The 69,798-nt window shown below is 35.6% G+C and overlaps 7 protein-coding genes and 1 long non-coding RNA gene across 9 annotated transcripts in view; 3 read left to right on the top strand and 5 right to left on the bottom strand.

Moving 5' to 3' along the window:
- Positions 1 to 1,288, top strand: part of LOC103336435 (bidirectional sugar transporter SWEET1) — a 2,097-nt gene extending 809 nt beyond the window's left edge. The window contains exons 4-6 of the mRNA XM_008239473.2: positions 256 to 535; positions 623 to 742; positions 846 to 1,288. Of these exons, the coding sequence (XP_008237695.1) occupies positions 256 to 535; positions 623 to 742; positions 846 to 1,064 (619 nt within the window). The 3' untranslated portion in view covers positions 1,065 to 1,288. The remainder of the gene's footprint in view (positions 1 to 255; positions 536 to 622; positions 743 to 845) is intronic.
- A 9,921-nt stretch (positions 1,289 to 11,209) lies between these two features.
- Positions 11,210 to 12,377, bottom strand: LOC148915901 (uncharacterized). Its single transcript, XR_016128023.1, has 2 exons — positions 11,622 to 12,377; positions 11,210 to 11,526 (listed from the first exon to the last, which is right to left on the bottom strand). It is a non-coding gene; the product is annotated as an uncharacterized LOC148915901 (long non-coding RNA).
- Positions 12,378 to 12,735: 358 nt separating this feature from the next.
- LOC107881387 (uncharacterized) lies at positions 12,736 to 15,668 on the bottom strand. Its single transcript, XM_016795040.2, has 2 exons — positions 15,455 to 15,668; positions 12,736 to 13,175 (listed from the first exon to the last, which is right to left on the bottom strand). Exons 1-2 carry the CDS (start codon positions 15,666 to 15,668, stop codon positions 12,736 to 12,738), a joined length of 654 nt encoding a protein of 217 aa, XP_016650526.2.
- Positions 15,669 to 32,649: 16,981 nt separating this feature from the next.
- SEU (SEUSS transcriptional co-regulator) lies at positions 32,650 to 41,715 on the top strand. Its single transcript, XM_008239474.3, has 10 exons — positions 32,650 to 33,087; positions 33,403 to 34,974; positions 35,058 to 35,177; positions 35,445 to 35,493; positions 35,724 to 35,938; positions 36,029 to 36,097; positions 36,636 to 36,733; positions 37,488 to 37,581; positions 39,124 to 39,193; positions 40,232 to 41,715. The coding sequence occupies exons 2-10, from the start codon at positions 33,901 to 33,903 to the stop codon at positions 41,194 to 41,196; spliced, it is 2,754 nt and encodes a 917-aa protein (XP_008237696.2). The 5' UTR covers positions 32,650 to 33,087; positions 33,403 to 33,900; the 3' UTR covers positions 41,197 to 41,715.
- A 1,082-nt stretch (positions 41,716 to 42,797) lies between these two features.
- On the bottom strand, positions 42,798 to 44,226 carry LOC103336439 (uncharacterized). Its single transcript, XM_008239475.3, has 2 exons — positions 43,788 to 44,226; positions 42,798 to 43,240 (listed from the first exon to the last, which is right to left on the bottom strand). The coding sequence occupies exons 1-2, from the start codon at positions 44,008 to 44,010 to the stop codon at positions 42,921 to 42,923; spliced, it is 543 nt and encodes a 180-aa protein (XP_008237697.2). The 5' UTR covers positions 44,011 to 44,226; the 3' UTR covers positions 42,798 to 42,920.
- A 1,394-nt stretch (positions 44,227 to 45,620) lies between these two features.
- LOC103336440 (glutamate--tRNA ligase, chloroplastic/mitochondrial) lies at positions 45,621 to 50,451 on the bottom strand. 2 transcript variants are annotated; one of them, XM_008239476.3, is made up of 13 exons: positions 49,985 to 50,451; positions 49,764 to 49,882; positions 49,362 to 49,483; positions 48,831 to 49,012; positions 48,531 to 48,649; positions 48,345 to 48,393; positions 48,135 to 48,236; positions 47,857 to 47,959; positions 47,669 to 47,732; positions 47,298 to 47,412; positions 46,878 to 46,978; positions 46,071 to 46,227; positions 45,621 to 45,960 (listed from the first exon to the last, which is right to left on the bottom strand). In XM_008239476.3, the coding sequence occupies exons 5-13, from the start codon at positions 48,608 to 48,610 to the stop codon at positions 45,730 to 45,732; spliced, it is 1,002 nt and encodes a 333-aa protein (XP_008237698.2). In that variant the 5' UTR covers positions 48,611 to 48,649; positions 48,831 to 49,012; positions 49,362 to 49,483; positions 49,764 to 49,882; positions 49,985 to 50,451; the 3' UTR covers positions 45,621 to 45,729. The 2 variants fall into 2 exon arrangements, with proteins under 2 accessions (XP_008237698.2, XP_088910017.1); XM_089053891.1 differs by having other exon boundaries at positions 48,531 to 48,644.
- On the bottom strand, positions 48,857 to 50,238 carry LOC148915900 (glutamate--tRNA ligase, chloroplastic/mitochondrial-like). The gene is made up of 4 exons (XM_089055019.1): positions 49,985 to 50,238; positions 49,764 to 49,882; positions 49,362 to 49,483; positions 48,857 to 49,012 (listed from the first exon to the last, which is right to left on the bottom strand). The coding sequence occupies exons 1-4, from the start codon at positions 50,236 to 50,238 to the stop codon at positions 48,857 to 48,859; spliced, it is 651 nt and encodes a 216-aa protein (XP_088911145.1).
- A 14,270-nt stretch (positions 50,452 to 64,721) lies between the features above and the next one.
- LOC103336441 (uncharacterized) lies at positions 64,722 to 68,199 on the top strand. Its single transcript, XM_008239478.3, has 9 exons — positions 64,722 to 65,068; positions 65,186 to 65,295; positions 65,959 to 66,077; positions 66,191 to 66,288; positions 66,485 to 66,572; positions 66,663 to 66,815; positions 66,965 to 67,073; positions 67,284 to 67,414; positions 67,760 to 68,199. The coding sequence occupies exons 1-9, from the start codon at positions 65,007 to 65,009 to the stop codon at positions 67,802 to 67,804; spliced, it is 915 nt and encodes a 304-aa protein (XP_008237700.2). The 5' UTR covers positions 64,722 to 65,006; the 3' UTR covers positions 67,805 to 68,199.
- The last annotated feature ends 1,599 nt before the right edge of the window (positions 68,200 to 69,798 follow it).

Raw genomic sequence — 69,798 nt, 5'->3', positions numbered from 1 at the left:
TCTTCACCTTTTTACCCCTCACTTTGCGGCTTAATCACAATGGTTCTGTCTCCTCGTTACTAACATGGGATTAAATGACACTTTTGCCCCTGTTTCTGCTCTGTTTTTTTCAGTGTTCCTATTGTTTTTGGTTTGATCTTTCTTTCATTTGCCTTCATCTTCTTGGAATCGATCAAATGTTGGTTCTTGGAATTAATTTTGTTCAATAAAACTAACTAATGCTTGATCTGCATGATATTAATAAATAAAAAATAGGTATGGCCTGCCCTTTGTGTCCCCAAACAACATCTTGGTCTCAACCATCAATGGTACTGGTGCAGCCATTGAAGCAATATATGTGTTGATCTTCATCATATTTGCCCCCAAGAGAGAGAAGTTCAAGATTCTTGGCCTCTTCACCTTTGTGCTTGCTCTCTTCTCCACTGTTGCTTTGGTCTCAGTCTTTGCTCTGCACAGCAAGGCCAGGAAGCTCTTCTGTGGGCTTGCGGCCACCGTATTCTCAATCATCATGTATGGCTCACCTCTCGCAATTATGGTGAGTTTAATATTCATAATTAAGGGTTAATGCAGTGGGTTGAGATTAATTATTGTGTTAATGATGTGTTTAAAAATGTGTTTGCAGAGCACAGTGATCAAAACCAAGAGTGTGGAATTTATGCCATTTTTTTTGTCACTTTTCTCCTTCTTATGTGGCACTTCATGGTTCATCTTTGGCCTACTTGGCCATGACCCTTTTGTTGCTGTAAGTACTTTCTCAATTGACTAAAACCAAAATTAAGATGTGATTAAATTGAAATTAATAGTTAAATAATCTGATGTGTGGAGAAATGTTATGGTGTGTGCAGGTGCCAAATGGATTTGGAAGCGGCCTAGGGGCACTGCAGCTGGTCTTGTACTTCATCTACCGTGACCTTGACAGCAAGGGAAGCACAGGCAGTATCAAGAAGCCCAGTTCTAGTAGTACTGCTGCTACTGCTGATGAATCAATGGAGATGGGCTTTGCAGAGCCCCACCAATCAAAGCAATCAATTGCCATCAGTGGTGCTCAAGATGGGCAGCCCTAGACGCCCTCTGTCTGCTTCCTTCACTTAGGTTAATGCCAAGTGTGGCATGATCGCAAACTGCAATTTTTAATTTCTTGTTTTGAAGTCTTGTTGTAGCTCCAATTCCAGCTAATGTGTAATGTGAACCCCCACTCTATTTAGATTACTCAAATGTTGAAATTTTCATTTCTGGTCTTGCATATATAAAGGCTGCTTTTTATGAGTGACCAAGTACATTTCTTGTAGATTATTTCTCTCTTTTTACCTGGATTTGTTCTTGTGGATTAATTGCACTAGGTCTTATGCACTTCACTAATGTGTCTTTTCCATTGGATATGTAGGGGGATTTAGTAGTCTTATCTAATGTACCGCATTAATTGACTACTTCAATCACCGAACAATTAGTATATACTTCCAACAATAATATCTTGGAGTGACTCCAATTCAAGGTCACTCTCATTCACGCTTATTCCAACTCATATTCGTCCTGATTATGAATTAGTAAACATCACATAAGAGCGCAATGTCGCGTAGAGCCCCCGGTACACTGAAACTTCTACTCTCTTAGAGGGGTCAGTAACCTTCGCTCCAAAGCATAGCCCTTGGACATTAATTGTGAGCAGTGGGATTGCCGTGGAGATGTGTTATGGTCCAAAGATAGGAGAGTGACTCCAATATATGCATGCTCTGTTGTAGTTGTCTAAGGCTTTGCATCCTACTAACGATGACATGGCCGATCGAATTAGAGAGAGACGGAAATTACAAAACGAATGATTGGATGGATGCAGGTGCTTGATTTTGTTGGATTATTATTAGTGCATTGCGTGAGCTTATTACTTGGCAGAGAAAACTTGTCGTTTCCATTTGGAACACGTATAGCGGTAACGTCGTAGACAGAGACAGGAGTTCACATTACGGACGGACGGTGGATTGCGCAATGCAGTCGTGTCATGGTCCAAACTCTAGAGTGCATGTGAACATTCAGCATAATGAGACAAACTCACATCTCAATTTCATCACCCGTCTTGTTTTCTTTTTATTTCCTCAAGTTATTTTAGAATAATTATTTCATAATTGTAAGCATGTGAAGAAATGTTATACATTGGAAAGTTTAGAAATTTTGCAAGAATTTATAACGAGTTGAGTTACTTCCCCATTACTAATGAGTCAAATTTGACATGTAATATCAACTTTTTAACATGCTATCAAAGCTAGATTTCTATACGTGTAAAACCAAAGGTCTTATACAAAACCGGAGGGATCAAAATTACAAACCAAAAGGTCAAATGGAAAGCGATTAATATGACTTGCATAAAAATTTAGTTGGGCTTGGCAGAACAGTCTTTTCCCTAGATATTTAGTTATATACCTATTCTTAAGTACTAGTGATATAGATAAACCCTACACTATTTAATTTATATAAACAAACCCAAAACAAGGACAGCTGGTTCTATTAAATTTAATTTTGATTATTAAATTATTTTAATGCCCTTTTAAGTGTTTTTGGTTTTTTTATATTATGTTTTGGGATTGGGCTTGTTTTAAGAAATCGATGGCAATTTTGTAATTTATAGGAAACTCGAAGCTTCTTTGTTATGTTAAAATAGGCTTTGGGTGTATTTCTAAAGTCCATTTCATGTAGTTTTTTTTTAATTTTTTTTAATTTTTTTTAATTTTTTATAATTTGGGCTCCCATATTGAGTATAATAGTAAATCTCCCTATAATATAATGCAACCATAATGGACTAAATGTCTTCAAGGCCTACATATTCAAAATCTAACTCTAGGTTCTTGTTTTGGATATAATACAACAACATCACTTGTTAATTTGGGGACTCGGTGGAATGTGTTAGAGTTTGTATAGAAAAAAGCTTACACACATGATTTATAAGTATCAATGCACTTGGCACACTAAAAACTATGAGGTCAACCTGAACAAAACCGCAACATTGGGACATAATTTGACAAGCACTATGGAGCCTAAGTAAGGTAAGTCTTAATGTGAATCCATGTTAAGCCTAAGACTGCATTTTAGCTCAGGTAGACTTATGTTAGCTAGGTCAAGCTACATGATATACGTATCTTTTTTTTTTTTTCCTTTGGATGCTACCTTAGATGATAAAAGTTTGGGACCTATCTAAGCGTGAAAGAGCATAGCCATACAAGCACTTTGTACGATTCTCCCCTCCCTACACTTCTTATGCACCCTAATATCGGAAAGGTGTTTAGTGCATGTGATTGTGTTTAGGAGGGATCTAATCCTGATATCTATAGGTGGGAGTATTACGGTTTTTAACTGACAAAGAAACAATAAGTAAATTTAGGTTTTAGTCATAAAAAAACTTTTACTTTTGGAAAAAGCTAAAGCTTTTTCAAAAAAGACGGAAAAACATCTCAACTTTCAAATCAAAGACATGCAAATGTAAATGATTCCTTAGGAAATCTAAAAATAAATAAGGGCAATTTTGTCCATTTTGGTTTCTTTTAAAAAATTTCTCTCTCTTTTGCTTTTTCCAAAGTCTCCCGAAACAATAATAGGTATCCTTATCTCCCCATCAACCAACCGAAAGACCAAATAAACTTTCGTATTAATTCTTTTATCCTTAATCAATTAGGATATTTAAACAAATGCAAGCCCAAAATTAAGTTTTACACACTCAAATGAATACCTATGACAACCAAATTTAAAATACTGAAGCAAAAGCACTAATATAAAAAATCTACGGGTATAGATATTGGTGTCCATAAAAGGTGTTTGTATTGTCCCTTTTGGTGTAGACACAAATGTCAATACAAGTCCTTTTTTGAACACCGATATCCAATGCCCATTGATTTTTTATTTTTTTTAATTTTTATTTTTTCAGTAGTGAAGTCTCTTAACCTTTGGTTGAGAAAACTAGTTATCAAAGAAGGCAATTGTCTTTTTCAACTTTTCCATTACATATTAAGTGAAGCACCTAGCCAATTACCATAATATCATTGTTCAAAATTACTCTTTGTATCGAAGATAATGCTCATTTTATAGCGAGTGACCTTAGCTAAAAGCTAGATTAGTCTTGACCATTAGTTTAATTACTTTTAATGCATACCAAAGTATCTCAAAGTTATTTAATCTTCTTTCGAATAAATAATGTATCCTAATTAATTAATAATAAAGTCAAATAACTGAAGAGCTTTTTAATGGAAACAATGAATTGTGGGTACGTAGAGCCATGGAAATGATAGTTAAGGGGAGAATTGTGGTCACTAGGATGATTATAATGATTTTTACAGTGTGTATTATTATATCAGTATCATTTGCGTTTGAAGCTAATAACCATGATCCTCTGCATTTCTCTCAAAATCAACCCAATATTCTCTCTAGTGAAGACTTTAAACTCATAAATGTTATCCCTAAGACGATCATAAATATCCTTAAGACTGTCACATATGTTATCCCTAAGACTGTCACAAATGTTATCCCTAAAACAGTTACGAATGTTGTCCCTAAACCCGCGATAAATGTTGGCAGTGAAATTTTCCACAAGATGAAGGAAGTAGCTGGGTTAGGTTCCAGCCAAGAAAATAAAGTTGAATTTGGTAAAGATTCGCTAAGTTAAAACAATCTTTTAGAGCATGGTTTGGAAGATTTACTAAGGTCATGAAGAATTTTGGATACACTCAAAGTAATTCATACCACACTCTGTTCTTGAAGCGTGATGGAGAAAAAATCACTGCATTAATTGTTTATGTGGATGACATGGTCGTAAGTGGGGAACAACGTAGGAGAGCAATAGAAGCTGCAAAAGCATTTGTCTCAGGAATTTGAGATGAAGGATTTAGGTGCTCTGAAATATTTCTACGAAATTGAAGTAGCAAAGTCAAAAACTGGTATTTTTCTGTCTCAAATAAAGTATGTGATGGATCTACTCACTGAAACATGAATGCTATAGGATGTAAGTTTGCTGACACACCTATTGAGATGAATCATAAGTTGTGTGAAGACATGGACCATTTGCCAACCAATAAGGAACAATACCAGCGCTTTGTTGGAAGGTTGATATATTTGTCACATACAATACCAGGTATTGCATATGTTGTGAGTGTGGTTAGTCAGTTTATGCAGTTATCGAATGTTAAGATACTTAAAGTCAACCCCTGAAAAAGGATTAATGTTCTCAAAGAATGGAAATCTTGAACTTGTTGGATATACAGATGTTGATTGAGCTAGTTCCATTATAGATAGACGCTCTACATTGGGTTACTTTACATTCGTTGAAGGTAACCCAGTCACTTGGCTAAGTAAAAAACAAAATGTGGTTGCTCAGTCTAGTACAAAAGCAACATATCGAGGTATGGCTCAAGTAGTTTGTGAATTATTGTGGATCAGAGGACTCTTGATAGAATTGGGTTTTAAACTAGAGAAGGCCATGCAATTAAATTGTGATAACAAGTCAGCGATCGATATTGCTCATAATCCAGTTCAACATGAACGAACAAAACATGTTGAGGTGGATATACATTTCATTAAGGAAAAAAATTGAGAACAAGATCATATGCCAACCCTTTGTAAAATCACAAGATCAGTTACTGGATATCTTGATAAAAGTTGTCTGTGGACAAGTGTTTTATGACTCACTTACCAAGTTGAGCATTGGTGACCTGAATGCACTAACTTGAGGAGGAGTGTTAACGTAAGTCAACCTACTAAATCAAGGAGATTTATTTCCTTGTTTCATATAGTTGACATATCCTTGTATAATTATGAGATATTCTCCTAATTAATTCTTGTATCAATTTTCTTGTAAAGTACCGTTGTAAACTCCTATATGTGCCTCATTATCGAGAAGAATATAATTAACCTAAAATATTCAAAACATTTTCATATTTTAGCCAATTGTGTTAGCCACGTGGTGTCATCAATGGCAAAGCCACTCCTAGGCCAGGAGTGGCCCTGACCCCCTAATTTTTTGACCTCTCTCCTAATATATACAACTTATTAATAGACAACTTGTAATTTAAAGAAATGGTCCCTTTAAAAATAATTAGACATGACTAATTTTGAAAAATTTAGTTCTAATATGTGTTTTGAACACTTATATGTATTTGATATACTTATGTTTTCTATCTCGACCCCCCAATCTTACAATTCTAGGTCCACCACTCCTTTGAAAATCACAAAACGTGGCTGCCATGCATGAATGAAGAACGCATAATATCGTGTACAAATGGCTGTCATGCATTGCTGAAGAACACAAATGGCTGCCATGCATGAATGAAAAACGCAGAATATCATGTACAAATGGCTGTCATGCATAGCTGAAGAACACATAGAATCGTTCACAAATGGCTGCCATGCATGAATGAAGAACGCAGAATATCATGTACAAATGGCTGTCATGCATTGCTGAAGAACACATAGAATCGTTCACAAATGGCTGCCATGCAAAGGAGAGGTTACAGAAAGCCTTGGATTAATTTGTAACCGTCACGCAGTAGAGTTCAAAAACACTCAATTGAGATGCTTTGTAACTCCCGCCTTTGAGTGCAGTCTGTGTTTTGTTCGTAAGTCTGTAATGAGCTTTGTCCGTTACACATCTGGAGCTCATTGAGAGAGAGAGAGATCCTCGTTTTTATTTTTTATTTTTTTGGCGACGGGAAGAAAAGGAAAAGCAACCCAACTCCACACTAAATCAGCCATTACGCCTGCAGCATGTTCTTCTTTCTTATTATTTCGGTTGGGGATCAGCATGCTAAGGACTTGCAAATATTTTACGGCTTTTATATATGTAATTTTACAAAATTACAGGCTTTTATATATGCATTTTTTTTTTCATTTAAATTGCTATGAATAAATATATAATCTCCTTCTATTGAGAATACCTCAAATAATTTTATTTGAAGAACGCCTTATTCTACAAATTTTTTTTCAATTATCCAAACCATCTATGTCTATATTCATAGATCATCCTTGCAAAAAATTAGACAAATAAAAAACCGTTTCGAAATCCAATTGTGTCCTATAAAATCAATAAATACAGTGCTTTAAGAAAGTACTAAAATTTCAATAATATAATTGAGTAGTCAAACGATATTGAATTCAAGTTATTTTTTGTAGAGATGATCTTCGAATGATTGTCTAAAACATAAATGGTTTGAATTAGTGAAATACAATACAGAGTAAGCCCTACAAAGATGTCTCCGAAATAAACTTATTTGTGCAATCTCAATGGAAGATATATATATATATATATATATGTCTGGGAGAATGTATCTCGTACGGAAAGGTAAGCATTCAAATTTGTAACACTTATTTTATTTATGAATATTACATTTGTGATGCCAAGAAACACTTTTACAAAGGTCTCCTCCTGGCCAGATGTAATACAACATAACCATTTCTATGGATATAGATAGTTACTCTCCCACGCCAACTCTCATTTCTATGGCAGAGCCTTAAGCTAAGGTCGAAGCCTTAACTCATCCTTTATTAGCTGGGTTTGGTTTGATTCAACTCATCCCTTCACCTGTTAAAACAAGAAAGATTACAGAAAAATTAACCAGAAGAAAAGAAAACGTAAAACTAACTAAAGAAGAAGAGGAAAAATATATAAAAAGAGATATTATGTGCATCTCTTGTCGTACCCATGCTTTTAAGGAAGAAGTAGACTTCCAATCAAAGTTACAAAGCCCGCTGCCTTTCCATATGTTATCTATTTTCCTGAGAAAATAGACACACACAGATCATGGCTGAGCTTCTAGGCTGCTGCAGCGAGGAACGGAGGGCATGGCCTCTATTTATAGCGGCTGTAAAGAGAAATGGAGCTCGGCATGGCAGATACGTAGCAATCATGCAGAGGGCCGTGGCAGGAGATTGTTTGAGAAACGTGTGCAGTTCTAAAAGCTTGTAGCAGAGAAACAAGCACAACGGCCTTTAAAAAAATAAAAATAAAAATAAAAACTTTTATTGAAAATGGAAAGGAATTAGAAGAAACTGGAAGAGGTGGTGGAAGAAGGGACGAAAAAGCAAGTGGGTGCGACTGGCTTTCACGTTTAATTTGCAAGGGTTGTATATTTGATTCTGTCTCCACAGTGTCGCGTAGCGTCTATAAAAATAAATAAAAATAATTAGGTGTAAAAATTAAAAATATGCAATAATCATTAGGACTTGGCTTTTTTTTATAATCAATATTAAATACTATAAATCCCATAAGTAAGGGGTTTGTAATGTAGCTCAAGTAGTTAAGAGTAGGCACTTTTATTTATTAAAAAAAAACCATGAAAAATATGCACACACACAAAAAAAGCTAAAAAGTTGAATAACCGACTTTTTACTGTAGCAAAACAATTAATGTACTTTTAGCTCAATTGATTAAGAGCAATCCCTCCTACACCTAAGACTATGTCGATTTTTCTGCCCCTTAATTTTAACTGCATAAAAAAATATTTTATTTAATACTATAATAGTTATCAAAATATTTATGATTATAGATATGAAACGAGGAATTTTTTTATTATTATGGATTTTTAGAACAAAAAAATGATTATGTCTAGAAATTGATTTTTTTTTTTTTTTTTAATGATTCATATGGTAAATTATCAAAAAGAGAAAATATGAATTCAATTGAAATATAAGAAATTTGAACTCTTAAAACTATTATATGTTAATATAAATTGAAGACTTTTTATCACAAAACGTCTCTAACGTTTGCGAAACTATCATATTGCATCCTTAAAGTTTTTTTGTATCACGCATGGTCCCTAACGTTAATATGGGTGTTCTTAAGTAGTCCCTCTGTCAAAAAAACTGTTAAATCCATGGATATAATCGTCAAATCAAATCCCTTTTGACCTCTTCACCACGTTGTGCATAATGACTTGAATGTTAGTTCTAATTATATATGTCGAGTGTAATCCATCATCAACCTATTGCACTGTGGACATGTTTGTAATAAGCAACTTCAAGGAGGAATAGAGATCGAAATATTAGCATCTTTGTTATTGATATTTTTTGTTTGTTGGAAAGAGTAAAAGCTTGGTAAGTTTGGTTTCAAATAATTGCATTAGCTAAATCCAGATAGATGCCGGTAGCTACTGTTGATCCTTCCTTGTTAACTAATGGAGGATTGCAGTTAGTTTTCAGTGACGAAATGGTGGAAGTTTTAAGTTATGGTGAAACCGGCAAGAGGTAGCTTTGGATGTATGAGTGGTTTGGATCATATGTGAAGTATTATGAGGGGGAGGGGTTGAATGGTCGGAGCATCAGCATTCACAGAGGAGAAAGACAAGAAGTCAGGGGTAAAAAAGATTTTGAACCTTCTATATCTCAGATGTAAATATGAGCCTCAAATTTCCAGGTACAGCTTTCGCTGTTGTAACGAAGCTGCAATGGGGCAACTTTAACCGATTAGTCTTTGACTCGTGGAAATCAGATTGGTGTAGAGATAGGTAACTAACTACATGGAAGGATTGAAACCCAAAGCTAGGATGCAGAGCCGGGGCTAATTATTTTTGCTTCGTTTTGGTAAATGTTTTGCTTCTAGTCTGCAATAGCTTTATTTCTGTTCGTAGTTCATTCTATCTGGTCATCGTTCACTCCAAATAATTTGGAAAGTGGAAAGATCTTCCCAACCTATGTAACATCCTCTGAGTTTCCAAGTGTGGATTGATTTGGCAGAGAGACTATTTAAGAGCACCCATATTAATGTTAAGGACCATGAGTGATACAAAAAAAACTTTAATGAGGTGCTTTCATTTTCTGATTATGTAGGAATCAATTTCAAAGAGGCGTTAGGTTTAATGATTATGTGGCAATCATTTTTCTGATTATGCAGAAATAAATACAAACAACACTTTTAATAAAAAGTTTACCAAACGCCAAATTACTTTCTCTCACAGTGATTATTTTCACAACATAGCAATGCCAAACTGGCCCTTAGTTAATTTTACATTTTGATTAAAATATTATGATGTACTTAGATCATAAGGATGTACTCAATTAATTTTAGGGTTTATTTAGTAGCACTCTTTTTCTAAGAGTAGAACATAGGTCAACCTTGTATTAGGGATTTTAAAAAATAAGAAACATATTTGTAAATGCCAAGTATTATACAAACATTATTTTAGTTCATTCTTTGAACCAAAGGAACTTGTGGTTTAAGTGTCATTAGGATTGTGTGCAAATTATATGGATTGTCAATAATCATTTGACATAGTGGACTGGTTAAACCAGCGCTAAAATTGTGTGAGGATTTAATGGATTTCCAATGCTTATTTCGTCTAATAGCACCCAAAATCCCACTTTGTTAGAAGATGTTAGAATAGGCCTATCAAATCAAAGGGTGATTTTACAAGGCCAAATAGGCCCATGCCGGCCAGACAAAAACTTAAGGCACCAAGACCAGGTAAGGCTTGGCTTATCCTTTAGCTTGACCCAACCCATTTTACTGGCCTAGTCAAATATATTGCTGTATCTCTGCATTCTTTCTCAGCGTGGGGCCTTGGTTTTCCAATATGAGATTTTCAAAATGTTTTTGAAATATGCATCCAGCATTGTAAACACTACATCATTCAAGTCGAAGTCAGATTCTTGATTGATTTCTTCACGAACATGATTTTTTAGAAGGGATTGATCTTTTTCATTTCAGAATCTATATTTCATTGTTCTGGTGCCATGGAGTGAAGGAGCTGAAGATGAAGCTGCCACTCACATGAAGAACTAATTGCTAGCTTCTGCTGAGCTGGAGAAGAAGGTTGCACACAGAGGTATAGCTATTTCCTATATGTATGACTATATATAGGTCCACTCCAGAATACAAGTTTATATTGTAACCTTCCATTTTTAAGAAATATTAATACCAAGTAGATATGGTTCGTTGAATCAAAGAAAGAAAAGAATCATTGGTATGTTATGTATACTTTTCTTTCCTAAAGAGGTTATGAATTGATGAGCACCGTACTCAACATCCATAGGTACTTCTTTTCACATACTTGCATAGGAATTACGTCGAAGCCATCAATTAGCCCCTCTTCCAAAAAAAAAAAATGATAGACTTGTTCCAAGAAAGATGCCTACAATTTTTTTTAAATCCCTCTAAGATCTTGAATCAATATCATATGCCCTCAATTGTTGCATGTGTCAATGTGGTAGTGCTAGAATAATTTTTTAATACCAAAATAAAAATTGCTTATGTTTACTTACAAATACAATTAGTATATTAATGATAGTAAAAGAAAAAAAAAATCAATATAAAGAGGAGACGAGACTTTAACGTGGTTCGGCAATGCCTACGTCCACGGAGAGCAAATCAAGAGTATTCTTTTCACTAAAAGCAAACCACAAATATACAAGTTGTTAAGATCAACTAGGACTCCAAAATGGTCTGGAAATATAATAGACATGTGTGACTCTTCATCAAGTTTTAGTCTTGATTTCCTTCTGGCCTTGCCATCCCCTAAATTCGCCATGAAAAATAATATTTATTTTTCGGTTAAATGCCTAAACCTGTTAAATTTTAAGAAAAAAATGAGCACAGGAAATTAAGGTCGATCAAGAAAAACAAAAGATTAAAGAGAGGATATAAATTTTGACGCGCTTACCCAAGCTTCCAATCCAGCTTCAAAGACTGATGGCTCTCTCTCCATGCCTCTATTTCTCTTGAGTAATGGACTTTGAAGTTCAGGGGTTTTGGGCTGGACATGGCCTCTTGCAGATAGGCCCAACCACTCAAAGAACCCATATGCCAAAGTTGTTCGTATGCATCAATGGTATTTTATTTTTCTTTAGTGTGGGGTGGGAAGGGGATAATCGAACATATGACTTTATGCTCGAACTTTCATAATTCAATTACACGGAGAATTGAACCTAATATCTATATTTCACCTCATACCATCCTTTCCCTTGAGCTACGACTCATGGGCACTCATCTTCATGCGTGTGTGATAACTGAATCTATTTATAGTATTTCAATTTGAACTTAATATTTCTGAAGAATGGCAACCATGAAAGCAAAACCAAGTATGATAAACACATAAATAATCAAGTATACAACGAGACAAGAGAACCAAATCAATTCAAATTATCACTCAAGACAGTTTATTAGAAAAAAAGAGTGTGAAATTATAACTCAAAGAATCAGCTCAACTTAAAAAAAATTGTCCGTCAACAAACCTTGGAAAATATATAGCACCGATGAGACAAATTTTCTGGTGAATCCCCAATCCGATACTTGAAATATTGAATGTGAATCTCCATTGTCATCATCTTCGCATTCATCTTCTTCGCTAAGCAAGATGGTCTTCATCCCGAACGCGTTATTTTTTCAGAAGAACACTATGCATTCTATGTTAACAAAAGTGAACAATTGTGCGTTAGGAACTAAAAACGAGACTTGCATTTATAGTGATGTTCAAGAGATAATACCATGGGCTGGAAAAACAACCATGTAATACTTTGGGCCTAATTTCCGTAAGGCGCACCTTGTTTTCATAGATGGTTTAGTGGGAAAATCAGCGCCCTTAATAAATACATTGCTTCTTTTGGGGGATTATTTTTATTTTTATCTAATTTATTTATTGTGAAAAATTATAGGGAGTAGGTAAATTGTATCTTTGATATGATTTCCATATAAGGGCAGATCTATCCGTACTTGGCTTTAGCCTTTTTTTTTTCTTTTTTCTTTTTATAAAAAAATTTATTTGTACGAGAAAGAAATTACAAAACAAAGCCCATCGGGCAAGAGAACCCAAAGAGGTCGAAATAAAAGGGAGAGCAGACTAATAACGGCAAGTCAAACTCCCAAAAACTTTGAGAGGGCAACTCGTGCCCCAGCTTAGCAATCGCATCGGCGGTGAAATTAGCCTCCCTAAAAACATGTTGGAAGCGAATATGGCTGACAAAAGAAGAAAGGGACCAAATATCCTGAGTTATCCGAAGGATACTCCAAGGGGGCGTAGCTTTTTTGAGAATGCTATCAATGACGAGCTTAGAGTCACCTTCAATAATAATTTGATCCCAACCACGCTCAATAGCAGCAACAAGACCATCCCAAAGAGCAACACTTCCAGCCACATTTATGGAGTTTTCACCAATATTATTGGCACTAGATAACAAGACCTGACCATCACAATCCCGGATGACAAATCCCGTGAAAGCTTGAAAGTTCATGTGGGACTCATCAAAGTTAACTTTAATCCAGCCAGTAGGAGGGGGGTGCCATTTAATCATCATAGAAAAATCCTTATCTTTCTTGAGCCATGAATTTAGCTTCTAATAGTCGAAGCCCACGGTGGCCGCATCATGGACGCAGTTAGCAGGGAGGGGCTTCGAGTCTTGGAATAACAAATTGTTCCTAGCCTCCCAAATTTGCCAACAAATAAGGAGAGCCTTGGAGATAAGATCCAGCTCGGACTTGGGAGAATAAAGGCTTAGTGATAAGAGCCAAGTGTGCATGCTTTCTGACCGCTCCCGAAGAGGCTGGAGGTCATGCAAACAAGCCCAGACATCCCTAGCAAAGCAGCACTCCATAAAGAGGTGGTGGATTGTTTCAGAATGACTTTGATAGAATGGACAATCAGGGCTAATCTAAGGCATAAATTTGTGCAGTCTAGCTCTCACTTGAAGTCTTTTTTGGATAAGCAACCAGGCAAATATTTTAACTTTCGGAGGAATATTTAGTTTCCACATTTTCTTTAGCAAGTCCGCTTGACGATGGGATATCTGGTCCTGCATCTGAATATTGTAAGCACTTTTGATAGTGAAGGAACCATTGGGGTTGGGACCCCATATCAATTTATCCTATAGATTAGTTCTAGGCAAAGGAACATATAAGATTTTATCAATCAAATCCTCATCTAACACCTGAGCTAGTTTGATCTTGTCCCAAGAGTTATTTGTAATAAAGTCTGCAACTTTCATATCAAGATTTAAATAGCCTCTTTGGTGCTCGGGGATGAGGTCTAGGAGTGGGAAAGGCAAAACCCAATGGGAGGTCCAGAAAGGAATAGAACCACTATTACCCACATCCCACATCAGACCCTTGCACAAAACCTATCTAGCTTCTAAAATAGATTTCCAAGCAACAAAATGGTTGACTTTTTTCTTTAGATTAAAAAAAAGTTCATGTCTAAGATATTTTTGAGTAACCACATTAACCCACCAGTTTGATTCGTCGGTAATGCATTTCCACCCCAACTTTGCAAGAGCATCGAGATTAAAAAGCTTTACCATTTTCATACCTAGGCCACCTCGGTCTTTAGGCATACAGACATCCTTCCAAGCAACAAGATGAGTACCCTCCTTGCCCCAAAAGAAAGATCTGCAACACCTGTTCATCTCTTTAATCACCTGTGGGGGACACTTAAAACAAGATAAGACATGATTAGGCATACCATAAACATTTGATTTAATGAGAGTCAACTTACCGGCTCTAGAAAGGGTATTAGCTTTCCACCTAGCAAACTTAGATCGAATTCTGTCAATTAGCTTTCTTGCATTTTGGGGGTTCTTCCAAAAAATAATGTTTTGGATGCCTAAATACTTACCAATCGTGGACCTGTGTTGCATTTGGAAAATAGTACTAATATTGTTCTTGACACTTGAAAGAATTTTAGGGGGAAAATAAATTGAGGATTTATGGAAGTTTATGTGCTGGCCGAAGGCTTTAGAGAAAGCCTTAAGGACAGAGAGAATTTTTCTTGCCGCCATTGGTGTAGCTTTGGATAAAATTAGGCAATCTGCAAAGACTAAATTAGAGATTCTATAACCAAATGGGGAAGACAATAAGCTAACCTGGGTTCTAGTGGACTTAGTTAACTTATTGAGTTGCCTAATAAACGATTCCATGCAGAGAATAAAAAGATAAAGGGATAGGGGATCCCCTTGCCTAATCCCTCTGGACGGAATGAAAAAACCTTCTGTTTTGCCATTGAGGATAACCGAGAAAGAAGTCGTAAAGATACAGTTCATAACTTTGTCACACCAAAAGGCACTGAACCCAAACTTGAGTAAACAAGCTCTTATATAGTTCTAGTCTAAAAGGTCATAGGCTTTCTTGAGGTCTAATTTGAGTGCCATCGCTCCACAAGAACTTTTCTTCCTCTTAAAGTCACTAAATAATTCATGGGCAATTAAGATATTGTCAAAAATGGATCTCCCCGGGGCAAAAGCTCCTTGATTGGGAGAGATACACTTGGCAAGGATAGGCCTCAGTTGAGTAATGATGATCTTTGTGATAACCTTATAGGTCACATTACAAAGACTAATAGGTCTAAAGTGATCCACAATCTCTGGGTTATCATTCTTGGGGATAAAAGCAATATTGGTGTGGTTGATGGGGTTGAGAGGAAGATTGTTCAAAAAGAAATCCCTAACCAGGTGAATGAGAAGGTGCTTAGTCTCAGCCCAGTACTGATGGAAAAAATTGCATGTAAACCATCATGGCCAGGTGCTTTAAGTGCACCAATGCTTTTAACGGCTTCAAGCACTTCCAACTCAGAAACACTAGCCATGAGGACCGAGTTGTCCTCAGTGGAGATACACGGATCAATAATGCTGATGAAATCCTGAACACTAGCAGGAGCAATAAGATCAGATTGTGTAAAACACTTCCTAAAAGCCTCAACAAAGACAGTACCCAAAAGAGGCATATCAATCCAAGCACCACTATTATCTTTAATTCTATTGATGTGGTTTCGTTTCTTATGGATGGTGGCAAACGTTTGGAAGAACTTTGTGTTTTTATCCCCATGCTGTAGCCAGTTTGCCCTAGATCTTTGAGCATAGAAAATTTCTTCATTCTCAAGGAGGGATCTTAGGTTGAGGTTAAGTTCACTATTCTTATTAATGAGGAAAAATGAAGTAGGAGAGTTAGCAAGTTGGCTCTAGATTAAATTCAAATGTTCTTGGGTTTCTTTGAGTTTTTTAAATAAATTCCCAAAGATCTCATAATTCCAATTCCTTAACCCGGTTTTGAATACATTACAGCTGCTAGAGAATTGTTGGGCCAAGTTTCCATCATAGGTTTGAGACCAAGACTGATTTACCACACGAGGGAAATTAGTGTGTGAAAGCCACATGGCCTCCATCCTAAAAACTTTTTGAGAATCAGTTCTGGGAGTAAAGCTAGTCAAAATAATAGGACCATGATCTGCTACAAATAGGAAGATTTAGTAACACATAGTTGGGAAACATGGTCAGCCACAGGATTGGCTAAAACCCTGTCAAGCCTCTCAAAAATAATAGAATCATCCTTGTGCCATTGGACCAAGTGAAAGGAACACCTTAAGCTTAAATATATAAAGAAATGTAGTACAATTAAATATTAGCTTACTACCTCATAGCCACACATAGCACTTTTTTTTTCCTTAGCCAACTAAAGGGACAAGATCATGCAAACATAACTTACAAAAAGATTTAAAAAGGAAAAGTAAAACATTAGAACATTAAAATAACACAACTTACACTTTTTTCCCTACTCCATTATTGTTTGTGATTCGTCAAACTCAAATACAACATTAATATATTAGAACATCATTAAATTAATGGTACCAAGCTCCGAATCTTCCCCAATCTGCATGCAATCTAAGGTATTACCTCACCTTTATTTCTCAAGTTTCTGATCTTTATTCATTGGTTGTTTGTTTGCTAATTAATTGGCTCAAATTTGTAGTTCTACTGATTCGTGTGTTTTTTTTTCTGGGTTTGGTTGTACTTATATGTGTTAGTATTTGGAAAAAGAATTTCTAAATTTGACCAAACTATAGGCCTCATTCGCGTTTAGTTATGTTGTTTTGGGGCTTTAGCCCCATTACCCAAAAAAAAATCTAGACAATTTGAATTATTATATATTATATTATAGAAGAAGTCAAGAAAAAAAAATTGAGCCAGACCCTAAATAAATTCATGGTTCCGCCATTGTTTCCATACTACACAAAAAGCATGAATTCTTTTACATAATGCACACACACAAAATAAAAAGTGGACCTTATATATTCTTAATTTCACACACACAAAAAGGTGTTTTTTTTTCCCACAAATATCTTTTAGTTTATTGCAATAAATTAATCATGGGAACAAGATCTCATCAGCTAAAATTATATTTACACTTGGACAATAACATAGGAAAATGGACAAAACTACACCTAATGCCTGTTTGGCATTTCTTATTTGGGGTAATAAGTGATTTAAAAAAAAAAAAATTTGAAAGCCCAACCCGTTTGGTAATAAATATAAAAATCACTCTTTGATCTTAATTGCTGTCAGACAAATTAGTTTGGAGAAGTAGCTGCATAGCTACTTTCAATTTTGGATTTCTCGAAAATCAATTTGGGAGTTTAATGAATTTTTCATAATATCAAAAATAGTCTTTAACAACTTTAGAATTTACATCATTTGTCCCTTTTATTTCTCTTCCTCTTCTCTGTTCACGTATCTTCTTCTTCGTTCATGTCTCTTGTGCTTCTTTTACAAGAAATTTGGGCACATGAAGAGATAATATAGAATATATATAAGAAATGGCTGGAAAAGAACAAGAGTAAAGGAACTAATAAACCAGATGCCACCAAGCAAGGAGAAAAATGATCATGGATCGAATGCATTAAGTAGCTAGTATTTCCGTTGGTTTTGTTTTCCTTTTTGAGCTAGTTTATGTAGTTTGCATTCTTTCCATAGCAAGGAAGTTATAATCATTCTATAGGATTATAAAATCAAACTTCAACTTGGAGTTTGATAAGTCTGTTTCGATTTTCTGCAATAAAGTTTGGTAGACAAAAAATTTGATTTGGTATATTAGTTCAACTACAAAGTTCTTAACAGTAGCATTATCGCATATACAAAATGGTCTGCATGGAGTGTGAAAGAATTTTCATGGAAAAGAAAAACAGTAAGGGAACACTTGACACAGAATACTTGGGAAATCGTTTAAAGCCAATTGCACACATTGGTTATTCTCTTAGGATCAACAAGGAAAATAAATAGACTGATGAGAAGCAAGAAAACAAGCATTATTTTGGACAATTTCAGTAGACTGAGAATGTTTTAAGTAAGATAAGAGGATCACACACTAAGGATTGAGAAAAGCAATGAAAATAAAGTTACTGAAGAGGCACAAGTTTGAGAATTGTTGGATTCATCTCAGAGTTATAAGACTCATTAGAAATCAAGAACAAACAAACTCGAAAGATGGAACAATAGATATTAGTGATCTGAAGCCTAGTTCAGTCAGTAATATATTAAATGTTTGCTGGACCTTCTTCACAACCTTAATAATTAATTTGATTTATAGGTTGGATGGAAGATAAAGCTTCACTTTCTTGGAAGAAGAATAAGTGAGAATATTTTGTCTAAGATAATTGGATGGCTTCATTCAAGAAAGGGGATAAGGAGATCTTTAATGAATCAGGCCCTCAAATAAACGGAAGTCAAATCAAGTTTGGGATTGCAGGACCAAGATAGAGTTGAATTATTTAAAGTAATGGAAACTGGATACAAGAATTGATTTCAAATCGCCTTCATAAAAGTTCTTAGAATTACTAAAAAAGATGGAATAAGAAGTTCTGAGTCCAAAAAAACTGCAGGAAACAGTGAGGAATTCTTGATACATGTATGGAATAAGAAGCATTGTTTTTAGACTAGTGAAAATCTGTTCAAAGAGAACTGCATCTCGTGACTCTAATGCAAGATAGACAAGGAAATTAATGAACCAAAGAAGGTAATATAGAGGAAGGAATTTAGCACCATTGTGGACAATTGCTATAAACTTAGCATGATTTAAGTAGTTGAATGGATCACACAATGAAAGAAATAAAATTCAAATGGAAAAGAAAAGTCTAGGGATAATTGGAATTTTCTCGGGTATCTAGAACTTACAAATAAACTTTCAAGCACTGGAATTCTTCTATATATATTATGAGTTGACACTTACAACTCTACCTTCTTGAATAAAGAAATAAGTAAGGAAATTTCCGTTATTAATAGTTGGTTTCATTTAATAAAGGGGAGAAGAAAGTTTTAAGAAAAGAAGTTAAAGAATTTAAAGTAAAGTTCAAGATGTTGTAGAAAGTTTGGTCATATATATATATATATATATATATATATAGGTGAAGGGGTATTGGACAACACGAAGGAAATCACTAAGGAAATTGTACATAGGTGAACGGGTATAAGTCCTATTTACAGAAGAATATTGCTAAGACTCTCAGAAGTTGATGCCTGCAAGTTATATTTTGGCTTGGTGGTGGCATTACAAATCTGAAATGTTCAAGAAGGATCATATATCATATTTCGATATTACAATCTGAGTTCATGCAAGATTACTTTGCATGCTATAAGACATAATGTTTTGGTAATAGTATATTGGACTCAATATTTATTCGATTGTAGAATGATAGCAGAACTGTAGTCTTTTGATCTAAGGCAACAGGAGAGCGATTGGTTCCTGTATACAGTTTGGTGATCAATAAAAGCATTGCATAAGGGTATATACAATTAGGACAAATCTTAAAGTTTCCATGATAGGCAAGACAAGCTGTAAGGACTGTAAAAGAGAAAACATTGAGGGTTTTACACAAGTTTTGTCTACAAAAAGGTTTAGAGAAAGACTCTTCAAGTCGACATCTATATTGGTTTTGATAATTGTCTGCAATAATCTGAAGAAGTGTTGGACAGAAACTCATTGCAATTTTCCAAACCAACGAGCATGACTTTACTAGATAGCTTGATGCCTAGGATTAGTGGGAGCTTTTTGTTTTGTTTCGATTGGATATTCACAAGAAGGTTGGTTATGGTTATTAATAAATTGTGGTTATTTCAACTGATTACTTCTTTTAAATTTTGACAAATGAATATAGTGATATCTGTTTTGTGGAATAAGCTAGCTTTAAAGACTGCATATGATATCTATTCATGAAAGTGTCAAGACTGTTTTTGCAAGAAGAGATTACAAAATCTCATAAAGAGGACTGAGATGATAATGACATTAAAACACATTTGGAGTAAGTCATGTTCATCTTTTGGTTCTAATTCGATGGAGTCTATGTGATAATAAAATCTGTATGTGTAATTATAAAGATCTTGGGTGACTTAACTCAATACATCTTGATAGTTCCATGCAGTTTTTTATTATTGAAAGGGACTTGTTAAGGAACAATTCAATTCTTTTTTAGTTCAATGGCCATATAGAAATCATACAAAGGCTTTGATGATTATTTGACCAAGTGGGAGAATGTTACATATTTTATGTTTTAAACCACTTTAATGTGGTCTTCTAATCATCATAGAAGATCTAAGTCTTTGTACTGATTAATAACTTGATTAGAATTGGTGTTTGGTTCTAAGGGAAGTTATGTTTTATAGAAATCCTTGTTCTAACAGATTCCTTATGTGTAATCGATTAGAACACCATATTCCAGTGCAATTAGGATAGCTCTTGTATTCCTTGATGGGATAGGAATTTTGAGTTAATGCATATAAATATCAAGTCTCTGCTCAGACGATCAGACTAGCAAAAGGCATTCAAAACCCCATCTAGATAATAGCTTAAAGGATCGTTCTGAGTAGAAGAACTTGGTTACTCTCTATTCAACTATGACTGCATCACTCAATGGCTTACGATCAAGGTTAGTGTTTTAATATGTGCAATATATATATTAACATGAGTGTCTTTGGAAGAATCTTGGGGTTCCTCTGATTCATAAGAGGGTGACTAGAGTTGCCTATGAAGGAATAATTTATAAGGTTCAGAAACGTTTATCTTCTTGGAAAAGTCACACACTTTCTATTGTTGGTAGGCTTACTTTATTACAGTATGTTATTGTTGTTATCCCCATGTATACTATGCAAACTGCTCAATTGCCTATTTCAGTTTGTGAGAAGCTTGATCAACTAAAGAAGAATTTTCTTTGGGGCCATACTGCTGCTCAGTCTAAGGTGCATTTAGTGAATTGGGATACTATTTATAAACCTAAGAGGGCTGGTGGTTTGGGGCTCAAGAAAACTTCTTTGATGAATCAAGTTCTTTTAGTCAAACCTAGTTGGAGGTTACTCCAAAATGATCAAGATCTTTGGGCTAAAGTGTTTCAAGCTAAGAATTTGCGTCATAGGGATGTTCTTGCTGCTAAATATCTCCATTTTCATTCTAGTTCTAGTGTTTAGAGGGGTATTTTGTATGGAGCTCAGATTCTTCCTAATATGAAGAGTGGGTATGAGGGATGATCTTTTGTTTTGGATTGATAATTAGCTCAGTTGTGGGCCGCTTTCCTAATATGCTCTCATTGAGTTGTCTGAGGACATGTTGCAGTTAAATGTAAGTGATTTCTTGGAAGATGGGGTGTGAGACATCAATTGTCTATTGTTATGTCTACCTGAGAATATTGTGCAGTTGATTATAAGTACCCATGTTGGTTTTGTTGGAAACGGTCAAAACCAATGTATTTGGAAGCTTACTTCAAATGGTACATTCTCTATTAAGTCTGCTTGTGGTACATTCTCTATTAACTTCAAATAGAAATTTTTTAATTTTTTAAATTTAAAATTCATAAAATTTTTGTTTTCTTTTTAAAATTTTATGAATTTTAATTATTTTAAAATATATATTAAATTTTAAATACATGTGACACTATATTATTGTAGATGTGGGCTCCATATATATGCCACATCAACAAACTAATGAAGTTTTAAAAAAATAATTTAAAATTCATAAAATTTAAAAATGAAAAAAACTAAAGATTTAGGGTTCATAAATGGTCCTTAAGATTAAAATCCTTCTATAAATGGGTTTTTCATTTATAAATAATTTTGAAAAGAAAACCAAAATTTTATGAATTTTAGATTAAAAAATAAAAAAAAATTCGTAGGGACCATTTGTGATAAGTGTGTAAACCTCAAGGATGTTTTGTGATATATATGTATGCCACGTCGGCAAACTAACAGAGTTTTTGACATAACCTAACGGCATGGACTATTTGTGATTGCACATACTAACCTTGAGGACCATCAGTGACAAAAAAAAATATTAAGGATGCAATCTGATAGTTTCGTAAACCTTATGGACGTTTTGTGATAATAAGCCTTTATTAATTGTGTCTTAGCATGTTGACTAGGATTTGACCCTAAATTTTTATTGTGTGGGTTTCGAGTCGTTCATCAAGTCGAGTCAAAAATTGTCTCCCCTAATTTCAAACTAAAAAAATAAAATACTTATTATGATCTTCAAATCCTTACAAGAACAACCTTCTAAGATCATGTTCATTTACAAAATACATCACCGCCACTCGGATCCGGCCCAAAATACATCACCCCTCAAAGATTAAGGAAATGGAGAAATTCCACTAATAACTTGTTCGACGATATGGGAGATGTGTCAATTCGACAATCTGGTTGGAATTTGTATGCTATAATAGCTTGGGGAATTTTGCCTCTACCACCATTTTCTTTGATTGAATCACTTTCTTGTTCTATGTATGGTCACAGCGACTGTGATATGGATATGTTTAATGTGGTTTGGGTCAATGGATGTGCCAAGTAAGTGTAGAGTGTTTTTTGTTTTGTTGGTTATTATGCTAATAAGTGCATATTGTGAAACTAAATCGATTTATTTTTTGTTACATTGAAATGAATCAAATCTTTGATCTAACTAATCACTCTACTACCTCGCTACTTAGGCTAACCTCGAGAATGTCGAGTCTAACTTATTGAGTCTTTCTAATCTAACTTTTTTGTTTGTATATTTTTTTCTTTTTCCAACGAAGTTCTTCGTTGACCTTAAAAAAACTCAAGTTTGATTTAAGGAGAAAAAGAAGACATAGGACAATCTACCATTAGTTTTCGTACATTTCTTAATTAAATAAAATTTATTATTGCTCAAAAAAGAAAGTTTGATTGGTTTGATTATCTATGCACAAAGTGAATACTAGTCTCCTCAAGGCTAATATGATTAGGCAGGACGAAGAGCTGAAGAAGCATGGTTGACTAAGTCCGGGTCTTATGAGAAATCTCAATAGTGGCCGACCCATGGATTAATTAGGCATGCCCTGCATGATCTGTAGGACGTTTGATTGTTTACATCCATGCCCCTGCATTTAGTACTATTTTCATTAAATTTTATTTCTCTTTTGATGGGTACTTATGGTAATTTCAAGTTGAGTGGCCTGGAGATATGGTTTGATGTATGGGCTGTATTCATCATTGGAAATGATTCCGTTTGAGAGCCAAGCACCACGTGGCAGCATCCCATAGATGAGGGTATCTGCCACTGTGACAGAGCAGTGGCATTTTCGTCATTTTGAGTCGACTGCTGGCTCTTTCCCAGAGTGAGATGGAGCCACAGAGAGCGATTATCCAGGGGCGGTGCCCTTAGCATTCCTCCTTGCTTTTGCTATTTTTTGCTTTATTATTATTGGATTTTCTTGCATCCAAGCATTCGCACTTGTTATGTGCATTGGTGCGTGGCAGAATCTAATTGCACGAAAGGGGCTCTTTTGATTAATTAGAAAGATGTAGCGTTAGTGGTGCGTGGATGTGTGTCGCTAGTATTATCGTTGATTTTGTATCAAAAATGCGTGCTCTCTATTTTGATACAAAATCAACGATTGTACTAGCATCACACATCCACATTGATTTTGTATTAAAATGTGTGCGCTCCATTTTACCCCACATATATCAATGATTTTGATAGCGTTACGCATCACGCACGACTTATGCTAGCATAACTTTACTCATAAAATATTTCTCATTTTAGATAAATATTAATGTTTTGACTTTATTTTTATGTATTATGGCGAAGCGTTAAATTTTTTCAATGTGCGCATTCATTTAGTGAACTTCCTATATAGCACACGCTATTTGAGCGAAGCATACACGATGTTACTAAGGCATGACTATTGTGTTTAGCTTGAGCGAAGATTTAAGTTAGATAGGTCATCTCATATCAGAATCAAATATGAGATGTCAACACTTCTCACTTACCATGTAAATTTGAAAAAATACAATCATATATTTCCACCCATCATTATTCATAAAATACATTTTAAGGCTTATTATCACAAAACGTCCCTAAGGTTTACGAAACTATCAGATTGCATCCTTAATATTTTTTTGTGTCATTCATGGTCCTCAAGGTTAGTATGTGTGATCACAAATGGTCTTTGCCATTAGGTTCTGTAAAAAACTCCGTTTGTTTGCTAATGTGACATATATATAGCTATATATATTACAAAACATCCCTGAGGTTCACCCACCTATCACAAATGGTCCTTGCAAAAATTTTTAAATTTTTAAATTTTTAAAATTTAAAATTCATAAAAGTTTGGTTTTCTTTTAAAATTTTATGAATTTTAAATTATTTAAAAATATATATTATATTTTAAATACATGTGACACTATATTATTGTAGATATGGGCTCCATATATATGCCACATCAACAAACTAATGGAGTTTTAAAAAAAAAAATTAAAATTCATAAAAAAAAAAATTAAAAAAAAGGGTTTAGGGTTCATAAATGGTCCTCAAAATCCTTCTATAAATAGTTTTTTCATTTATAAATAATTTTAAACAGAAAACTAAAATTTTATGAATTTTAAATGAAAAAATTAAAAAAAATTGTAGGGACCATTTATGATAGGTGTGTGAACCTCAAGGATGTTTTGTGATATATATATATATGCAATGTTAGCAAACTAATGGAGTTTTTGACGGAACCTAACAGGATGGACCATTTGTGATCGCACATACTAATCTTGAGGACCACAAGTGACAAAAAAAAAAAAAATTAAGGATGCAATCTGATAGTTTCGTAAACCTTAGGGACGTTTTGTGATAATAAGCCTACCTTTTAATTATTAATTCAAGATGTGGAAATAGAAGCACTCTTTGCTTTTAGTTGTTGGGCTCAACATATGACCAATGAACTAGAAATTTGGTAGGCATAATATTGATGTATTATACTGTTTCACTACAAAAGAACCTAAAGAAAGAAAGAAAAAAGATATTTAGTTATATACTCATTCTTAGTACTAGTTATATAAATAAACCATACACAATTTAATTTCTATAAACAAACCCCAAAAAAAAAAAGGCAAAAAATGACAGCTGGCCGTATTGAATTTAACTTTGATGCCCTATTGAGTGTATTGGATTTTTTTAATGAGGTTTTGGGGTTGGGCTTGCTTTAAGAAATCAATGGCAGTTTTGTAATTTATAGGGAGTTGGAAGTCTCTTTGTTATGTTGTAAATGAGCTTTGTGTGTGTTTCTAAAGTATATTTCATGTTGGGTTGTTTTATAATTTGGGTCCCTATATTAAGTAGGGGTGGCATTTTAGACCAAAAAACCAAAAAACCGCAAAAATCAACCGACAATTTACCTCAATGGAACCGCAATCACGGGAAACCGAACCGCATTTGCGATTGCAATTGCGGTATTTGATTTTCAAAACTTGCGGTTACCGCAAACCGCGACTATATTTTAAATAAATAAAAAATTGCATTTTGTAGATAACATTGGTGCTCAAACAACACAATGGGGTCCTTCAAATCCACTCACCACCACCAACACTTGAGTTTGTAACATTAGTGCATTGTATTTTCCTTTTAGTTTGTAACTTTAAGTAACTTTGAATTGAATTTTTCCTTTGGGTTATAACTTTAATTCATTTTACATTGCATTTTCCTTTTGGTTTGTAACTTTAAAGGATTTGGAATTGGAATGCTTGAGAAGTTGAGGTTGTGAATTTATTTATTTAGGTTGTGAATTTATATTTTTGGGTTAAAGTATGCTTGAACTCAAAAGGCTTCAAAAGAAGCATCAAAATTAGGCATAAAATGTGAAAGATTGGATTTTTATGACACAAAAAGAATTTGCGATTTTAAACCGCTAATTCACGATAACCGATTTTTTCCGGTTTACCGCAACCATGCCGCAAATAGTCATCGGTTTGCGGTTTGGACAAAAATTCGCGTTACCGAACCGCAACCACCCCTAATATTAAGTATAATAATGAATCTCTAAAAAAAATAAAAATAAATGGGGTAGTAATTAACAACAACAACAAAAAAGAAGAAGACATTTTATGCTGACTTAAGTGTTTGTGTTTTGTATCATTGAAAAAAAAAAACAAGTGTTCGTGTTTGCTGATACAAAGTGCAATCACCTCTTACAAATGGACATAATTTTCTCTTAATTTTCTTCGACAATATAACAACATTCCATTAATAAACTAATAGAAGAACAATCATAATTATTATATGGGATTTTTGTTGAAATGTTACCTGAACTTATATGAAATGACCTGACCCAATTTCCACTTTGGAAATCGGGTCGAAACTGCTTAAAATCGACACTGTAAACGTGGGTCGTAAATGACCAAAATGCCCTGAAAACAAAAGCACAATCGAGGACTCGATTCGTGGCTGCACTGATAATTGTAGGTGCCTCTACGCCTTTTGAGGATCAAGCCACACGTAGTTCTTCCTTTGTTCGGTCCAGAATGGTTTGTTTATCTCAGAATCGTTTATTTATCTGTTAAACTCGCTCTAGGGCTGACCATTCTGGAGTATCCGGGACTCCGTTTTACGATCCTGGGAAAGTCTAGATTAACATACTTGGAATTAACTATGATCCAACGGTTCAAACGTATTGGACCCGGAAATCGCACAGTAGGCGAGATCCGTTCGGGGTTCAAACGATATCCAAATTAAGATCCGTGAAATCCTACGCACTCATGAGGACTAGGAGATCATTCTAGGACTAACTGTGATCCCAACCCTTCTGCCCATGCGCCGCCACACGCTCTGGCAACACGTGGTGCCTAAAGAGATAACGCCTCGTCGGAAAAACTCAACATCTAGGCTCAAGACTCCTATCCTAGGTATAACACCCCATTTGGAGTCACTTTTGTTCTTGGACCTCCCCCAAAAACTGGCCGGAAGTAGCCGAACAGTGACCCAAAATTTGCTAAAACCTAGCTCGTAAATCGAGCTATCTATGCTGGAAATTTCTGAAATCCTATCCAACCAGCAGCTAGAGCATGAAAAATAGCTAGAAATTCATACCTCACTCGTCCGATTTGGTGGCCGGACGACGGAGAACGAAAGCTTGGAAGTTCTCAAAAATCGCCCAAAGACCGCTTTGGCTGTTTCCGCGACTACGACGGCGGATCAAGGCTGGGATGGTCTGAGACTGAAATAGGGGAGTAAGGTGGTTCATTTGGCACCGGTCTTGCTCGAATTGGTGTTCGGAGCTGAGAGAAATCCTCTCCTAAAGTCGGCTGGTCGAGTTCTCTAACTGCAGAAAAATCTAGGTTTATAAAAACTGGAGTTCGAGATATTTACGAATATGTCACTGAACTTCTTTTGATCGTAACGCTTTCGTTACAACTTCAATTCGAGTTCACTACGTATCTACGGACTCGTTTCGTCGCGCTTTACGCAAAGATACAACTGAAATCCCCAAATTCCTTCCCGGTCAAAATGTCAACTTTTATACTATTAAAATATTGTAGGGGTATAGTGGTCTTTTACCAGAATTAATTAATAATTAAATATTAATTAAGGACCGGGTTGTTACATTATACCTCATTTTCAATTTGTCACCTTAAAGAAAAATTTAAGAGAAATGTCATCTTAATTTTTGAAAATCCATGATTTGTCATTTGACTTTAACACCATCTAATTTTCCATATATTTGAAGATAGACCTCTCTCTCCCTTTCTCTCCCATCCCAAACCCACCCGCCCCCAAAACACATCGCGCAACACCCCCTCCCCTTTCTTCTCTCTCTCTCTGAGGATGATAAGGTACACACTCTCCCAGATATTAGCTCACCCCTCGTAAATTTTATAAGCTACGTAACCCACATACTCCCACAAATAAAGTTGCAGCCACTTATTATATTTTATTATACAAAGCCAAGAATGAACTTGTTTGGTTTCTAATTTCTCTAGACTAATTGAAGAACCTATTATAATATAGAAGAAGCCATAGAAAAAAAAAAAAAAACCCCAGCCCAATATAAATTCTTGGTTCCACCCTTGTTTGAGTGGGATGAGGGAATTTGTGTGTGGAGGAGGGTAGGTGTTCCATGGTAAAGAGAGACTGAGGAAGGAGAATATGGAAGGGGAAATGGATTTCAAGGTGCGCGCGTTGGTTGGAGCTGCCGATGGCACACAGGGGATGAGTGAATGTGAGATTTTTTTTTTCAATTTTAATTGTTTAAAATATATACAATTTTTATATAATGATTTTTTCATTTTTAAAATATCCTTGAAAATGGAAAGACTAAAATACTCTTAAAATGGATGGAAAATTGGATGGTGTTAAAGTCAGATGACAAATCCTGAATTTTGAAAAATTAAGGTGACATTTCTCATAAATTTTTCTTTAAGGTGACAAATTGAAATTGAGATACAAGTTCTTGTGACATTTCTACAAAAATTCATTACTATATTATTATTGTTTTGACAAAACAAAACCATGTATTCAACTTGTCATGCCCCGGACCCGAGGGTTGGAAGAAATCCAGCGCCCTGTGCCTGAGAAAAATAAAATAAAAGGTAAAATAAAAATAAGGACGAAAACATGGATTAAATAAACTTCTCTTATAAATTGGCTCCAAAATCTTACAAGTGTACAAGAAATAATTAAAACTCTACCACTCTCATCTAATTCAACCTCAGCTCGCCTATCGTTCATCTTTTTGGTTTTAAACTTGCAAGGTCTATAAAAGGTGAGCGAAACCACAACTTAGTAGAGACATAAGACCTCACCACAGTAAATTGATATAACTAAATTAAATGACATGCAGTCACATAACAAATTAAAGATAATAATACATGAATGAGCTTTGATTCTACCCAACCCGTTAATCTATATAATAGGGCAAACAAATTTGCATGTACCATACCATGCATTTTACCATTGTAATTCTGAATGCCCCATTATATAAACTAACACTCATCTCAATCATCCTATAATTCCCCTTTTCCTAGTCATCTTGTCTAAACCATTGATCTCCAAGCCCAAATCACCATCGATATCCTAATCTTGTATGCACAAGGGCTAGCCTGAACTTGGTCCCTACAATGGTTAGGCTCAGCTACAAAAGATTGTTCCTATTAACCTCTTTTTCATAATTTCTTTATTAACCCAAGAATTTCAACCATCACCAATAACATATGAACATGTCAACATTAATCAAATTATAATGATAACAACACGTAAACACCCAATATCAAGAATATCAAATAATAATATCATGCATAATATAGTGTTCACAAAATTTATTTAAATCAATCTCTGTAAAGGCTCCCCAAGAAGCCCCATACCTTGATTCCAAAGCTAGCTCCAAGTTAATAACACACAAGCAAAGCTTTCTATCTCCTCCAAGAATTTCGTCACCACTCTCTCTCTTCTTTCTCTTTTACTTTCTCTATTTCTTTCGCTTTCTTTCTTCTTCTTCTTCTTCTTCAAAATTCTTCCTCTCCCTCTCTTTCTTTTTACTAGTAAAGTGAACGAAAAACTCATATGAAATATTCTTCTCAAACTTCAACTATTTATAGGTGAAAAAGTCATGATTAAAACCTATTACTAGATCTTCCACCTCGTCTTTATAGCTGGGATTACTCAGCACTTTAGTCATCCATATAGATTGCTTATAGAGCAACCTAAATTCATCACCAACAACCACTTCCTCCAATAGACTCTCCACGATAGTTTTTCAAAGAAACAGAATAAGAGAGAATGAAGAAGACAAGAGGAAGAATGAAATAATTGGCTGCATGATTTTGAGAAAGCTGCTGTATCTCATCTTACATACAAGATAATATTAGGCTCATTGTATTGGGCTAAAAAGAAAATAAATGGGTTTGCTAAAACCCAAAAACTTGGGCTAAAATAAAGAACCAAAATATTTATTTGTGTATTTATTTAACATCTAAATTTCTATTTTTTATTATTAATTATAAATAAAAAACGTGTCTTTACACAACTCTATCATTAATTCTTTTTACCCGCAAAAGGGTTAATTAAGGAGGGTAATGAAAAATAGGCAGGGGGCTAGGACCCTTCAACAGCCATGATTGAGACCCTAAAACAAAAAGTGATTTTAAGTGGATTGGTTCCAATTTATAGTTTATCACAAATAGAGGCCTATTCTAATATGACATTTTATTAAAAACACCTTTCAAGTTCAATACTTTTAAAAAACTTCATCCTGTATTTTTAAATGAAAAAATTATAACACACTAAGGATCAATTAGAAAATGACAGGTGACTAGTTGAGGGGGTTATTTCTCCAAATAGACTCTATAAGGGTTTTTGTATAAAATGTCATGCTGAAATGATCCTATTTGTGAAAAGTCCTCCAGTTTAATTCATAGACCTTTGGATTAAGAAGAGTTTTGAGCCCAGTAAAGCTCTAAGCTCACTCAACAAAACCTTTTCAAACAATTTATACCTTTAAAAATGCACACACCCAAAGCTCTAAGCTCTAAGCTCACTTATGCACTGGTCATGACTACCGACCAAACAGGGAAGGACCTTTCCCTTTGGAGGTAGGAAAATCATGATCGGGATAGCGAACCCCATATTATTCATGTATTAACTGAAAGCCACAAAGTTTGTATAATTTTTCAATTATACCCATATTAAATCAAATAAAAAAAGAGTGCATTTAATGATATATTGTAATTCTAAATTGTTACCGGTGACAAAATGGTCATGAAAAATGTGCATTGAATGTTGACTCATTTTCCCAAATTTTCCCATGATGAGGGAAAACAAAACCCAAGTTGAGAGGAGGGCTTCACTTTCCCCTTACTTTCCCATGTGCCAGACAATCATTTCTCATGTATAAACTTACCAAATATGAAAAAACAATTGATTTCTCATCCCCAAGACTCATTTCCCATGAATCAAACGGGGCTTAAGAAGTACCACCATTGAGAGAAAACAAGAAATTTCAGTATTTGTATAGAAACTAACGAATATTTAAGAATTTTCAGTTGAAGACTATCGAACCAACACATAATTTTTTAGTGAGGGTACCAAAATAATTTATTATGAAGTTTTGTTTCAAGATTTAATGGGTTTTAGCCATTATCTTTGTTAGGATTTGGTGACAGTTTGTTGACGTCCATCAACATATTCGGTTGTGGCAGTAACAGAAAAATTTGTGAGCTAATTAGTATGAAAATGGTAAAATTGGTGGAAAATGAAAAATTATCACACCATGTCTCATTTGGAGGCTCAAAATAGAAGATTTGATGTTTCGCTTGTAAAAAAAAAACTTTATTTTCATTAACTTGTGTAATATTTTTTATGCCATTAATGGCTATTGTTCACTTTGCTAAACAATGTAGGGTAGGAGGGATAGTAGGTTTTTGGGAGCTTGAAGAAGATGATGCTTGGGTTGTAGGTTATCTAAAGTGAGATTTGAAGGGTGCAATCAGAAATAAATTTTAACTTAAAAATTCACAAGGGAACCTTGATTGGCTGGGACCCGGGTATTGTCCGCCTACAATCTCTACGCCAATAAAGAAAACCATAAATATCTCTAATTACGGTCATGTACAATTTAGCAGCTCCAATGAAATAAAAATACTCGTCACTTTTTAAATTTTACAGTTTAGCTAGTGCGACTAGTCAGGATCCCATCATTATCATCACGCTCGGATATGATAATGATGAGAGCCATGACCTTGGAACATGTAAGAAGAGGGAAGGACTTGGGGAAACATTGATGGTAAATTTCAGTTTACTACTCTGAATTTTACCCAACATTAATGGACTCACTCATGTGGTGACACATGAACCAACATATTAATTAATAATTAATTATTTAAAAGTAGAAAAAATAAAATAAAATAAAGTCCGTCCCTCGTTTTCTCTCTTCCACCCCACCCTCCACCTCTATCCCTTCTTCCCCAACCCCGGACACACACACACACACAAAACCCGGACAACCACCAACCCACTGAATCCATTCCAGTTATGACCTAGACGATGCAAGTAATCGCTTATCATATCATGAGAAGAAAAAAAAAATTCAAGAAATGATCACAATTCCTCACATGGGGAATAACTTGTGTTTTGACTTTGCTTTTGTAATGGTTAAGTCGTTGCTAATATTATTCAATTTCATTCCAATGTGGCCATAAGTTTTAAATTTTTCTCACCAAAAAAATACAAATATATATATATATATATATATATATATATAAAGGAGACTTCCAAAGATGTATGCAAAAAATAAGAAGATATATGATGAAAAACATAGTAAAGTTGTACCATATAAAAGTTGGAAGTCATTTGTTCAAATGGTTGTGTGAGAGAGCATATGTTCATGTAACATACTATCATAGTACTGTTAATAAATTCGAGTGCAAATACCTAAATAAGGAAAATACTTTACTCTTTACCATTAATCAATCCGAATGACGACCCCAAAATAAGGAAAATACTTTAATAAGGAAAATTCTCACCCAAATAACTATTAAGAAACAAAGTCAGGGCAATCTCGTAAATAAAGTCATAGAGCAAGGTCATTTCTATTCAGACTTGCGATGTAATGTAGTGGACAATGATGATGAGATGCTATGATGATACATGCATATATAAATGTTTACATGTACATCCATCGCATAACATAATAGGAGAGGCGAGAGTGGTAGAATAGCATTTGACTTGGTTTCAGAGAGAGAGAAAGAGAGAAGAAGAAAGAAGAAAGAGAAAAAGGTAAAGAATGAAGAAAATTCAATCGAATCGAATACAATTTTGACGTCCGCAAGGACACACTCTCGCTTCTCTCTCTACAATCCCTTTCTCTCTCTACAACTCTCTATTCTCTCTCTAAGCTAACCACCGAGGGACAGGACTTGTGCTCAGAGAGAACACAGAGACTGTGAGCAAACCCTAAAAAAGGGAACAAAAGCTGAAGTGAATTCAAATAGAATTGAAGCCGAAGGAAAATAAAACACAACTCAGTGAATAATCTAATACTGGGTTTTATGTATTAGAATCATTGTGGGTTTTTGGGAAGTCTCTCTCTTTCTCTATCACTGTTCAAAGCTCTACTGCTGGTGAGTACTGTCTACTCTTTCTTTTTTGTTTGTTTTTGGTTTCTTCATTTTGTATTTTCATTCAGTTGAAGTTCTCGATCGTTGATTTGGGGACTTTGGGTCCGATCGAGGTTGTACTTTTTTTGCCTTTTTTGCAGCTGTTGCTGGTTTAGGTTTACAAAGTTTGGATATTTAAGATTGGTTTTGGGTTTTGGGTGTGGAATTTGGGTTTTACTTGTGTTGTAGAGCCTAGTCTTTATTGGCGCTGGTTCAATTTTTTTAATTTTTGTGGGTTTGTGTTGAATTGGTGAGTTTTGGTGAATTGGTTTATTTCAGGTTATTGATTGGAGGTGGTTTTGGTTGATAAAGTGAGAAATTTTGAGATTTCTTCTCTGTGTTTGGTGGAGAGAGTTTGATTTGTTTTGATTTAGTTCTTTCGTTCAAGGCTGAGGTTATGGTGGATCTGAAAGTTCATGTAATAAACAGAGATTCATGCGGAAGCTGGTTGGGGACTGCTCTCCTCTTGAAGCTACTGAGATTGTAGAATGTTCAGAATTAGAGCCTGTCCCTTGGTATTGGGTTTCTATGGTATTTGGCTTGTGTTTGGCAAAACTCAACACGATGTGCCCAGGCACAATGCTTACCCTTTTCTATTGGTACACAATAGAGATTCTGAAACCTGTGGCCTTCGACGTAGGGGTACAATGCTATCTGAATTGAGCTCCATGCCTGGGATTTTGCGTCTTGTTATGTAATCTAGGCTTGTTGAATTCAAGTTGTTATAGATAGTTGTAATACTTTCACTTAGTATTTGTAGATTGTGATTTTGAAATTATGGTACCTTCGGGGCCGCCCACTCCAATCGGTGGTGCCCAGTCTGTTTCACCTTCACTCTTGCGTACGAATTCTGGAATGCTGGGAGGTCAAGGTGGTTCACTACCTTCCCAGTCAGGTTTTCCCCCGCTTGTCTCACCACGTAATCAATATGGTAACATGAATATGCTTGGCAATGTAGCCAACGTGCCTTCTCTCCTTAATCAGTCTTATGGAAATGGGATTCCAAATTCAGGGCTTTCTGGTCCTGGTAGCAGCCAACGTGGAGGTATGGATACCGGTGCTGAATCAGATCCACTTTCTAATGTTGGCAATGGAATGGGTTTTAGTGCGCCTTCTTCGTCATATGTTGCATCAAACATGGCTAATCCTGGTACATCTGGTCAAGGTCAGGGCCAACAATTTTCAAACCCTTCTGGTAACCAACTATTGACAGATCAACAGCAGCAGCAACTTGAAACACATAATTTCCAGCATGGTCAGCAGCCAATGCAACAGTTCTCTGCCCCTCACAACACACAGCAGCAGCAACATCAATTTCAGGCTATTCGAGGAGGCTTAGCTGGTGTTGGACCAGTCAAGTTGGAGCCCCAATTGACAAACGATCAACATGGACAGCAGCAGCAGCAGCAGCAGCAGCAGTTGCAGTCTTTGAGGAGTCTTGGTCCAGTGAAATTGGAACCCCAACAACTTCAGACCATGAGAAGCTTGCCACCTGTAAAATTGGAACCGCAGAATTCTGATCAGTCATTGTTTTTGCATCAACAGCAGCAACAACAGCAACAACAGCAGCAACAGCAGCAACAACAACAGTTCCTCCACATGTCAAGGCCATCTTCTCAGGCTGCTGCTGCACAGATTAACATTTTGCATCAACAGAGATTATTGCAGCTACAACAACAACACCAGCAGCAGCAACTCTTGAAAGCAATGCCTCCGCAACGCCCCCAATTACAGCAACAGTTTCCACAGCAGAATCTGCCTATGAGGTCTCCTGCAAAACCAGTATATGAGCCTGGAATGTGTGCTCGGCGTTTGACACATTATATGTATCAGCAACAACATAGGCCTGAAGTAAGATACCCCCATCCCATATATTTCGTTAGTCTGTTGGGTGTGACTGTTATGGTTACTGATGATGCCTACTTTTCATATAGGACAATAATATTGAGTTTTGGAGAAAATTTGTTGCTGAGTATTTTGTACCTCATGCCAAGAAGAAGTGGTGTGTTTCTATGTATGGAACTGGTCGGCAAACAACTGGCGTTTTTCCTCAGGTCTGTTGCTAGGATACAGTAATCTGGTGAACCCCATCTATGTTGGCTTCTTAACTAGTAAAATGAGGTTAATTGCGAAAGAATCTTTATGCATGCATACATGCATTTTAGCAACTGCATCTCATTTTCAACTCACTTTTATTTCAGGACAGTATTTTCAGTGTGATAGTAGCTATTTAATTATCCTTTAGATATTTTGGTTTGTTGTAACACAAATCGTTGCTGAGCTATTTAACACTCATGAGCTTTCTCTACGAAATTTTGCAGGATGTGTGGCATTGTGAGATATGCAATCGCAAGCCTGGACGTGGCTTTGGTATGTTATGCAATTTATCTTTTTGTGCCTCTTGTTGTGGTCTGCTGTTAACCAGTGCTTGTTTGAATGACATCTGGTTCTAAATATCTCTTTCATGCTATCAGTTCAATGCCATATCTTAGAGACTTTGGCTAGATATCAGTGTTAGTTTTAATGCTATATCTAGGTGTTTTGTTCATGGGCTGTTCTCTTTAGAACTAGTATCTGAGTTATTCTTGCCATACTTTCAGAAGCGACTGTTGAGGTGCTTCCCAGGCTTTTTAAAATCAAGTATGAAAGTGGTACTTTGGAGGAGCTTCTTTATGTTGATATGCCACGCGAGTATCATAATTCATCTGGTCAGATTGTACTGGACTATGCTAAAGCAATACAAGAAAGTGTTTTTGAGCAACTTCGTGTTGTTCGGGATGGTCAACTTCGGATTGTATTCTCTCCAGATCTAAAGGTAGGACATAAAAATTGTTTTCATATTACATTTTATGTTCTGCCTTCCCCGGGTGTTGATCAACTTTCTCTTCGTTCGTTCTTTTGGCAGATATGCTCTTGGGAATTTTGTGCAAGGCGCCATGAAGAGCTTATCCCTCGAAGATTACTGATACCTCAGGTTACTACCAAATGTCTACTTGTGATGGGCAGTTTTGTCCATCTGTATTACCCTTATGCTGTGTTTTCAAAACTAGGGGTTTTCTGTTCTCTTCATGTGACAAATAGAAAACGTCCAAATTGATATATTTGAAGCCATTTTTTGTGTGTTAGGATATATAAATTTTTTGGATGAAATAAGACTTAGTGTAACTGAGAAGATAAATGCTTCTGCTGACTTTGGAGATGAAAAATTTGTTGATCCTAGCAAATAGACCTATCAGTTTAAATTCAAATCTGAGCCTAATTAGATTAAAAAGTAAGTGTAGATATTTAGTTATGTTATATCAATAACCAGTGATTTTAGTAAAGGATTTATAAATTTGTGAGATTAAGGTCGGAGTAGGGTCCTACATTATGTTTATGTGTTTTGGATATGAATCTGGATACCAAACTAGCACAGTCATTGACATCCCCATCTGGTGTATATGAGAGTAATTTGAGTACATTTACCATTCATATAGTATTGTGCATTTATAATATTTACTTGCTCTATGCAGGTTAGTCAGCTTGGTGCTGCAGCTCAGAAATACCAGGCTGCTACTCAAAATGCATCATCGAATTTATCTCTTCCAGAGATACAAAATAATTGTAATATGTAGGTTCTTTATCTCTCTGTCTCATTCTTGTGCATATTTGAGCTTCCCTTTTTTTTTTTTGCCTGAAAATATTTGAGCTTACGAACAGCGCTTTTTGATAGAAATTTGGCTGTCTATTTTTAAGCCTTGTTTGTAATGGGGAATTTTGGATTGCCCTTATGCCATCTATAACTCTGGATCTCTTGTTTTTATCAGTTCATGTGCTGTACCCCTTAGGCCTACAAAAAGTATAGTCTCACATTTCTAGTAAAGACATCAGCAGTCATTAATTATTTTGTGAACAGGAAATTACATAATCAAGTTATTATTTGGCTGTATAGTTATGTAACTTTTTCTTTTCTTCTTAATTTTGCTTAGGGCCTATTAGAATGTTGCATTTTGCTCCATCTTATTTTTTCGTTAATGGCTCAAACTTGTCCGTCCTTAATTACTTATTTCAGGGCTTCTCTGAAAAAAAAAAGAAAAAAAAAAGTCTGAGACTAAAGAATATTTGATTTTGCAATTACATGGTGGCTTCATGATAAAGATCTTAATGACATAGTGAATCTAAGTGTTGAAATCTCCTGCCTCCGTTTCAACCTTTGTTCTATGTAGTGGGGCTTAGAGTTTTCAGTTAAACTACTGTATGTCTACCAAATATATGGGTGAAATGATTTTGAAAGCCTATTTATTTGTATTATTTGATGTATATGCAAAATTGGTGATTGATTGGTTTTCAGTTTGATTAATTCCTCCTGTGCAATTTTGGTTTAGGTTTGTATCATCAGCTCGGCAGTTAGCGAAAACCTTGGAAGTGCCATTAGTAAATGATTTAGGTTATACAAAGAGATATGTAAGGTGTCTTCAGGTAATTTCTTGTTTCCTTGCATAGGCACCGTGCATTATGATGGTCCTTGTGTACTAGGAGCCTTACGGTGATCGGATATATGTTTTCATCACTGCAAAGTTTGTGTAACATCTTTTGGTTTGAGATACACTATTGTATTTTGCATATTGTGCTGCAGCATTTGTTCTTGGTCCGGTGTTTATCTTCTCTGCATGGGGATCATTTTTCTGATATAGATTATATGTACATATGTGAACTTGTCAAAAAAATTATTTTGCTCCTATGTTACATGTATCCCCCTTCTATAACACCTGAAATAAAGTCCTCCATTATTTGCATGGACGCTTGGATGGAAATATTTTTGACTTAATACCATCATTTTTTTTTCCTCCTTTACCCTTTTTTTTTTCTTTTCTACATGTCATGTTGGGGCTTGTGTGTTTGTATACATGGTTCACTGTCTCAAAATTTGCAATGGCAAAGTGAGAGATTTTTTTATATGTCCTATCGTACCAAATTGATTACATGTTTCTACATGTCTGACAATTATTCAAAAATATTTCTGAATGATTTCGTTCCAATCACCCTACTAATGGAAATGTTCTTTGGTGAGTTGTCTGATGGGTTGGCTGGGAAGTGTAAGATGAGAATGAATTGTGTTTTTGTTCTGTTTTTTACAGTCATCTTTGGCTGGTTAATGAGGCATTAGTTCTATCCACTGTTTGTTATAAATTAAATTATCAACACACAGTATGTTAATTGTTTAAGTTTATTGTGTAACATCGGGTTTAACATCTGATTGTTGAAGTTGGAGTCCTTATGCCAGAAATGCCTTTGTACATGTATCCCCCTTCCATAACACCTGAAATAAAGTCCTCCATTATTTGCATGGACGCTTGGATGGAAATATTTTTGACTTAATACCATCATTTTTTTTTTCTCCTTTACCCTTTTTTTTTCTTTTCTACATATGTCATGTTGGGGCTTGTGTGTTTGTATACATGGTTCACTGTCTCAAAATTTGCAATAGCAAAGTGAGAGATTTTTTTATATGTCCTACCGTACCAAATTGATTACATGTTTCTACATGTCTGACAATTATTCAAAAATATTTCTGAATGATTTCGTTCCAATCACCCTACTAATGGAAATGTTCTTTGGTGAGTTGTCTGATGGGTTGGCTGGGAAGTGTAAGATGAGAATGAATTGTGTTTTTGTTCTGTTTTTTACAGTCATCTTTGGCTGGTTAATGAAGCATTAGTTCTATCCACTGTTTGTTATAAATTAAATTATCAACACACAGTATGTTAATTGTTTAAGTTTATTGTGTAACATCGGGTTTAACATCTGATTGTTGAAGTTGGAGTCCTTATGCCAGAAATGCCTTTGTATTTGTTAAAAGAAACTTATGACCAATATATTCTCTTCTTATTCCTTATGAAGTGTAATATATGATATTTCAAACAAATTATGGTCCTATGTTAGTGAACCATGTAACCTAGTTTGCTTGCAGCCTGATTGACCATTGTCATTGTTAATATTTCTTTTTGGGGTGCAATGCAGATTTCAGAAGTGGTTAATAGTATGAAAGACTTGATTGATTACAGCCGAGAGACAGGGACTGGGCCTATGGGTAAGCCTGATTTTTCTATGTTAACTAAATAATTAATTATAATTCAAATTGTGTTCCCCTTTCTTTTATTCAATTGTTACTTTACAGAAACAATCTTTATACTACATAAAAAATTGTTCCCCTTTATTTCCCACATAATAAGATGTAATGAGTTAAAAATTTAGAACTAAAAAAAATGTAAATTTCGTAGGAATAACAAATGAAGCCTGTAATTTTCTATGGATTAGATTCAGTATGTAGCTTTGCAGTAAAGCTTCTGCTTTCATATTTGCATTTTATTACTATTGTTGAGGAGATCAAAGGAAATTGTAAGAACAGCACTGAGTGGAAGAAGAGTATGTGAACTAATGACCTGGTGCCTAGAAGTGATAAATTGGGAGAAACTTGCTTATGTATGCTTGTGTGGTGGGTTTTCAGATTGCAAGTTAGGTTTCAAGTCTTGGGTTTGTAGAAAGAGGGGTTTAGGATATGTAAATTGATTTGGAGGTGAAAAGATCGTTGAATATTGATGGTGAATTATGTGGAAATCTGAGAAGGATGCTTGCTGGAAATTGAACTAAAGAGCTAATTTTAAGAGCTGCCTTAATCCTGGACTACTCGTAACTTGAACTTCAAAACCATAAAGGATCTCGTTTTCAACTTCAATTGACATTGCCGTTTGGCCCCACAATAGTTCGAGAACAAAAACAAGAAGAATGATATTTATCTTCATGGGAGTGAATGAGGCTGCTGCTGGATTACCAAGCTTCCATAACATGTAATTTTGCCTGTCTTGTAGTTAGAAAATCAAGTCCCTGTGCTATTTTTCACAGTTACTTGTGAAGACATGCACAAATTCTCCAAATGCCATATGGTTGCACGATATCATGGCAATTTAAAGCATTATATTGTGGGTGCCTATTTCTATGCCCTTCATATCGTACAAATTATTCTTGAGGCTGAATGCTTGCAATTAATTCATTGTATGTTAGTAGCTCCACTATAATATAGGATTGTTTGATTGCCACATGGTAGTTCATTGCTAATGTTTTCTTTCAGAGAGCTTGGCCAAGTTTCCTCGAAGGACGAGTGCTTCATCTGGGTTTCACAGTCAAACACAACAGTCTGAGGAGCAAATGCAGCAGCAGCAACAGCAACCGATGGGCCAGAATCCGAACGGCGATCCAAGCTCTGTCCAGGCCACAACTATGCAACTTGCTGCCAGTAATGGTATGGCTAGTGTAAATAATGTTCTGAATGCAGCATCCACATCTACCTCTGCAAGCACCATTGTTGGGCTCCTCCATCAAAATTCCATGAATTCCAGACAGCAAAGTTCAATGAATAATGCAAACAGTCCCTATGGAGGAAATTCTGTTCAGATTCCATCGCCTGGTTCTTCTAGTACAATCCCACAGACGCAACCAAACCCCTCTCCATTCCAGTCACCAACACCCTCGTCAAACAATCCCTCTCAAACATCTCATGGTGCCTTGACAGCTGCCAATCACATGAGTGCAACAAATTCACCAGCAAATATATCCATGCAACAGCCAACCATTTCCGGTGAGGCTGATCCAAGCGATTCCCAGAGCTCTGTCCAGAAAATAATACACGAAATGATGATGTCCAACCAGCTGAATGGTGCAGGCAGTATGGTTGGCGTGGGTTCTCTGGGAAACGATGTGAAAAACGTTAATGGGATTTTGTCAACAAGCAACAACACAGGAATGAATGGCGGCAACTGTCTTTCAGGGAATGGCATGACGAACAGTAGTAACTCGGGTATTGGGGGTGCTGGATTTGGGAGTATGGGTGGACTTGGTCAGCCTTCCATGGTTAATGGAATAAGAAGTGCAATGGGAAATAATTCTGTTATGAATGGAAGGGTGGGAATGGCATCAATGGCTCGAGAACAAAGTATGCATCATCAACAACAGGATATGGGGAACCAGCTACTTAGTGGACTTGGAGCGGTTAACGGCTTTAACAATCTTCAATTTGATTGGAAACATTCCCCTTGAAAGCCTCTTTGATCAAGTTGATGCTCGTTTCACTAGTTCTTGATTTAGCTGCTTGTGCAGCACGAGAAATGGCAGAGTTGCCTCTGGCCCTGTGGAAGATGGCAGTGCATGGATGAAATGAAATAGTTGACAGGGCTGTCGCTCCCACTTTGTACTAATCTGTTATTTATATATAAAAAGGAAATTTGGTGGCTGGTTGTGTGGCTGATGGGGCTCATTTTCTTGTGGTTTTAAATGTACTTCAATTTTATTATTTTTTTTTATTTTTAAAAATCTCGTCATAATGGTATACTACATATCGTTTTTTCCTAGTAGTAAACTTTTTTCCTTTGGGTAGAGGGGTTCAAGAGTGCAAATGAGATCTCCTTGGTTGGATCTGTTCTTCCAATCATAGAATTGTATTTCTCACCTATTCCTTGGGCGTGTATTTGTTATTTTCAATTGCAATAGGCATTTCCGGTATACATGATAGAAACCAGTAGTTATGAGAAAGTGAAATTTAGTCTTTTTCTTTGATTACATGGAAGTTAGTTGGTTGACCTTACTGGTGGTTGTGTTTGTAATTTTAAGTTGACAAGGCACCTGAACCTATTGGGTGTTGGTGTAATCAAGTCCTTTTTCATCAAATGTCTTAACTTTGTACCTAATTCCTCAAATACTTGCTGTCTTCTTCCGCTCAAATTCTAAGCAGAATATGAAGTTGTAAGAGCATTTAAAATCATGCTCCCAATTTTTTAAGTTGAAATTTAATAAAAACGTTAAAAAGCTATTTAAGGAGCTTTTATAAAATTTCAACTCAAACCATTGAATAAAATGTAGACTGAATGGGTAGCATAAAATAGATGTTTAAAATATTATTAAAATAAGAATAATGCTACTCTTATCACATTTGTATACCACATTCTCATACCACTTTATGTGGCGGATGAAGTGGACAACACATCAATTAAAATTAATTTAAAGTTTTCTTATCTTTTATGATTTATTGACACTTTTTAATTGATGTGATTGTCCACTTCATATGCTACATAAGGTGGTATGAAAATGTGGGATATAAATGGTAAGTGTAGCATTACTCTTAAAATAAAGCATAATTAATTGAGTAATGCTACACTTACACATTTATATCCCATATTTTCATTTATATGCAGATGAAGTGGACAATCACATCAATTAAAAGTGTCAATAAATCATAAAAGTTAAGAAAACTTTAAATTAATTTTAATTGATGTGTTGTCCACCTCATCTGCCATATAAGGTGGTATGAGAATGTATACAAATGTGGTAAGAGTAGATTATTCTAATTAATTATAAGGAGTTATTAGAAGTCGTTTCTTTCTCCTTAGATTTAGGATTGAGTTTGGGAAGATGGTGGGGTTTTCTTAGAAATTGTTAAAATTTGAATTAGAAGTTGGGGTGAATTTAAAATATGGGGTGAGCAAAGTGAAGTGGGGGTTTAAATAAAAAAACTCTTTAGAATTTCCTAGACGACTTCATGTATTTCGACAGTTGGCCCCAATTTTCAATGTGTAGAAATATATACTTGTTTTAGGGGGTAAATGAAAAGTTGAGCATAATAAAAGGTTAAAGATTACAAGAAGTAAACAACAATAAGAAATTATATGAATTCAAAACGGGGAGTTAATTGAAGATTAACAATGAATAGCTTCATGAGCACAAGCATGGTGGCTCACACTGAAAGTGTGTATACATCATTTCCCTCTTTAAAGATCTACATATTTTTCTATGGTGGCAGACAAGGTGGACTTGGGCACTGCTCCAATAACGCTCTCCTTCTTTTCTCCATTCTTGAAGAAAAGCACAGTTGGGATGCTCCTTATGCCATATTGAGTGGCAATGTTGGGGCTGTCATCAGTGTTGAGCTTGAAACAAGCTATCTTCCCAGCATACTCTTTCGCCAGTTCATCGATCACTGGGGCAATCATCCGGCATGGTCCACACCATGGTGCCCAAAATTCTACCAGAACTGGGTTCTCACTTGCAATCACCAGGTTATTCCAACTTGAATCATTCACTACTTGAACTGCAGAGTTTGCACAAGTCAATGAACTCACTAAGTTGATATATTCATGTGATGTGGTTCTTATTCAGAACCAAACCAACTAATCTGAAGATGGAACAGGTAACAAATTATAGTGCAAAAGTAACTTATAAGTTGCACAAGTAGTCAAATTTGGGTAATTAAATAAAAATTCTTGCATACTCTACTGTACATATATTTGTATGAAAATAACTGGTCATGTGACCAACACGACATAGGTATTATATACGAAAGAACAAATTTTGCATAGCGAAAAATTGCCATCAATTAAAAGAAAGCAAAAGAAGATATTGCATAATAAACTCAATTGTCAATTCTGCAAGTGGTTAATAACTGTAGCTGCTTTCAACACCTTCTTGAGTTGTTCATTGCACTAATATCTGTTGTTATTTCTTCTTCTAGTTGTCATACATCTACATATAGAAGTTACAAGATTCCTAACGAAATCAAGGGAGAGTGACATTCAACATAAATAATTAAGAACTAATCAGAAACAAACAACAATAATAGCAGAGACTGTGCAGCTAACCTTCATTCACAGCTTCACGAGCCTTGCAAATAAAGCGGGATCTGTGGGATTTGTTGGAAGGAGCAAAAGATGAAGATGAAGAGAATTTCAAAACAGATTTCTTCAATCCATTGCAGGTTGGCACAATAAGCTTTTCCCTGGAAGAAAATGGCTGATAGCATTGTGCAGCACCAACTCTTGTAGTGCACACTGTGCTTAGTTGCAAACAGTTTTCCAAAGCCATTACTCTCTCTCTCTCTCTCTCTCTCTCTCTCTCTTTTTTTGGCTAAGTATATTTTTTACAGTGAATTGGGTGTTGAACAGAAAATGTGGCTTTTCTGATGGGCAAGTTTCTGCAACAATTTGTAGAAATTTCTTCTTTGAATTTCCTATTTTGTCTAGGCTGCATATATTTTTGAATATTTTTCTGAGTGTGGATATTATGCCAAGATTGTAAGGTGCTAAGTGTGCTCAGATGTATGTGGATAATATTTCTGTACTGAACTGTCAATATGCCCCACTTGATGTCCTCCAAAAAACTTGCCCAACTCTCAAAATTCAACGTAAGAAAGGATCAAAATTGAGGACCAAAAAGTAAAATTCCTAGTTTTCATTTCATCCTTACTGGCGGGTGAACCATATACGGGCCTCTCATTCACTTGGCAGTTCTTTTTCTGTAATAAATAAATAAATAAATAATCCGGTCATTATCTATCAGGCAGCTTTAGCAGGATTGGCCCATTTAACCAGTGAACAAAATTATGGCCGTTAAATGATGACCAATAATGGGGTTCACCAAAAATATCTCCTACAATTTTCACAGTAGTAGTACAGTACAGGCTTCAACTTCCATGTTTTCAATACGGTCGAACCCTTGGGGAAGAAAAAAGGAAAAAAGAAAAACAAACGAAACCTGATGCCCTTTATTTCCACAGTCGCATAACGAGTAAAACTTATGAACACTCTCTCTCTCTCTCTCTCTCTCTCTCTGATTTAATTACATAAAACCATTCAAACTTTTTTCATGAGGCAAATGGGAAGGCAACATGCTACCTAGGTTGTTATAGTACAATTTTGCCTATTTCATTTGCATACTCCCTTGGAGACGCATCCTTTTTAGATCAAAACTTTTATCTTCTAAGAATTAAGAGAATAAAAGTAAAAAAAATCATTCAGAGATTGGAATAAGAGTACAAGAAACAAAGATTTTTATTTTTATTTTTTTATTGTTAATGTGACGGGGTGCAAGAAATGTGTTAATTGGGTTTGGAATTAAAAGCAAAACAAACAGATTAAAAAGGAGAAAAGAAAAGTAAAACAAAAAGACTACAAAGGAGAAAAAGAAACGGGCATGGCTTCTTGGTCTATTCAAGTCTGCAGACTGTGTTTTATACCAGTTTGTCAAACCTTATTCTTCTCTTGTTGATGTCTCGCTGGTCATATTGTGTTCTTCATTGGCTGTGCATACTTGTCATAATAAATTATTATGTAACTCGGTAAAAATTTCGTTTTCGCAAAATACAATTGTGATGGATAACTTCATGTTCAAGCCAAAAAAAAAAAAAAACAAAAGATTGTGATGGATACCAGTTCGTCAAATCTTATTCTTCTCTTTTGGTGTCTCGCTGGTGAGTGTTCTTCATTGGCTGTGCATACTTGTCATAATAAATGCTTATGTAACTCAGTAAAAAATCGGATTTCTCCCGAAAATGTATAACTTCATGTGGAAAACAAAAGAACAAAAAAACCGATTGTGATGGATACCAGTTTGTCAAATCTTATTCTTCCCTTGTTGGTGTCTCGCTGGTCATATTATGTTCTTCATTGGCTGTGCATACTTGTCATGATAAATGATTATGTAACTTGGTAAAAATTTTGTTTTCTCCCAAAAATACGATTGTGATGAATAACTTCATGTGCAAGCTAAAAAAAAATAAGGAAAAAAACTGAAAACTGTGAACTCTCAAGTTGATACAGTGGCGGCAGTCTCCAGCGGAGATCGGTTCTTGATTAATGCTTCCCAGTCAACTTTTCTCAACACTCTGAACCTTTCATCCAATGTCACAAACTCAGCTTGAGGAGCAATAATACCAGATTTTCCACCATTATGCAGTAAAAGCACGCTAGCCCCTATATCTGGGCCATGAAGCTTTCCTGTTAACAGCACTCGGAGAGGCATGAACAATGATTTCCCCTGCCATTAAAATTTTGAATGCACAAAATTTTCATTTTATTAGCCAGAAATGGAGAGAAGTTCATGAAAAGGTTGAAAAATAAATGAACAATGAAAGAGAGAGAAGCCACCTTGCGCTTCAGTGATTTGCCAAAGCTCTTCACCCATTTCTGCCAACCAGCATGGCCTTCTTCGAGTGCAGCAAGTAGTTCACCACTGTCATAAGCAGCTATGAAGCTGGCTGCAAACTCAGAAAGTTTGTCCTCTAAGACTGGTTTGGCTTCAAGACTGCAGCCATGACAAACAAATTCATAGTTATCATACACATATAGTAGTTCTGTTAACATCAATAGCCAACAAAGCATCCCCTTCTTCATACATAGCTTACTCGTTACAAGACAAATACGGTGATTTGAAGAACAGAAGGCCATATACATTTGAAGTGGTAAACCTAAATGCAACACCAACTTAGGAATATTCCACCCTTCCATTGAAAATAAATCCATATTTTTGTCTATCTGTGTGCGAGCACTGTCTTATGTTGGATATAATGTCTTAGCCCACATTCACGTTTCAACATGCTAGCGAACCCTTGGGATACTCAGCCGTTGCTTGCATATTATTGTTTCAAATGGAGGGCTAAATGCAAGTTCATCCAATTCAATACATAATCCCCATAACTTATGATAAAGAACCACAACAACATTCCAGAAGGAAATAAATGGCCATCCGAAAAGTCAGCAAAAGCATATCAAAGTTGTGAAGTGGTTGAGCAGTTCTTGATATTCGATTAGAGACAATTGTTATCAATCTCTCTCAAATTCTTATGAACCCTTCAGAGTGCCAATTCAATGATATATTTTCCAACAACAACAACAAAAAAGGGGGGGAAAAAAGCCAAATAACCAGAGTAAGTGTGACAAAAAAATCAAGATCACCTGGATAAAGTTTCATGTAAAGGGTACGATAACAAGTTTGAGAGTGCTTTATCTGAATCTGGTGTCAAATCAATCCCATCCTTGAGCAACTGAACTGCGTCCTACGAAATTACATAGTAGACATGCTTCACTTTTCATGATTATAAAATATAAAATATAAAAAATATTGAGGTGGTCGAAACGCAGAAAACACTTCAATTTAAGGGGCACTTTAACTTGTATTGAAATCATCGGGAAGTGAAGAAGCTCCCCTGGATACAGTAGACCTATTATAAAAAATCATAGACCACAAATAGTCTTGTTCTTAACAACAGTATCATCAACAGCAATGCACAGCATTAATGACCTTAGACACCGTTTCCCTAAATTTACAAACTAAGATAACCCGTAAAATGAAAATGTGGAGGAGATGAGTCTTACTTCAACAAATGAACCCTCTGACTCTGTAAGGATGCCAGTACTTCTCCATTGCTCACCAATAAGCTTTGTCAACTCCTCTGATGGAAGTGCTCTCAAGTGTTGACCATTCATCCATCTTTAGTTTGTAAGTATATGTATGAGAATATAATTAGAAACAATACCTCAGTGATGCAATTAATTCAAGAATTCAATAAGCAGCCTAAATTCTCATTGACATGATCCACAGTAAATCAGGAAAACCTATACCAACAAAACAACCATGCAACTGCAAAATGCTCACTCAATCTGCTTCTCCAAGGGAAGGAAATGCTAGGTAGAAGAAATCTTAAACAATCTTTCTCTTCATATAGTAGATTTAAAGCTATAATTACCTTAGCTTGGTAGAGTCAAAAATGGCACCACTTTTGTTGACACGACCAATTGAAAATTTCTCAACTGAAATTATTAGTAAACAAAACACTTAGATATTTAAACAGCGCACGTAAGCTGAGCAGCCGGTTTCTGAGTATGATAGGGAGCACGAGGGTGATAAAGTGAGATTTCAAAGGAATTCACTAACCTAGGTGGTCCAGGGTGAAAAATTCATTTTCAGTGCCATCACCCCAACCTAACAGTGCCAAGTAGTTCACCATTGCCTGGGGTAGATAGCCCATCTCCCTGTACTGTTAAGTTCTAGTAGTTAGATATCAAGAATATCTATTAATATTAACAAAGAAACTCTTGAATAAAGGAAATCAGTAGGAGAAAGGTGGGGTTGGACCTCAAGGAAACCATGGAAGAAACCTCCTGTAGCCCAACATTCTTAGCAAGTAACGAAAACTATATTTAGATTACTACCTGGCCCACTGAAGTTGCGCCATGCCTCTTTGACAGCTTACTCCGGTCCGGTGCAAGAATCAAGGAAACATGTGCAAAGTGAGGCATTGGGAATCCTAGAGCCTGTGTTGGTATGGTAGTTAGATTTTTATTTTTTTTAAAAGCTTCACTATAGTTCTAAATTAGAAACCCAAACAGAAAGAAAATCAGGACATGAGTTTAGAAATTTACCTTATATATTAATGCTTGCCTTAGAGTATTTGGTAGATGCTCCTCTGCTCTGAATGCAAATGTTGTGTGAGTCACAAGACATAAGAAAGAGATGAACCAAAATCCAAGAAACAATAGTGGTGAAGTGGTGAAATAGATTGGCAAATAGCACACTCTCATAAATGTTGAAGAAGTTATTCTTATTACCTAATAACATGCGAGATAGCCATGGTAGCATCATCAACTGTCACGCAAAAATTGTACACTGGTTGACCATTGCTTCTCATAATTACAAAATCTCCAAGAGTGTCCAAGTTCCAACTGACCTTCATGACACGATACAAAGTTAACAGCCTATAAAACTTTTAATTAAAAATTTGATGGTTGTCGAAGTTAATTGATGAATTACTTTAAGTTAGTGAGCAACAAACTTTACCATACTAGGAGTTCCTAAGCGCTCCCAACCCAATAACCAAAATATTTATTTAAAAAAAAAAAAAAACTAACCTCGCCTCGAATAAGGTCATTGATTTTCAAACTTCCTTCCTTTGGCACACGAAACCGATATGTGTAAGGAGTTCCTCTTTGAAGCTCTTCTTGTACTTCTTTGTCTTTGCATTGGCCCACTTCCCTGTGTATACTGGAGGCAGTTGTTTTAGTTTCGCAATCTCCTTCATCTTCTCTAGTTCCTGGAGAGAATAAGGTTAAGATTGCAAATGTACAATAGCATTGCGCTTTAGTATGAACACAGAATGAACAAATAACAGGATTTATGATGCCTAACCCAAAAATATGAAGCAAATTTTCATCTAACTTTCTTTCAGAATAAGCTAGAAAGGTATGAACAACAATGTGGCACTCATTTAGCCAACTAAACAAGGCATAAACATCAACTAAACAGAAGGGCAAGTCATCAAGTCATTCATACTCCTTTAGAATTTCCATTCATAAATCTATTACAATATTATTTTCATTTTCTAATCTTATTATTTGGCAATTGAAGACATGCTTGAAGACTCAAATACAGAAGAGAATCACCTCACTAGAGCAAAAGCAGCGATAGACATAACCAGACTCTAAAAGCTTCTCAGCGTATTGCTTGTACAAAGAATTTCTTTCTGATTGCCGGTATGGACCATAATCTCCATCAACACCGGGTCCTGCAAAGTTCACCAAAAATGAAATGACCAAGTTGGAAACTTTACAAGAAAGACCCAGTACACGTGGAGTAAAGGAGATTCAACATGCACTGAATTTGAGAAATTTATCTCTCCTGCCACCTCTAATTGAGCCATTACGATCATGGCATTGAGTATAAAAGTCCTAATTCAAGTAATAGCCAAATGCACTCACATATTCGACACATCCTATGGAACAGGATTTTGGATTAAACCATAGGCATTTTAGAGCTGGAAAAGAATTAATCAAGAAAAAAAGTACCTTCATCCCAATCAAGACCAAGCCAAGAGAGGTCATTTAACACAGCCTCCTCAGATTCTTTAGTAGACCTCTCCAAATCAGTGTCTTCAATTCTCAAAACAAATTTCCCTCCATTGGACCTGCCCCAGCACAGACACTAATACTCATACTCATACTCATCCAATAAAGAAAGAGCCGACTCAAACCATAAACCCAAACAAACAAAACAAACAAAGACGTACCTGGCAAAGAGATAATTGAATAGCGCAGTTCTAGCTCCACCAACATGGAGATTTCCAGTGGGAGAAGGAGCAAACCGAACGCGTACTTGGTCTTGGGTCTCCTTTGTTGAAGACGCAGAGACTGAAAAAGACCTCCTTCTATGGAAGACTGAGACTTTCTTCGGTCTGTAGGATCGGCACAAAAATGGAGGAAAAGCATCTGGGAAAACTGTAATTTTCATTCTCATCCTAGGCATTGCAACCAAAGCTGCCATTGCTACTGTGGGTTTTGGGTACCGAGGTTGGAGTTTCAATGGCAATCTTCAGAGGATATCGAGTCAAAGCTATGGAGGCAGTATCTGTTATTGGCAAATAAATTGCAAAACAAAACAAAGAAATTGAGGGTAGAATGGGGTGACCTTTGCACCATCTGATGCAGGAAGAGCTTTGTTCCTTTGTGAAGTTGTGCTGAAGTAGGGGCTAAGGTTGCTGTCTAATATAAAACATCAAGTTTCTAGACCGTTAGATGAGATCAACGGTTTAAATTTATTTTTATTTTTTTAAAACAAGGGTTAATCGTTTTATTAGTCCCTGAACTTTGACCCGATTTGCATTTAGTCACCTCAATTTCCAAAATGGTTCCCATGGTCCTTTAACTTTAATTTGGTTTAGACAAATGATCATGTCGTCAATTTTGTTTCACTTTTTCTATTAAATGTAGGGGCAAAATGGTACTTTTATATTAAAACAAAAAAAATGGATAAAAAATCATACATTTAAAATAACAATAAAAGAAAATCAAATAAAAAAAACCCAAAAAATAATAATAATAAAGTTTTTGGGCAGTAGAAATCAGGATGAGAGAGAGAGAGAGAGAGAGAGAGAGAGAGAGAGTTTAATTTTAATTTTTTAGTTTTTTTAAATTTTTTATTCATATTTTAATCAATTTTGATACAAAAATATCATTTTACCCATGCTCCTACAGTTGCAAAAAGACAAAGCTAAGCCTTTATTCATATTTTAAGAAAATCCACCGTTCTCTCTCTCCTTCACCAAGCCCCCAGCATTATGGCGGCGGCAATTTCGAAGCCTAGCTCGAGGATTTTGAGAGGTCAGCGACGCCAATCCAACGTCGTGAGATTGGGACCTAGTGGGCAGGTGCTAGGGTTCAACGGTGGTGGTCGAGGAGAGTGAGGAGCATGGTGGCGGCACCTTAAGACGGAAGGTTGTGAAGGGTGTGATCTCAATCTGTTTTCATGTCAGTTTCAGACTCAGTGAAAGAGAATTGTGGATTTGGGTAGCGGGGAAGCTGGGCAGTGGCCATGGGGACTGGGCTTGGTGAGAGAGAGAGAGAGAGAGAGTGAGAGGTGGATTTGGGCGTGGGGAGGAGCTAGGTAGTGGCTAGTAGGGGTGGGCACGATTCAGTTTAGGTCGGTTTTTGCCTCAAAGTGTAACCGAAATCGGTACTATTTACCTGTTTTGGTTTGATTCGGTTTTAATAAAAAAAATATAAAACTGTTCAATTCGAGTTGAACCGGTTTGGTTTGGTTTGGTTCAGTTCAGTTTTGAACTGGATTATTATTATTATTTTTTCAAAATATTTTTATACAAATTTCAACTAAAATTTTATTTTTTTGGCTTGAAAATTAACAAATTATCCAATTTCATATAAAAAGAAATATTGAGGCTAGAAAAGAGAGATGTTTTGAAATTGAACTTGGGTAAATATTAGTTATGAGATTAAAATATAGCATTGTTTCGAACCGGTGCCCGTTTCGGTTCCACATAAACAAATAACAAATCACATGTCATCTAGTACCTTCAAAGAACCCCCAAAGTGTCCTAACATAATAAAAGAATGTGATAAATAAAAATAATTTTAAAATTTAATTTCTAGTACATAAATATGTAAAACTATAAAAATGCACATATCATATATAAGCATGGCCCTAACTCCACAAATTGGCAAACTAAGCTTTCAAGCTTTTGTTGACGTTTTTAGTGAAATTATGCTACATAAATATAGATATATAGATCATATTTCTTAAAAATGTCAGATTTGGATAATTCTTCGTAGAGATGATTCTTGAATAGATACCCAAAAGAGCTATTTACACTAACACCCATTAAGGTTCTTAGTGTCTTCACAAAACCCCTTGAGATGTAGGAAACTACACTAACATCTCATAAGGTTTCAAATTTTCACAAAACTCCTCTAATTGACGTTATTAAATACATGTCTCCAAATGAAAATATTGACTTCAGATATTAGATTGCACATTCACTTTAAGGTCTAATTGTTGATGTTAATTTTTTCATTTGAAGAAGTTTTGTTAATTAAATCATCATTTTTTTTTAATTTACATAAAATGAAATTATAAAGGGTTTTAGGAATACAATTTGAAACCTTATGGGGTTTTTAGTGTAATTTCTAAGTTTTGTTAAAATATCAAAAACCTTAGGCGATGTTATTATAATAACTTTACCTAAAATAATATGCAATGTCATTGAGTAACAATGCATAATGGGCTAAGAATGTCTTGCTCAGTTTAGTAAAAACGTGGGATCCCTTCGTAGAATGGCTTGGATATTATATAACATTTTAATTGCTCATTGCATTTAAAAGATAGTGATCAAAGATGATTTTAAATTTTAATTTCTAGTACATATGTATATATATATATGTTAAATTATAAAAGGGGCATATAATATATAAGCTTGGCCCTAACTCCACAAATTGGAAACTTAAGCTTTCAAGCCTTTGGGGAGATTTTTTCTAATATTCTGCTACATAAATTGCAAATATCATATATATAGAACCATGCGCGCTTAAATTGTTTCTCAAGTTTGTTTTACCAAATAAAATGAGGCATCCAAATTCAATTTTAGTTAACATATTTTGTGCAAAATCATTAATTTGTTTGATTTTTTTTCTTATACCTTTCTCACTATTTGTTCATGCATATGCCGCCTTTGGAACTGATCCTCTTTTTCCTATAGGGTATGCTTGTTTCAATGGGTTTCCATCCAATGAGACTTATGAGGCAAACTTGATACAATTACAAAGAAAATTAAGTAATATAATTGATACAGCAAAGCAGCAGAATATGAAAGTGGTGTTGTTCTTAAAGAAAGTCCATTATTTGTTGACAAAAGTATGTGGCAAAGCTTCTGCAAAACAAGATTTGTATGCCCATTACAGGTTACGGCTTGGGTTGTCAATCTCGAATACGATTTATGATGCATCTCAATGTACTGGTGATATTTCTGGCATACATTATAAGATGTGTCTTGATGTAGCAGTAACTGAACTTCCAAATAAAATTCGTGGAAGGATTGGTGGCAGTGCATGTTATAGTAATTGTTAAAAAACACTTTTTTTTTCTCTCTCTTGAATGAGAGCTCCTCTCTAGTATGAGAGCCCTTTCACCTCTGTGTGAGATTGTTTCCAAATAAATCCACTAGATCTCAAGTGTTCCATCTGGAATTGAACACCAACAAATCCGCAACACCTTACATCTTTTATCAAAATTAAACACCATCCCACACCCAACCACCAACCCCTTTTTGCTTTAGTTTTTGAAATCCAAAAAATGGGCAGAGGAAGTAATAAATGCTACCTACTAAGCCGAAGAGCAGTAATGGATTCTAATATATTTGATGCCTAAGCCCAATTTTAGCTTTTCTTGCTGCCTTAATTTTGGCTCGAAATAGATGTGATGCCATTTATTTGCCCAACCACCAAATCTAAGTAATTTCCCCTCTTTGTTCCCCACAACTCCTATCCCCTGTAGCTCTTTCTCCCCCAGATCAGTATTTAATCCCCTTCCCACCAGCTTGCAACCCAAATCTTGTCTAGTCAAATCTGTATACCTCCACTTTGTCTCCTTTATCATGAATGCATTTCAAATTCCTCGGATCCTAGGAAAAAGTAGCCGTTGCCTTAGGAATTCCATTAAGTTATCCTTGTACTCTCCAGCAACCAGCTCTTCACCAAACCACAACCAAAGCATTAACTCGCATATCTTCATAACCCTCATATATGCCCTTTTCCTAATGCGTCTTTACAAATATGGCATGCACTTGAAAGGAGTAAAAACCCACATAGAGATAGTAAACTTTCAGTTCAGTTGGTATAAGCAAATTCAGGAAATAAGGGCTCAAGTCTCACATAGAGGTATCTCTGACCTCAAACCAAGCCTCAACATGAGCATGACTGGGGAACGTACCTGGAAAAAGGTATAGAGACAATCCTTCTTTGTAGATATGTAATCATCTTTGTTCTAAGTACTAGACAATTAATCATCTCGTTTCTTATGAGTATCGAACGTTCCATAAAAGCTAGCAAAGTTTTTTTTGAGTACATCAAATGTGAACATGAGAATAATAATTCCATTATTGAGGTTCTTGGTGCCTGAGTATGCTTTTAGAAATTTAACTTCGTAGTGAGGAATGCAGTGACTTGCGTCATGGCAAATAATTCTTTCACAGTAGCTTGAAGAAGAAGAAAAATTATGTAATGGGCGAGAAGGCTTTGAATATTAACTTTGGTGGTTCATTGAAGGGAATAGATGTTACGTATTAAGACAAGTCGAAAAATGATGATTTTCTTGACATCAAAAGCATGTTGAGACATTTTTTCGAGTTGTTACTCGCACCAAAAACTCTATCGTTGAAGAAAAAAGCAACGAATTTTGACCTTATAATGGATTAAGGCTTATAGGTTTCTTAAGTTTTTTTTTACTATATTCATATTTGGAAGTGAGTTCGATTTTTTGTTTTGATGGATGCCTGAACTTTTTGTCATGACTAACCTTATTAGTATTATGCAATATGATTGATTTTGAAAGATAGATGAATTTTTTTTCTTCATGTTTTCAGTTATGCAAAGTTTGTTTTCAAATTGCTTGGCCATCCATTCTTGAAGAGTCCAGAGCATAGATTGGAGTGAATTGCAAACAGAGGATGTGTTTCTACTTCCTCAGTTTCTTCTCTCTTAATCAAAAGAAACTATTTATCATTTATCTGTGTTATTGAAATCCAATGGGGGAATAAGAAACACTAACAACTCTAGTTGTTTGTCATCCATCACCCTCTCATAATCATACAATAGACTAAAAAGGATATCATGTTTAAACTTCTCATTTGACATATTCACACAAAATCTTATATGCATCCCTAAATCCAATTGATCTTTCTTAATGCGTCTTTTAAGAGTCTATTAAAAACACATATTTTTTGTAAACAACGTAATTAACTTCCCTTCCAACTTTACTTCATGAATCAGTTCCGAAAACAAGGATTTTTCATTAGAGATTGTGCCTTTGTAGATATGTATTAATCTTTGTTCTAAGTATTAGACAATTAATCATCTTGTTTCTTATGAATATCGAACGTTCCACAAAAGTTAGCATAGTTTTTTTGAGTACATCAAAGGTGAACATGAGAATAATAATTCTGTTATTGAAGTTCTTGGTGCATAAGTATACTTTTATAAACTTAACTTCGTAGTGAGGAATAATAGTAAAGACAAGGCATACGAGGGTGGTTTATATTATGAGAAAGATGGTGAAATCATACATGTTAAGTTTGTTAAGGTGGATAAGAAGGAGACAACTAGAAGTGCTTTTAAACATTCTTCAAGAATATCTTATAAGAACATTTTGTGCCCTTGGTTTTATGTGTTTTGTAAGCAGAAGCCTTTTGAGGGTTTACCTTGTAATGAAGAGTTGGTGAAGGATGTTTGGACAATTTGTTATGACCACTATGATGAGTCTTTATATGCTTGGGTTAGAAGAGTGGTGGGTGATAAAGGTTCTTCCTATAATGAAAGTAGCAAACTCCCTATTAAGAATGCATGAGACTGTTTTCATCTTTATAAGATAGAAACGATAAGGTAATTTTTTGAACTTTGTTAAGAGTTTTTGTTTTGTTATGTTTATATTATCTAATGTATGTGTTTTGTATATATTGTAGTCAATTGACTAATGTTGTGACTAGCATTCATGACAAAGGATTCTTTCATGGTAGCTTGAAGAAGAAGAAAAATCATGTAATGGGTGAGAAGGGTTTAAAGATTATTAACTTCAGTGATTCATTGGAGGGAATATATGTTTCATATCAAGACAAGTCGAAAAATGATGATTTTCTTAACATCAAAAGCATGTTGGGACATATGTTCGAGTCGTTGCTCACACCCAAAACTCCATCGTCAAAGAAAAAACAACAAATTTTGACATTAGGAAAGAATGGATTGAGGCTTATAGGTTTCATATTTGGAAGTAAGTTCAAATTTTTTTTTTGATGGATGCATGAATTTTTTGTTATAACTAACCTTATTAGTATTACGCTATATGATTGATTTTAAAGAGATGGATGAATTTTTTTTCTTCATGTTTTCAGTTATGCGAAGTTTGTTTCCAAATTACTTGGCCATTCATTCGTGAAGAGTACAAAGCATAGGTTGGAGTAAATTGCAAGCATAAGATGTGTTTCTACTTCCTCAAATTCTTCTTTCTTATTCAAAAGAAACCATTTATCATTTATCAGTGTTGTTGAAATCCAATGGGGAAAGAGAAACACTAACGACTCTAGTTGTTTATCAACCATCACCCTTTCATAATTATACAATAGACTAAAATATATATCATTTTTAAACTCCTCGTTTGACTTCTTCACACAAAATCTTATATGCATCCCTAGCATCCAATTGATATTCTTTAATGTGTCTTTCAACAATTGATTAAAAACACATATCTTATGTAAACAACCTGATTAACTTCCCATCCAACTCTACTTCATGAATCAGTTCCGGAAACAAGGATTTTTCATTAGAGATTATGCCTTTGTAGGTATGTAATCATCTTTGTTCTAAGTATTAGACAAAAATCATCTCGTTTCTTATGAATATCGAACGTTCCACAAAAGCTAGCAAAGTTTTTTTGAGTACATCAAAGGTGAGAACGAGAATAATAATTTCGTTATTGAGGTTGTTGGCGCTCGAGTATGATTTTATAAATTTAACTTCGTAGTGAGGAATAATAGTAAAGGCAAGGCATACAAGGGTGGTTTATATTATAAGAAAGATGGTGAAATCATGCATGTTAAGTTTGTATACGTTGTAGTATAGAACCGGAACGGGAACCGGTTTTGTTTGGTTTTTTGAATTGGGTTTGACTTTTTGGTCAACATGATTGTTTTTGATTTTTTCCAGTCTGATTTGGTTTGGTTGATCAGTTCTTCGGTTCCGATGCCCACCCCTAGTAGCTAGGGAGTTTTGCCCAGAGAAAAAGTTGCAGAAAGAGAGAAAGTGAGGTTATTTTTATTATTTTTTGCTTTTCAGTTTTTTAATACTAAATAATTATTTAAATTTAATTCTATTTTGTCTAAATTATTTTATTTCAATTAAACAAAACATGGGTCCCACATTCGCCATTTTAAAAGTAATGTGATTAACTCTGTGAACAAAAATTAATTTTGAAGAAGAAGTAATCGTAAAATTGTTGTGGAGAAGGTAACCTAATGTAATATAAGACATTATATATGAAAAAAGAAAAAGAAAAAGAAATTCTCTCATAATCCAAATCACCAGGATTTCTAAAAACTCATGGAACTACCTTCTAAGTTTCTCATGCATGATACTTCCCAAAATATAAAATGAATTCATAATTTTTTTAGTTATGGGGCATCACTGCATACACCAATTAATGTTGTCTCTATTTTTTTTTAAACCTAGATTTTAACATAGGACATCCTTCAACATTGGGAACAAGAATATCATTCTACTAAGAGCTAATTGATCAACATTGTCCTTTTTTTAAAATTTATTTATTTATTTATCATATTGTCATTAGATTATCATCATTCTCATTTTAGAATTTATAACTACTTCCTATTTCTTCTCTCATAGTTTGATAACAAAATAAATGTCATAATTAAATATATGCCAAATGATTGAACCACATTGTATTAACGTACAAAAAATCAAAATTTGTCAATTATCAACTAATTATTACTATATTATTGATTATAAAACTAAAAATGATGTGAAATAGACTAAATAAGATAGTGACATCGAATATGAGACTAGAATTGTGTTTACTTTGCGCTGAAGAAGAAGAGAAGCTGCAAAGAATAAGTCACAAAGAATAAGAAGAGAAGCCTCCAAAGGAAGAAGACACAATAGGGAAAATCTTGAAAAATTTTGGAGTTGTAGAGCCGTAGGAAGTGCGCTTGGGTTTGGGGTTCAAGCAATTACTTTGCCCATGATTTTGACCCTTCCCCACAAAGATCTCGTCGCTCAGGCTCACAATGGTTCGGGAGACACCACTCCCTCTTCCCCCTTCTCCAAACTTCAACCAAAAAAACAAAAGGGTTTAGAATTTGCACACAACTGATAAGAATTTGAATGACTATACATGCAATTGCATATCCATACTTGTAAATACTTAACGATGATTGGCAATTGCATGTCGCCGGTTCAAAAATAGCATATTTAGTATGCCCTTGCATATTCCCGTATGCAGTTGCACCTTGACTATTATGTCATATTGTCCGCCTACATGCAATTTCCCATAATTGCAAACAACGGGTCGATTTTTGCACAAACCTATGTGAAATTGCATATACTATTTCTCGAAATGACGTCAACATCTAAAATTTGATCGCAACAATAGTACCAGAATTGCGAATATTCTAATGTCTTAATTCGGAATGAAATAGCTCTTGTGTTACATTTAAATCTTTTTTATTTGGAGTTCGTAATAATTATAGAATATTTTTAAATTTTATTCTATCCAAATACTAAAGAGACACGTTTGTGGGTAAAGGTAGTGAAAATGACAATTTTACCATTTAAACATGCACTTTACTCAGCGAACGCAAGGATGGTGTTTGAAATGTAAAAATCACGTTTAAATGGTAAATTACCAAACAAACACCTCCATTACCATATAAATGTCACCCCTGCGTTTGATGAGTAAAGAGACACATTTGTGGGTAAAGGGGAAATTTTACCATTTAAACATTTGTGGGTTTGTTTCGTTGTGCAGTACTCTGGAACAACTGGCGAGGTCCTTGGCTGTTGTTTCCACCGAGATGACTTGTCGAGATCGAGATTGAGGTTCCTTTGATATCACTATAAAATTCCACCATAATCTCAATCTCATACCTTCGTGCACAAATCCACAAGCAAAAACAAAAAGATGAGGACGAAAGTATAGGAGATCAAGATCGAGATCGAGATCGAGGTTATCCAATTTGGCTAGCTGATGCTTGATCCCTTGAAAAAGTGTCAGGGCCAGCAATGGAGAGGAGACACAGACATTCACACAATCCAAAAAGTCCAAAGAGAAAGATGATTTCAAAACAAGAAATGGAAGAACAAAAACTGAAAATTGGGCTTGAAGATGAAGATGAGAGACTGGAGCTCGTGAAATGAGCTCAGCTCTAGCTTCAATGCCAGATAAAGGAATTAGAATTCCAATTATATGTTAAAAGGGTAATAAAGGTATTTCATCTTATTAATTAAATTAAAAAATATACAGCTGTCAATTTTTGGGTGTGTTTATAGTTTTTGAATGGTATAATGTTTTTTTTAATAAGAATATGTCTAAGATTGGGTATATAACTAAATTTGTATTATAATTTTAAGTTTGTTTTATGTAGTTTTACAAAAATTGAATTCATGTTCTATGTTATTAACTGAAATATTTTTCTCAAAATGATTAATCCTTCTAAGTCTCTTATCTTTCTCTGTTTTTGTTCATGCTCAAAATTTTGTTGGTCACATTGTTTGGTGACAATAGCCACAAGATTTGATGGAGCAACTCCTTAACCAGGAAATGTAACTGATTGTAATCATTGACAGACAAGAACCGAATCAAACTTTATATGAGCTCGCTGCTAAAATATGAAAACTATAAGAGAATATTTGTTTGTGGGAATTTTCTATGTATTCTTCTCCTTGTAGGAGGTCATATTTATAATACAACAAAACCTGAATGGGCAAGTAAATAATAAATTCATAAATCTATTTACAGTAGGAAATCAGGAATTAAAGTAAATCAATTACAAATAAAATAGGAATCCTTGGTGTGTAAGGAAAGTAAGTCAATATCCACAAGTCACGTAACACTCCCCCTCACGTTGGTGCATAGATGTCGCCAATGCCCAGTGATCCATGAATTGTGGAATGCTTTACTGGAAATCGCCTTTGTCAAAATATCCGCCAATTGATCCTCGGATTTCACAAAAGGAAATCAAACACTTTAGCCTCAAGCTTCGTTTGATGAAGTGTGATCCACCTCAACATGTTTAATGCGATCATGTGAACGGATTACGTGCAATGGCTATAGCAGCCTTGTTGTCACAAAAGAGATTCATTGTTGATGTAGGTTTATACCCAAGTTCGTAAGCAACTTTCTTAACCAAAGAAGTTCACATATCCCTTTAGTCATGCCTCTGAACCGCCTTTGGATAAAGCTACTACATTCATTTCTTGCTCCTCCATGTCACCAAATTACCTCCCACAAATGTGAAGTAACCCGATGTGGATTTTCTATCTGTTACATTACACCTTAATCTGCATCGAATAACCATCAATATTTAGATGACCATGCTTTGAGAACATAAGTCCTTTTCCAGTATGGACTTCAAATATCTAAGTATCCAAGAATGCATTCATGTGGTCTTCACTTGGAAGTGCATAAATTGTGACAACGCTCACTGCATAAGCAATGTCTGGTCAGTATGTGACAAATAGATCAATCTTCCCACTAACCTTTGGTATATTTCTTTGTTAGTTGGAACTTGATTGGATATTCTCAAGATGATGATTCAACAATAGGAGTGTCCGCAGGTTTGCAATCTAGCATTCTGTGCATCAACAAGTCCAAGACATATTTCCTTTGAGAGAGAAATATGCCTCATTATGATCGAGCCACCTCAATTCCCAAGAAATACTTGAGTCCACCTAGATCCTTCATCTCAAACTCTGTAGCTGATAGTCTTGTAGGCGTGATATTTCACATTTATCATTCCCATTAATAATCATATCATCAACATAAATTATTAATGTTGTTACCTTCCCTTTCCGATGTTTCAAGAACAAAGTATGATCTGAGTTGCCTGTTTGAAACCATTGTTCTTCATTGCCATGGTGAACCGTCCAAACCATGCACGTGGTGATTTCAACCCATACAATGCTTTTCGTAGCCTGCAAACTGTTCCAGTTTGAGTAGTAATTATAACCAGGAGGAATGTCCATGTACACCTCCTCCGTGAGTTCGCCATGTAGAAAAGCATTCCTTACATCAAAGTGTAGTGGCCAATCAAATTAGCTGCAAGGGACAATAAGACTGACGGTGTTTAACTTTGCAATGGAGCAAAGGTTTCTTCATAGTCTATACCATAGGTCTGTGTGTACCCTTTTGCCACAAGTCTTGCCTTGTATCGCTCGATAGATCCATCTGCATTGTGTTTTATAGTAAACACCCATCTACATCCGATAGTCTTTTTCTCGTGGTATAGTCTCCAATGTCCAAGTCTGATTTTTCTCAAGAGCTTTCATCTCCTCTTTTATAGCTTGGACCCACTTAGGATCTTTCAATGCTTGAGACCTTGGTTGGAATATGGATAGCGACAACCGATGCACAAAAGCCTTGAGTGGTTGAATGACTTCTCAAGTAGATACATGATTTGCAATTGGATACTTGGATGTCTTGCTAATATCAGGTGAATAAGCGATTTGGTGGCTTCCCACGATTTTGCCTGAAAGGTAATTGATATCCAATAGTTTTATCCTCTAAATGCACAAGTCTAGTAGAGTACTTACCTCAAGGATATTCTCGGAGATTGGTCTGGTACTGTTGAGTTAGAGGGGGTCTTCATCTTGTTGTTCTGTATTTGCAGAGGTGTGAGACTCGGATCAGAAATATCTTCGTATGGATCGGTGGGTGTAATTGATCGCTATGAATGGGCGATTGGTCGCCGGCAAAGAGAAATCTTGTGCTCCAGACTCGGGATGATCAATTATTTCTGTACATAGGAGAATTTCTTCGTTTTCCAAGTTGCTCCAATTCTGCTCTTCATTTCGTATCTCCCCCAAGCGTAGAATTGGATGATGGGTCATAGAAGAACAGCTGATTCAGAAAGGTCACATCCAAAGTGACATAGGTATGCGTCAGTAGGAGGGTGATAACAACGGTAGCCTTTACGATGAGTGGCATAACCCACAAAAACACAACGAAGCGCACATGGATCAAGTTTGCTACGTTGATTTTTGTGGAGATGAACGAAGCCACACATCCAAAGATTCGGTGTGAGTACCAAACAGAGGCGAGTGCATGTTGCGCAAGCTTTTTGTAAGGGAGTTTTAAAAGTCAATACACAGAAGGCATGCGGTTGATTAGGTGAACTGCGGTGACAATAGCATCATCCCGGTGATGGCGAGGAACATGAGCGCCAATCGAAGTGCTCGGCGGTTTCAAGAAGATGTCGATTCTTTCGTTCGGAACACCATTTTGTTGCGGTGTCCGAGGACAAGTCGTCTCATGGATAATTCCATGTTGTTGGAAGTAAGTCGAAAGTCATGATTGACAAATTCTCCACCATTGTCAGAGCGAAGAATCTGGATTTGAGCATTAAACTGAGTTTTCATCTGTTTGTGGAATGATTGAAAGCGGAAAACACTTCGTTTTTATTCTTGACAAATAAAGCCATGTCATCCGTGTACAATCATCTATGAATGTGACAAACCATCTAACACCAGAGGGAGCAGTGATAGGTGAAGGTCCCCAGACATCAGAGTGAATTAACGTAAATGGAGTAGTACACTTGTTCGTACTCAACGGGTAGGGCACACGGTGACTCTTAGCCAAAATACAAGTATCACATGTGAAGTCGAGTCCTTGAAACACGAGAATAAATCTGTATAAGATGCTTCATATAACTAAAAGGCGGATGTCCCAATCGACGTGCCACAACCAAATTTGCTTTTGTTTGCTATCAAAGGGATGCGTCTGCTATTAGCTCGCCAGATGAAGTCATCGACATAATATAGCCCCCTCTCTTAGTACCACGACCAAGAATCTCCTTAGTGTGAATATCTGAAGCAAACAAAAACTCGGGTAAATGAGTACACAACAATTCAATTGTTGATGGTGACTAACGGACAACAATTTAGTAGATAAAGATGGAACAAGTAAAGTATTAGCGATGTGAGAGAGGATGAGAGTGCAACAGCATCACGGGATAAATAACGTCATTGGCATTTGCAATACTGAGTTCGTCGAGGTTGTGTAGTATTCAGAAAATCATCGGGATCAAAGCGTCATATGATCGATTGCACTGAATCAATTATCCAACTCGGAATCAATCTTATCGAAGTATGGAATCCATAACCGATTACCATTCTTGGTCGTATTGCATTGTCCTCGATCTTTAAAAGTAGCCCACCAATCGGGGTAGCCATGCAATTTAAAACAAGTCTCACGAGTGTGTCTCGGATCACCACAATATGCGCAATCTAGTCCATGTGCCGGTGTCGTTAGTCGAAGTCATAATGCATGCGTGGAAGATGCATAGGATATAGGTAGAGTAGGAATTGGATTGGGATCAGGCACGAGTCGGGACTAGAGTCGAAGTCGAAATCGGGATCGAGGTCTGAATCATAGACAAATTCGGGGTTGTGGTCATCATCGGAGTTGGGGTCGAGATCGTCTTCTGAGTCGAGGTCGGGTCGTCGTCGTCATAGTCGAGGTCGGGGTTGGGGTCGTCAAAATAGGATCTGATTGAGGATCAAATTCGGGGCCAAAGTGCGCATCTGTAGGAGGTGAGCCATTTGGGCACTCAACTCAGTATGGTTGGTTGATAAGGAGAAAAGGAGGCGGTGCTACCTCCATGAGGTTGAAAAATCATCAACCCCATAGCGGCGGGGTTTGAAACTAGAGTGAGCAATTCCAAGATCGTGGCTCGATACCATGCTAAAATATGAAAACTATAAGAGAATATTTGTTTGTGGGAATTTTCTATGTATTCTTCTCCTTGTAGGAGGTCATATTTATAATACAACAAAACCTGAATGGGCAAGTAAATAATAAATTTCTAAATCTATTTACAGTAGGAAATCAGGAATTAAAGTAAATCAATTACAAATAAAATAGGAATCCTTGGTGTGTAAGGAAAGTAACTGATTGTCAATATTCACAACCGTCACGCCAACTTTATATGAGCTCGCTAAGTGTTGGGGATCAATCGTTTCAGAATTCGACCACATATCTTGTAGAAGATGTATTGGAAAGTGTTGGGGATGATCATCCATTGTTGTTTTAAAACCCAAAGTTGATGCCTAAATTCTCGTCCTTACCAACTCTGGCTAATATCATCACACCTCTAGCATCTCATTGCTGTGGAAAATTATGAATTGTTGATATACAAATTTTCTTCATAACCGACATGAAAAGTTGGTATCAAAAAAGAAAAAGAAAAAAGGATCAACCCATAATACAGATCAATAAATGTAATAAAAATAGACTAATTTGAAGGACACAAAGAAACATGGGAAGAAAAATACAAAACGAAAATTACCAATGTTTTTCCAGAACGGTGAAATCCAATTACTTTCCTGCAACAAATCAATCCAAACATAAAACCTTTTAATTATGTTTTCGCAGTTTTACCCCATTTATATTGATATTTTTGTATTGGTGTTTTTAATAAAGCAAGGGTATTTTTGGGGTTTCCGAATGTTTCACATCCCTAATTTTCTTCTTCTTCTTCCCCAGCACATCAAAGCGCTTCTTCTATTTTCATTAAAAAAACGGCGCCGTTTCTTCTTTCTCTCGCTCTCCTCCTCCGTCTCTGCCTCTCTCTCTCTCTCTCCCTCTTCTCTGTCATTTATTAGCAGAACCCTATTCTCTTTCTCCCACTCTTTGCCTCTGCAACTTGTATGGAGTTTTCAAATTTATTTATTTATTTATAATATACTGGGTCAGTTGCGGTCATACGCTCAGCAAAAATCGAAATCGAAAGTGTTTGATTAAATATGCAGAACGACGAGGTCATATGGCAGGTTATCAGGCACAAACACTGCAGCTTCATGTCCAAGTATGCCATTTTCTTTCTCTAATGTTCTTTTTGTCTGTAAATTTTTATAATTTACCTGGTTTTTTTTTATTACTATTTTTGAGTATTAATTGGTTTTTTTCTTCCTGTTTTTGTCAGAATTGAAACTGGGATATTCTGTAGAAACCCATATAACGTCACTGGGATTTGTAACCGAAGCTCGTGCCCTCTGGCTAATAGTCGCTATGCCACCATTCGCGACCATGATGGTACTTGTTTCTCATTTTGCTTCGTGAATATGCTTTGAAGATGGCGAAGAATGACTGTATTTTAAGGTCATTTCCTGCTTTAACAAAGTGTTTTGCTTAATATTTAGTTGACACTTGATCAGAGGTTGAGGGAATTTAGGCAGAGCTACGAATTTGGAATTTAGGTACTCTTTAGTAGACTAAAGTCGATTATGTTAGCAGATTCTTCATAATCCTTTTAGCTCAGGGCCAATTTTTTTTAATCCATTATGAATAGGCACCCATATACTTTCTCCTTGATCAACACAAAAGCCTCTTAGCTGCTTCCGTTCACATACATAAACCTTCTGCCTTTCATCCATGGAGATGCCATCTTTGAACACGATATACTGTATGTCAAAAAGAAGCATCTAGAAAATGCTGCCCGCAACTTTCCCTCTGCAAAACTAAGAGCACTTAATGTACGACATCTTATAACTACAATATAAGAGATCAAACAATCTCCAATCTCCTTTGAAACCTCTTTGTTTTCTAACATATATCTGAAAAGCTTATATGGTCTTGTTGATTTTCTAAGAGTGCAAGTTTACTTAAAATTTCTAATTATGCTGATACCAATGAATTTGTTTCTGTACTAGCAGCAATGCATATAATGTTTTCCTATGTTATGTTTGTGTCCTGCAGGAGTCTTCTATCTTTATATGAAAACTATAGAAAGAGCTCATATGCCAAACAAATTGTGGGAAAGAGTTAAGTTACCCAGGAATTATGAGAAAGCACTTGAAATTATTGATAAACATCTGGTATTGAAAATCTGAACCCTCTTTTTAACTGTTTCTGATTAAATGTATGTTAGTTTTCATAAAGTTAGAGGTTCTTGAAGTGATTAGTCAGCATGACCTTCCTGAATTGGCAGATGTACTGGCCTAAGTTTCTTGTGCACAAAACAAAGCAACGGCTGACTAAAATGACCCAGATGAGGATACGCATGAGGAAGCTTGCTTTGAAAACAAGGTCTGTATCATCTCATTGTGTAATGCTTCGTGTCCATGTGATAAATGTCCACTTCGTCAAATAATTATGTTTTTTAAAATAATAAAAATTTGTCCGAAAAGTGACTCCAGAGAACTGACTTCTTTACCTTTTTAATGTTGATATTGAAGAAGTTGTATTGAGCCATTGTATTGATGCAATTTATTGTGTTTACCAGGGAGAAAATAATGACGACACCAAGGAAAGAGAAAAAGAGAGAGGCTAGAAGAGAGGAAAAGGCTGAAAAAGCTGCAGTGTTGGATAAGGTTTTAACTTAACTGCCATACACTATAAATGTACTGGACTTGATCTGTTATTGTCGCTAGCTCTCATAAAGATTTACTGTCCTTCTGCAGAGCATTGAGAGAGAACTATTAGAACGCCTCAAGAAAGGAGTTTATGGTGATGCTTATAAAGATATATATAATTACCCCTTTGATAAATACCAAAAAGTTCTTGAAGGGGAAGAAATGCAGTTGGATACTGAGAGAGAAGAAGAAGAGGAGGAGGTATTCTTTCGCAAGTTTATCATTTCCTTCTTTTTGGATGATCTAATATCTCAATTATTAGTATTTTGAAATGTGCAGTATTTCATGGTATTCTTACTTCAAATTGTGTACTTTCATAATCTAAATACTTTTATGGTTGGAATAAGCAGGAACCTGAGATAGAATATGTTGAAGGTTATGATGAACTTGAAGAGGAAGATGATATAGAAGATTTTGCTGGTTTTTCAATGGACAATTCTCAAGCAGATGATGATAATGGTAAAGCTAAATTCTAGTCTTAACAGAATATGAAATGGATGCATGCATAGTCCACACAAAATTTGCATAACAGACTCTAATTTTCTAGTCAGCTGTGACTAAAGAAAAAGGTTTATAATGCCTTGTTCCTACTGTTGTATAAAATTATGGGGAAGAGTTTGTGTGCTTGTGCGTATCAAATGGACTCATTGAAGGATCTTAATGATGCAGTTGGAAGTGATGAAGAGGCAGAAGCAGTTACTCGCAAGAGAGAGAGAAAGGAATCTGCATTTGCTTCTAGAAGATTTGAGAAAGATGAACCTGCTGCCAAATCGAAGAAGAAGCCGAGGGTACTTGTTGAGGTAATGGCTGGTTACATCTTTCAGTCTTGAGATATTTAGTTGGTTCGGCATAGTTTTCTCGCTTTTTCTTCTGTGAAAAGCATTGATATATCACTTTAACTAGAAACTATCTTTCCTATCCTTAGGACCAAGGGGTTGCTATTAGACCATATCGTATGTTAAATCCAAGCCGCATCCATCTTATCTCCCTTTTAGTTGTAATTGATTAGTAGAGCAGTACACTTAATGTAAATAATACCCTTTTTTAAATAATTGTGAAATCACTATAAATAACTTGCTACATCTACACGTCTGTTGTGATATGTAACTCATCCCTCGAATCTGAATCTATTCCTTATTTATCAGGTTGAGCATGAAGATGCTGGTGTTAGGCAAAAGGCAGTCCACTGAGAACTTTTGCTTATTTCATTATTTGATCTGGAAAAGAGATGGTTGCAATGCTCTTCTTCTGAGGTTGGCCATCGATTTTTCTAAAAGCTTGCTGTGCAAGGAAGAATCTTGCTGATGGTGACCAAATTTTGAAAGATTTTGATAGCTGAACAATTTTTTTAAATAACCGTAGAAAGTTAATTTGTTGTTTTTAGTGTTGGGAAGTCATTGTATTGCTTGCTTTGAGTTGGAGCTGGCTTTGGCCTGTGGGTTGATTTTAGGCCAAGGGGCATTGTTAGTTAGTCCTTGGTTTTCTGTATTGTAAACGTCTTCTTTAACAAAGAAAAACAATAGTCTGTTGGAAGGATCCTGGCTTTTTCCTTATATAATTAAATTTTCTTTTGTTTTGGATTTTATTCTGTTTATGAATCCTTGTTCCCTTTTCATTTGGGTGAAGTTAATGAGTACTTCTCCTGTCATTGCCTTCGAAATGTAATTTAAAAAACATAGTTCTAAATTAGAAGGTTCTACAGTCTGGGTTGTTCGAGATCCAACAAGTCATGTCGTCTCTAGTTCGTCCAAAAAAAAAAAACCGTTAAACCCCTTCCTTCGTCGTATCAAAAGAAAACCAGCAGCTGAGCAGCCGCCCGGTGGAGCCCACAGGTTTCTCTAGTACTTTCCAGTTCTCTCCCCCTTTCTCTGCATATATGTTTCCTCTTTCTCCAACACTTTGTATTTCTGCCTCTCTCTCGAACTATCAATTTACTTGTCTATCATCTTCTACTTGTATAGTCTGAAAGAGATTGATCAACATTACTCCTAGGTGACTCTCATTTCCACTTTCGTCCGTATTGTTTCAATTTGGTCAATTGTGCTCTTGTAGTTTTATAGACGTCACCACCACGTACACCTCACATAGAGGAGTAAACTATAGGGACCAAAAATGACTTTCATTGAAATTTGATTTGAATTTGTGTATCTTGTATGTAGGTTTTGAGTAATGGAAGGTATAAGAGCGTGCACCCACAGGGCAGTGACCAACAAAGTTGAGCCAAGGTTGTCATTAGCAATGTTAAGGACACAGTGATTGGTCCAATTGAGGATTTGATTGACGAGGAACACCCTCCATTGTACCGGAGCTATAAGTACGCAGAGTTTTTTTTTAAGAACTCTACAAGCAAGAAGGAAAAAGAAGATTGCTGAAGGAAGCTTGAGTTGCACAATTGATAATGGCCATGAATCAATGATCTGGTTGATGTATTTCAAAACCATGAGTCAATGCACAGCCTCGTAGGAGGAGAGTTCAATTGACCATTCTCTTGTCTAATAATAATAAGCCAAGAATTGACTCAAATCTAGCAGTTTAAAACCACCTTCACTTGATGAAAAACTTTAAAAACCAGACTTCAATACGTGATAAATAAAAACTTGAGCTAATTTCCAAAGAGAAGAAACTAAAGATGGCACATGCTGCCTGCTTCTTCAGCCCAAATACCAGAGGTGGTGCATGGCTCATTAATTGTTTTATAGCAAAACACACAGTGTCATTATTTTTCAATCAAAATTAGGAGTATATAGAACCCATTAATTATTTTCAAGTATATACATTTTGTGCATGGTATCTATTCAAAGTTTCAAACAAAGAATTTGTGACTCTGTCTGTTGGTACTCATACTTTGGCAGGTTTGCATTAGATGGGCGTACCAGCTAGGGGCAACTCTTGCTGTTAAGAGCTACAACAAGGAGAGGTTAAAGCAGAATCTGCAGGTGTTTGACTGGGAGCTAACAGAAGATGACTTTGACAAGATCAATCAAATCCCACAGCACAAAATGATGATGAGAGAAGAACTGGCTTCGGCCGATGGATCATCATCACCATACAAATCCTTTGAAGAATCATGGGATGGAGAGATTTAGGCCTGAAAACCAACCCTTGTTATGTAACATGTTTGTGTGCATCCAAAAAAAGGCGACAGGACCCATCTCTATGGGAATTTTCTTTCCGAAGTTTCTGT

Source organism: Prunus mume, linkage group LG6, assembly GCF_029339155.1.
Source record: "Prunus mume cultivar Tortuosa linkage group LG6, ASM2933915v1, whole genome shotgun sequence".
In the NCBI taxonomy this organism is placed as follows: Eukaryota; Viridiplantae; Streptophyta; class Magnoliopsida; order Rosales; family Rosaceae; genus Prunus; species Prunus mume.
Note: the sequence above shows the minus strand (reverse complement) of the source record. Positions and strands in the feature narration are given on the sequence as shown.

What these genes read in the sequence shown, in the direction of transcription:
- LOC107881387 (XM_016795040.2), bottom strand. Translation starts at nt 15,668, where the DNA reads ATGCCTCTTTTGGGTACTGTCTTTGTTGAGGCTTTTAGGAAGTGTTTT. An exon ending in TAAAGCACCTGGCCATGATG is followed by an intron (nt 13,176 to 15,454) that starts GTTTACATGCAA and finishes TGAACTTTCAAG; the next exon opens with CTTTCACGGGATTTGTCATC.
- SEU (XM_008239474.3), top strand. Translation starts at nt 33,901, where the DNA reads ATGGTACCTTCGGGGCCGCCCACTCCAATCGGTGGTGCCCAGTCTGTT. An exon ending in CAAGCCTGGACGTGGCTTTG is followed by an intron (nt 35,494 to 35,723) that starts GTATGTTATGCA and finishes CCATACTTTCAG; the next exon opens with AAGCGACTGTTGAGGTGCTT. An exon ending in GATATGTAAGGTGTCTTCAG is followed by an intron (nt 37,582 to 39,123) that starts GTAATTTCTTGT and finishes GGTGCAATGCAG; the next exon opens with ATTTCAGAAGTGGTTAATAG.
- LOC103336439 (XM_008239475.3), bottom strand. Translation starts at nt 44,010, where the DNA reads ATGGCTTTGGAAAACTGTTTGCAACTAAGCACAGTGTGCACTACAAGA. An exon ending in TCGTGAAGCTGTGAATGAAG is followed by an intron (nt 43,241 to 43,787) that starts GTTAGCTGCACA and finishes CAAACTCTGCAG; the next exon opens with TTCAAGTAGTGAATGATTCA.
- LOC103336440 (XM_089053891.1), bottom strand. Translation starts at nt 48,850, where the DNA reads ATGACCTTATTCGAGGCGAG. An exon ending in TTTCACCCTGGACCACCTAG is followed by an intron (nt 47,733 to 47,856) that starts GTTAGTGAATTC and finishes TAATAATTTCAG; the next exon opens with TTGAGAAATTTTCAATTGGT. An exon ending in TTTGACTCTACCAAGCTAAG is followed by an intron (nt 47,413 to 47,668) that starts GTAATTATAGCT and finishes TACAAACTAAAG; the next exon opens with ATGGATGAATGGTCAACACT.
- LOC148915900 (XM_089055019.1), bottom strand. Translation starts at nt 50,238, where the DNA reads ATGGCAGCTTTGGTTGCAATGCCTAGGATGAGAATGAAAATTACAGTT. An exon ending in TGGTCTTGATTGGGATGAAG is followed by an intron (nt 49,484 to 49,763) that starts GTACTTTTTTTC and finishes TGAACTTTGCAG; the next exon opens with GACCCGGTGTTGATGGAGAT. An exon ending in GCTGCTTTTGCTCTAGTGAG is followed by an intron (nt 49,013 to 49,361) that starts GTGATTCTCTTC and finishes TATTCTCTCCAG; the next exon opens with GAACTAGAGAAGATGAAGGA.
- LOC103336441 (XM_008239478.3), top strand. Translation starts at nt 65,007, where the DNA reads ATGCAGAACGACGAGGTCATATGGCAGGTTATCAGGCACAAACACTGC. An exon ending in CACTGCAGCTTCATGTCCAA is followed by an intron (nt 65,069 to 65,185) that starts GTATGCCATTTT and finishes TGTTTTTGTCAG; the next exon opens with AATTGAAACTGGGATATTCT. An exon ending in AAGCTGCAGTGTTGGATAAG is followed by an intron (nt 66,573 to 66,662) that starts GTTTTAACTTAA and finishes GTCCTTCTGCAG; the next exon opens with AGCATTGAGAGAGAACTATT.